The sequence below is a fragment of the Acartia tonsa genome, chromosome 8, assembly GCF_053477335.1.
Source record: "Acartia tonsa isolate MP-2025a chromosome 8, ASM5347733v1, whole genome shotgun sequence".
Lineage (NCBI taxonomy): Eukaryota > Metazoa > Arthropoda > Copepoda > Calanoida > Acartiidae > Acartia > Acartia tonsa.
The window spans coordinates 25959023-26031111 of NC_137267.1; the positions used below are offsets into that span (position 1 = coordinate 25959023).

Genomic DNA, 72089 nt, shown 5'->3' on the forward strand with positions numbered 1-72089 from the left:
CGATGCGATAAATAATTTTTTTTCTCCTGATTTTCTGTATTTCTAATTAAAGAGGTTAAATCAAAGATATTTTGCAGATTACAAATTGCTTCGCCACAAGTAAAGGGGGAAAATAATACAATAGTCTAAACCACTCCAGCGGCGGTTATAGAGATCTTTTAGTAAAGATACGCAGACATCATGTTATATTGATAAATAGTAAAATGTATACTGGCATTCATTGACCATTATTTTGTATGACGTCATTTTTATTAGGCACTATAAGCTGCTTTCAGAAGTACTAACAAGATATTGTTGAGAAATATTCTCGCAAAAAAATAAAAGAAAGCGAATGATTTGCAATGTTTTTATTTGCTAAAATTAATTTCTAAGTGAGAATAATAATAATTATGAACTGTGTGTGGCCATTTATCAATCTTTGCTTTGTTAAAACTCAAAGCTTTTCTACAATTTGCAAGATATGTCCGTCCATGCGTCAAAAAAAAAGAACTGAGGGATTTTTTTTAAAAGCAGCTCTAAAAGCTATTTCTGAATTGAAAGTAATCATTTTATTCTTATCTTGCAGCTTCTTCCTTAGCATCTGAGGAAAGGAAGTCAATAAAAAAGCCTAAACCATCGAAAGGGAAATATTTAGAAATTAAATTGCCTATATATTAAAACTAAATAATAGAGGGGGAATGAGCCAAAGGACGGGGAACCTATCCTAATTTTGTATTGGGTCTTTGAAATCAGCTAAAAGCGTCGGAAATATAAACACAGCCGGGTGGTTGTTTTGATTATACATCTATACTTTTATACATTTATTGCATATATTAAGCGTCTCTAACATAAAGAATAAGAACTCAAAGATTATTTGGTTATCGAAATCAAACGGACAATTTTGAATATAATTTTGAAGCACCCTATATAAAATTGAAGGGGGTCTCCCCTGTTCTGAAAAGCGTAATTTTTGCTCTTACCATTTTTATTTATATCAGCGTGCGCCATTTAATACAATAGAATTTAATCTGACTAATTTTAAAGTCCTAGAATGAGTATTTAAGTAGAGAAAAGTGGACATTGAACTGTAAATTATTCTATTACCTTAAGTTTTACAGAGATGCCCTTTCCTTCGTCAGCTCAAAAACTGTGGTCACTTTTATTAAATCTTGATTAGTTTAATTAAAGCAGTATCAATACTTTTCTAACGATAGGGCAATTGTCTTATTCCTTTTATAAAATATCCACGTGGGTTTCAAGTTTCATCAAAGCTACATTGACGAACATAATGTGTTATGTTCAATTTCGCTAGTAAAAATACTAAAAACTACAAAACCAATATAAACATTAAATGTAAAAAAAAGAATATTTTGAAGTAAAAAATATTTTCAGTTACAAAGGATATAGAATATACTGGATATTAATATATGACAGGGGAAAAATTGTCGTCAATTTAGCTTGCAAAAATGTAACTCTTTAATTCGTTATAGTCCTTTGCAAGTTTCTCATTATTAGAGAACATGACAATTTTATAGAATTGTAATAGTTCTAAAAACCTAAATGATTAATCTAACAATCTTCTAATATAAATAGACATATATAGAATTATGTTTAGAATCGTTTCACTTGACAAACCTCATATTGTCACGCTCCAAAAACACGGTGCAGTAAATTCGTCATAAAATCAGTGCACACAACTTTTGGACGCAATATAATGGACATACAAGATTTTTTTTATAAAAACACGCAATTTTGCGACACCCTGTAACTATAACATACACATGATAGTAATGGTGGAGAAAAACACATACAAGTCAGTTTGCATTATAAGTCATTGCTTGAAGCTTATAATTTTGACGCGCTGATACTTTTTAATGTGCGAATAAAATGCGGGGAAAAAGGGGAGGAAATTTGCGAAGATTTGATGGACTGCATTCAAATGTTTTTTTTTCTTAATTTCTTGGTAGATTTGCTATTGATTTGTTTGAAGTGATATTGTGAAAAAGGAGTATTTAGATATTGTGATTTTTAATTCATTTGATTTAGTGAAATTTTTTTGTATGTATTTAAAAAGGCTGCAAAAGTCTGTGTCTCTATTGAAGCTCTTTATAGTGACTATAAAAAAATAACGCCATACAATACAAATGACTAATGACGGGCCAATACACAGCCTAGATTACCAATTGCAGTCTAGTATACATTTTAATTGTCCAATGGGTGGCCGGTATGACGTCATATTTTGTAGGCACTATAAAAAGAAAACTTATTTATCGGAAATATGCCCTTGAAAATGGCATTTCAAAGCAAGTTTTCTAGGAATGGTTTTAGCTACAACATAGATGGTCTAAATTTATTTTTGTAAACGTCGGCTGAAATTTGTTTATTGTGACATATAAACATTTAACATATGATGTGATTAGTTCAGATTGACTTTGGTTTTAATAAAAAAAATAATTTGGGATTATGTATGTATTACAAAGGAAGTCCACGTTTTCAATGACTTAGTCCAGCCAATACAGTACAATGCCTATAGAGCAAATATAACTGACATAAATTAAATTAAATATTACCAAGATTCTCAAGGGATAAGATAACTTGACAAATAACGAATAATTAATGTATATTCACCATCATGCTTAACAAATTAACCTATATATTTCGAGATTATTGGTTAAAAAGTTTGTACACTAGTAGTTTGAGCAAAACAATCTATATATAAAGTAACAGGATCTGTGTTTGTGTGTATGTGTCTTTGAGCACCGAAGGATCTCCCTAACCTTTGGACCGATATCGTTTTCCTTTAAAGCTTCTTATTGCTTTAACAATAGTTGAAAGACCGTTTGTCAGTTGGCAACCTCAAAGATTTTAAAATAAAATGAACATCCTTCTCATTTTCAACTTGATTCCTTAGCGAATTAATCCTTATACTCGACCTATCATTGAAATTTATCAGTCGCTTCTTGTTATTCGGTGAAATAATATGTATCATGAAATTTATATTTTATGAGAAACAAGAAAGTGCTTTCCCACAAAATGCATATCAAGCAGTGAAAACACACCCCCTTCCCTTATTTTTGGAATAATTTAAAATAAGGATAGCTTTTTTTTCTTATGCCTGACACCTGATCGGAACAAATGTTTAAAAATATTTTATTTTTAATTTTTAAACATGCTTTTCGTTCTTAGTAATCGACAACAGAATTTTAGGATAATTTTATTACCATTTAAAAAAAATATATTTTAATTAACAATTCCGAAAACGATCATATAAATAGATTTATTTATGTAATTTTACCCAAGATTTAGAAGCTCAACAAAGTGTCTGAAAAAATTAGCCGTGTGACGTCAATAGATCCATCTCTTTTTAAGGAATTTCCTTTCCCACTTCTCTCATTCCTCTCCTTTATGACGTCACACGACTAATTTTTCTGAAACTTTGTAGAGATTCCAAGATGTATTTTCTAAGGGAAAAGAGGGGGGGGGGGGGGATAAAAAGAAAAAAGAAAAGACACAAATAATTTTGACTCTAAAGGCATACTATTTAATAGCATTTATTCTAATAGCAATATACAATATTTCTTAGGAAAGAAGTCATCGAGGAAATGGGATACTAATAAAGATGCTACGCGCCTGCAAACTAGAATAGGAATACAATTAACATAAGTAAAATAAAGTTAGGTTAACTTTCTCAACAAAACTTTTAAATTGTAAATTAATTGTAATTAATTAATTTTATAAGTGTATTATAAACCAATTTGTTTTATTTTTTACAAATGTTTAATATACATATGTGTTAAATCACTTGTTAATTAAGAAAAAATATACTACATAAAAGATTAGATAACAATTATAGGTAAGTTGTTAAATCTTTTATCTTGAAACTAAAAATGTTTTAGTATTCAAGGAATTATAAAAGTGCCCAAGCCTGTTATTTTAGGTGGGGACAGGGGGTGCAGGTGGTATCACTCTTTACCTATCCACCCAATATATAAATAAAATATCAAAGTCCTTCTGTAAAGTTAAAGAAGAAATATTTTTAAATGCGAAGCTTTTCTATAATAAGGGTCGGTCCGTCCGTCCGTTCGTTAATTTAAACAGGTTAGGATTGTCCTATCGATTCCAAACTTTAAATGATGATTCCTGTAGTAATTAGGTACAATTTAGAAAACGTAGCAACTCTATGATCATTACAAGAATGTCTGTACGTCCATTTTAATCATGTTGATTTTTTTTACTTTTTGAACAACAAATTTTTATGTGATCTAATCATCAGATTGATCTGATTTTTGATATGTTGATTCCAGGGACAACAAAGTATAAGGTTTTAAGCGAAGCAACTCTAAAATCAAGTCCTAAAAATGTAAGTATGTCCATAAACATTATCCTGTATTAAGCAGTTTTTCAACAAATTTACTCACAATTTTGCTTCGATTATATTCTGATTATTCAGTTATGACACAATATAAGTGTTATTATCCGTTTGTCCTACCGTTTGAGTGCCTCGCTTTTATGGATGTTGTCATCCTTGTTTTGTCTATGTCTATTTAGCAAATTTCTTTACAAGCGAATGTTTTAAAAATATTAATTAAATTGCCTCAAAAAATGATATTTCCAGTATGGCTCAGAACTCGATTAATATCTGCTGGACTTACTGTCCTGTTCGGTACTGACAAATCACGTATCATAGAGATTTTTCCCTTAAAATAAAACAAAAATAGAAAGTATCTATCCCTGTTTTACTGGCCCGTTTCTTTAGCTCTAAAACCGGAATTAAACTTTTAATATATCTTATTATCCACGGAAAACTGGAATATGATTAATTTAATAAATATCAATTCTGTACAAGTTCCAAAAAAATAATTTATAAACTTTCCCTTTTTATTAATTTTTCAGTACAGCGACAAGTGAAAATAAAAATTGTGAATGTTATTAAAGAAACCAGGATGATGTAAAATATGAAAGTTTGGTTGGTTGGTATACAATGTAGAAAATATTTATTCATAGCAAAGTACATGTCCAAGCAAGAACATATAAGATTTTTTTTGGTTGGGAAATGAGGGGAGGGGGTTACTTACCTCACATATTTGGGGTGTAAAATGCCAAAAAATACCTAATTTTTAAAAACTAAGGTCATAAAATCAATTGGAGGATTTAAGATTTTTTTTTTTTTTTTTTTTTGGGGGGGGGGGGGGGTTTAACCTCCACTCCCAACAACAAAAATTTCATGTGGGAAGGGGGAAGAGTGGTAAAATATCCTATAATTTTTTGAAGTGCCCAAATTTGTTCGATAAGAACCTGTCCTTAAAACTGCATATATCTAATTTTTATCGAATAGCTTTCTTAAAATTTGTGCAGTCAGACGAGCAGTTTTTAGGATCTTATTTAACATACTAACTTACCAACGTACTATACATACTAGCAAATAATACTTACACTGTACATACAAACATACATCCCAGCTAATGTAGGATAGTAATTTTTTTTTTGTGTAAAAAAAACACCATTAGTTTGTTTGTGGAGTATTGAGCCAGTGAACCGAAACTATGTCTTTTTCTCGGTGTACATTCACATCCACACATCTATCATATCATATACTACTACAGGTAGCGCCCCTAGAACCTAGGGGTTTTGTATTGGAAGGGGTAGAGAAGAGGAAATAACAGCTTAAACCCATTGCAAGACTTTAATGTACAATTGAAATAGCCTAAACTCCGATGGACCTATATGAAGCTTTCCTAAAAAATGACGAAATAAAGTCAGTAATTATAGAAATCTTTCTACTTTAAATAATAGAATTTTCTTTGCCGCAATTTTCTATAAAAGCACAAATGATAAGAAAACAATTTAATTTTACTTTACACTAATTTTTTTCATTAGTTTTTGCGAATATAAAACAATTTGCATATGAGATGATATGCGGAAAAGAATGCACACACTTTTACTTTCATAACTTTTTCACTTATCTAGTGGCGAAGCTAATATATAATTCGAGATGTCTATCCATCTGTTAGCTACGCAAAGGGGGAAGTTTAGAGTAGAAGGCAGACTTTATTAGTGAAGTTCTGAGTATCAATGCATATCAATTATTTACCATGTTCTCAAATTTCTTAAGGTTTAAAAGTTTACTTATTCTATTGGAAATAGGCAGTGATTTCACTTAAACCCTTTTCTTGGCAACAATTGAGAAGAAAAGAAACGTATTTTTTCAAACTTTACGGAACCAATGCTTTTTATCTTCAAACGTTTGTTTGTAGCAGCTTCAATGTGTGAGGAGAACAGCCAGATATACGGCTAAAATATTTATAAGAGATTTCTGTAAACAATTACAATTTACTCTGTTTAGAAACTCACCTCGTTGCTTAATAATAATGGTTTATTTTTTGCAAAAAACAAAAGTCAAAGGATATCGGTTTCATTGTTATGTAATAATTGCAATAATAGCCATTTATTATCATTTATAGACCCTATTTAAAAAAAGGATGCTACTCAGAACTCTAAAGCTTTTTAAAAAGTTATAAAAAATTATGACACATAAGAAAAATCCAATATTATAATTAGACGTGATTTTTTTCTTTAGGCACTATAAAGAGCTTCTGCTACTCTACAAGCATCAAAATGGTCTATGGCCTATTATGCAAATCTTTTGCCAAAAAATTTATGATTCTTTTAAGACTAATTATGATCATAAATATTTGGTGAGGCCACATTCAGCTATCTAACATGGAACTAATTAGTCTGTTCGTTCATCCGGGAGTAGTTAAGGGTTTTGGGTAATGGGGGTGGAAAGAGTAAGGCCGCTGCGTGTTTCACTTTATGAGAGAACATAAAAATCTATTGTAAAATCTATGTAATAATATATCCATTTTTACAGAATAAATTAAAATGCAGAGAATGATATTAAAATTGTAAAATGAAGATATAAAAGTGATATAATTGTGATGGAAATTTGTGAAACAAAAAATGGGATCAGAAATATTATTTGTGATTTTATTAATGTTGGTTGTTAGGACAACTTCACAAACGGACAGAAGGTAATTTCCAGTATGGCTTCGAAACTGATTAATATCCGCTGGATTAGAACCGGTTTTCAGTCATACTTAAAAATCATGTATATCATTGTAATAAAACAATTTTCTATGAATATCAAAAAAATGAGAAAATTAATGTCAGTTTTGGTAATCTTATAATTTCCATTTAATATCAGCGGAAAGCTGTTTATAATACAATGCGATAAATAACTGCTCAAAATTTTTTTTAACGCTAATGTTGGAGGGCGAGACTAACCAATAAAACTTCATTTTTGTAATAATGAAATTGATAAAAGGTAAAGAGTGAAAATAAACTTTTTATTAAGATAATTTCATACTACACACATAACCAGCCTATATTCAAAACAAAGCTTCCCTAAAGTACAAAACTAAATGAGTCTCTTTTGATAGTGCAATAGGGTATTAGAAAAATAATATCGGCAAAGATAATAATTATTATGAAGAGAGGTTAAAATGTAAACATGTATAATAAAATAACAAATTAATAGTTCATTATCTTGAATTTTTTTTATAGATGTTTATTGGAGGGAGGTGGGTCAAGCGACAGCTTTTTTGTCAGAGAAGATCTTAAAGTTGGCTCCGTCATTGGAAGATTGAGGATTTTTGGTAAGTTTTATTTCAACAATTTTTTGGCACATATAATAAAAACACATATCCAATACACCCCCCTTATTTTTTTCAGATTTGTGGGTATACAATGAAATCTCGTAAATCCCCCTTATTTACGCCTCTGTTTATCAAAAGCCACATTTATTTGATCAAAATAAAAAGGTTTTGCATCATTTAAATCTTTTTCTACACACAATAAACCTTATTTTTTTTCAACAAATTAAAACTTTTGTAAACTTTAACCATTCAACTGTTGTTAATTTCGATTAATTTTGTTTTAGGTTCTGTCCAAGACGACATAAAATTAACTCTAGATGATAAAACCATAGAATTAGGTAAGTTACATTTACATTACTCGTAGCTACTCAATAGTAAACCAGGGTAGGTCCATACGTTTATATTGCAATGATTCCAATTTCAAGCGTGATATCGGTTCAGCGATTAGCGATATCCTTCGGTACAAACAGACAGAAACACACACAAACCAGTATTAATTTTAGGATATTTTAATATTCGTGGAGAATTGTCTGTAATACGATGCGATACATGATCTTTCAGTATGGCTGAGAACCAGTTCTAATCTAGCAGATAATAATCAGTTTCGATCGAAGCCATACCTGAAAACATATTATTGTTCCCATATCATTTAAAACTTTGTCATTGTTGTGAAATAATTTATTTTGAACATAATTGTTCTTGTTTATAAATAATTTGTCCTCAATTATAATTATTAAATACAGCGCAGGCTAATTATAAAAGATAAAGAAAGGAGAAACAAAATTTAAAGTTTGCTATTTTAATTTTATTTGGAAACAGAATGAAAACACCTACAACATTTAAAAGTCTTAACTAAGATGTTAAAATGGTTTTAAATGCAGCATATTTGATATGAACCTACTCAAATTTTATTTTTATAGGGAAAATTTAAGTTGTTAAATGGCTTTAAATCATCTTTTTTATGTATTATATGCACGTGCGAACTTTATAGTAGTTGTTATAGGGTTGCTATACTTACCCTTTTTTTTTTTATTTACCCTTTTTTAAGAGTCCTATTAATGGTTTGAAAACTATAGACTATTCTTTAATGCTTAACCCTTAACGGTCGGGGGGGGGGGGGGCGTCCTCCGGTTTTTTCTTTCTCATTTTCTGTGTGTGAAAGATAAAGAGCCCAAACTACTTGACTTTTTAAGTGTGGGTATGACACATAGCTGAGAGTTGGAATTTTTTGAATATCTCCATCCTGGCGGGCACAGGATGCCAGCAAACCTGGCAGGGTCATCCGGGTAAAGAGCAAAAATATTTTTTTTGACTTAAACAAAGCATTTTATCTTACCAAAATACTAAAATATCCCTAGTATTACATCCTCATATTAAATACAGGTGTTCAAGTCAATTTCAGGTTCCAGGTATAATCCTGCAGGTCCTGATCCTCCAGGTCTCCAGAAATCTTTAAAAGGCTCCTGTGGTCGCAATTTTTGACTGAGAGACTTAGAGATCCGCCGCCGTTTTCCCGCCGACCGCCGACTGCGGCGGCTGGCAGCTGCCAAGTAAAGCTGTGGCCGCTGAAATTTATATTTGATATTTCAAATATAAAATTTACATAAAGATAAACATTTTCTGCAAAAAAATTTTCTTCTAGCTTCAAAAATTAAAAAATTACAGCCGTTTGAAATTTTTAAGTAAAAAAGGACCTAAAAACAAAAGTTGTTAAATAAAAGGGTGAAGGAAGCGAAAATTGACTTTGACTTACTTAAGGTCGGAAATTCATCATAACACAGGGGACTTGCACAAGACCTTTTAGCCCTCTAGCTCTAATAGGAACTGAGATAATTAAGGTGCGGCAAGGGGCCCAACTGTTAAGGGTTAAAGATCGGACGTACGGACGGATGATAAACATTGAATTTAGAAATTCTTTGCTTTTAAAAAGTTAAAGTTACTGTCCTATAATTGCAAATTACTGCAAATGAACAGTTTATAATTTATCATGGTACAATGAATTTCTCATTTTGGAAACGTTATTCTACTCTTAAGTTAGTCAATAATAGAGCTAAGATATAGTGACTGACATATCTCATTAAGAAAAATATTTTTCCAAAGGGAAACTTTTATACATTTATTGTAAGAATCATCTTATTGATTTTAAACTTTATCATGATGGTTTATGTAACAGTTACGTAAAATTTAAGAAGCTAAGCAACTCTACAATCATTAACAAAAATTCATAAGTCCAGTTTAAACATAGAGGACCTATTTTGGTTTCATTTAAGTAAAGCATTTCTATAAGTAAGCCTTCATTTATCAAGGCCTTATAACCCAAATTATTCTATAAATACGAATTGTAAGACGGATTCACGTAGAATTTTTTTCTAAGAACCATTAGTCTATTATTTAATAAATAGTATTGTAAAAATTAAATATGTGTATGTAAATAAATATTATTTATAGTATTTAGATATTAATTATAATCATAAAGCAGAAATATGCAAATATAACTGTTAATTTATATTAAACTGTTCTACTCTACTTATTCTTTAAAACCATATCTTATAGTGCATTTTCATGAAGATACTTTAACGTATGTATCCTTATATAAAAATGACAAAATGTCTTTCTGTGTGTCTTTTATGAAAAATGTCTTTAACTATTGTGAAGCTTTTTATAGGCACAGGAAAATTTTTTAAAGTTTTTAGAGAAAAATTGCCAATACTTTGACTAGGTAAAAACTGTAAGATTTGAAACTATAAGTTTTTAGCCAACCAATGAGAGAACATGAATTTTGGGTTTTAGTATAATTTACAGTCTAAAGTCCCTAATGTTAAATCTAATCAATAAATTCAGAGTGAAAAAGTCTCTGATACTTCTTAGTTATTTATTAAAATATATTTCGGTGAACATGGCACCCTCTTCAGTCTTGTAGTTCAGCTAGATGTTAAATGTAAACTAATTCTTTCTTAATTTTTATTTACGAAAGTCTTTTAATTATAGTTTGATTATATATTGATACTGGAGAGTCTACTCTATTTATGCCTCTAGGGACGTAGTCATTTTTTTTATTTATATAGAAGCTATGTTTCTGAAATGTAAATACATGCATGCGTGATACCAATGTGGTGCTGCCACTTTTACCACTAGCAAAAATACAACCACTGTGTTTTTGACAAAAAGTGGGTGTATTTTTGTCAATTTCTATTTTAGCTGTAATTTTGGCAATTTTTTTGTATCCACTGTCAAAATTACACCTTCACAGCTGTCATAAACACAGTTTTGCTGCCATTTTCACACCCATTAAATTCAATGAGGCTGTCAAATTCACAGTTTTGATGACAAAAATACACCTATTTTTATATTACTACTAGGTAAGTATTTTAACCAAGCGGTTATAACTTATAACTATTAATGTTTATAGTTAAATTAATCTACACAACAATTATACTAAACTCAGCAAAAGGAGGTAACAGACGAATATTGGATTTTAGAGTAGTTTCACTAATTTAAAAAAAGATTGTTGTTCATTAACATATTTATTAAAAAGGGGTAGTTGAACAAAATGCATTTAAACTTGAATTTATTCAGTGAACGACATATATTTTCCTATTCAATGGTTCAACTATATTATAATTAGTTTTTTATTGTAATATAAAATTATATATTTTTATGATATCCTTGTAACTTATGCTTTATATCATTTTTCTGAAATGCACTTCATGCAACTATGCCTTGAATTTTTTTGTCATCATGTAAAATAATCAAGATATATTTTGAGAGTTGCTATGAATTTCAATTTAAAAAAAGATTGTTGTTAATCAAGCTATTGTTCAACTCCAATAATTAAAGTATTAAGATATACTTATAGAGTTGCTACGAGTTTTAGAATAATTAAATTATTAAAATAGTTATAGAGTTGCTACGATTTTAAAAATAATTAAAGAATCAAGATATATTTTGAGAGTTGCTACGATTTTGAATTAAATTAATAAATTAGATAAAATGTATTTAAGTATGTACAATATGGGTATAATTGAAGTGGATTTCTACATATTTTTTTTGTATATGTAATAAATAAAAATATTGAATTTGTCAATGTGTAGTTGTATAATTGACAAATTATAAATTTGATAGATGTATTTTTGTCAATATGTAGGTGTATAATTGTCAAATTATAAATTTAATAGATGTATTTTTGTCAATATGTAGGTGTATAATTGACAGCAAAACTGTGAATATGACAATGCAATGACTGTATTTTTGTCATACCCCCTAAAAGTGCGGGTGTGAATTTGACAGTAAAACTGTGTTTATGACAGCAAATCACTGTGTTTATGACAGTACTATCACTGTATTTTTGCTAGTGGTAAATCTGCCATGTACCCGATACCAATTACCAATCAGAATATTTGTTTCGGTTTGTTGCAAAATGGCATTGAAAAATTGGAATAGTTCCCTCTCTATATTTCCAAGTGTTCAATTTATCCAACATCATAAAAGTATATGAGAACAGCTACTCAATATTTTGAATATTTTGGACCTGTCCTTACATCTTAACATGAATACTGTGAATTTTAGCTACGCAAAACCTTTATAAATATTAGTTGCGACAGAAATAGTTTTCTTGAAACTTTGCTTAAATGAATAAACACCAATTCTGAGCTAAATTGCTTGCTTACTGCTGAGGCAATTAGTCATTATTTCATTTTTTTTTTATCGATTAATGAAAAACATTTCATTCAACATTAGCGAATAGAGAAAGAAAGAAAAATCGGAAAGTGAGAGAGAGAGAGAGAGAGAGATAGAGAGAGAGAGATAGAGAGAGAAGAGAGAGAGAGAGAGAGAAGAGAGAGAGAGAGAGAGAGAGAGAGAGAGAGAGAGAGAGAGAGAGAGAGAGAGAGAGAGAGAGAGAGAGAGAGAGAGAGAGAGAGAGAGAGAGAGAGAGAGAGAGAGAGAGAGAGAGAGAGAGAGAGAGAGAGAGATAGAGAGAGAAAAAGAGATAAATGACATAGGTGAATAAAAAGATTACTTCGATTAAACTAATTTTGACTTTCTCTCCTTAGAAATTCTTGTTTAATCAGGATATATTCAAAATTTAAAAAAATTTTGTAAAAAAACAAACCAGTAATTAATTTTAACAAAAAAATATCTTTGACACCGTTCCAAATCTGTGGCTGCAAAATGAGGGGGCAAATATAATTTGTTTTTAATATCCCAAAAATATCTGATTTTTAGCACCCCCCCCCCCTTTTTCTTTTTATCTCAGAAAAAAAGATATACTACACTTACAGTCCAATGTAATCGACTGATAAAAGTTGGGAGTTTTATGCTATTTCAAGCTTGATTTGATTTTCTGATGTCAAAAGTTTTGTATTATTAGGACAACACAGATAACTGTCGTTCAAATGTCAACTATGAAAATTGTATATGTAGTACATCGTACATAGATATTATTTCAGCCATTACTATAGTCGACAACAAACTGTGTATGTCGACACGATGCTTTCAGTTTTTGTTGAGAATGGTACACTTCAAGTTAAAGGGATAATACCTTGTTTTTTAGCCTGATGGATTAGGGCACGGTTCAATGCTTATTTTCTATTATCTAGCACTAAATTATAATAATAACATACTTCCGCATACAGTATTTACTGCAAGGGTCAAACAGATTTTTGTACATTGTAAGCCACACAGATTAATTGCTAAACATTGCGCGGCATTGCGCTTGCTTGGCGTTAGGGAGCTGTCCGGCTTCACTACATTTTATAACACTAAAGACGCTAGCAAATTTTTTTTCTGGTGCCTTGTTAGTACCAAAACTCAAGTACTAAAAAAGTGGAGTTATATAATTTTCCTAAAAAAAGACCAACTTGTCATTTTAAAGCAGTTTCGACAAACAAAGGTAGTGCAGTCAAAGATAAGAATTGAGAAACTTTAAGGTGACAATGGCCTCAGTAATTTCTTTCATGTAATACAAGAAGAAGCTAGATAATATTTTGTATTGATTGGCTATATGTCAATAAATCCTACTAAGTCAGTGTCATATCAGTCAAGGAATCCCCCAAATTACTAAATACATAGTCTGTCTAAAATATTAATTTTATATGTTAGAGGGGCTAAGGCACCCTTCGAACGCACGCCCGTAATTGCAACTCCTTTGATATGATTGACCATATCAATCAAATAAATTTAAAAATCATTGAAAATTGCTCTCTTTACTGTGTAGTTGTCTGTTAATCATTCAATTGTGTTGCTTAAGTGTTGTTTGTCTAACAAGGATAGAAAGAAACAAAGTGAAATAATAGTTATTTCTCGTATCGTATTATAAACGGCTTTCCGCGGATATAGATAGCCGGTGCCTTCGGCACCTCGGGGCTAAAAAAACTAGTTTTAATCTTATGATTGTACATTTTTATATTCGTAGAAAGCTGGATATAATACGATGCTAGACATAGTTTTTTCGTATGGATGAGAACCGGTTCCTATCCACCGGATTCGAATGAATACGAGAAATTATATTCTAGACACTTGCAGTTACGCCCCTATACGCCACAAGAGGCACTTGTGTTGTGTGTTGGAGGGAATTCGAGCCCCTCCCCCTTCCTCTATTTTTTCATTCTAGTTTTAAAAAGAAAAAGGAAAGGGCAATTTCTCTTTATAATCAGGTGGTATCCCCCCTAAAATAGGTATAAACCTACTTAGGACCTATGAAAAGGAGAACCATATTGGTTCAGGGGTTAGCAAACTCCTTCGATTTACACAGATAGAGAGAAAAACAATCTGTTACTTTTTTACAAGGATACTGATATCAGCAAATTCCTTAAAATAAATGGTCATACTACATCAGTTCAGGAATTTGTATAATCAAGAAGATCAAAAAATAGATGTTAAATTTCAGTGTTTCATCTTCTATTTTGGTTGGGAATACAGCTGACTCGATTTAGTTGTGCTTTGTCATTGTTCCTTGATTTTAAACTGTTTTTAAACTATTTTTGAAAGGTATATCAAAAATATACTTTGACACCTGTAGAATCATACTGCAAAGCCAAAAATGAGAACAATTGCCCACATCAATTTTTACTAGGATTTTAAAGTTTATTTTTTACTATGGATTAAATAATTTTTAATGAATCGTGATGTTTCTTCCCTTTGTAGGTAAAATACTCAGCTTTTAGAGTGTCTTGCTTCGTAAATATTGTATGCTAGTATACAGTAAAGTTAGGTCTTTTGATTTTATCTATCAATACTAATTAAAAATTAATTCTTTACAATATATCAATGAATTAACATAAAAATGTTTCATGTCTATTATACATTAAAACACATAAAAATTGGCTGTAAAGGGTTAAATAAATTAAGATGACAACAAATGTTTATGCAATACAACAAATTTATTTTTGTCACATATACAAATATGATATAAAATAAGATTATTCAAACATATTTTTAAAAATATTTTTAAAAGTATTTATCTTTTATGAGTAGGGTTTTCATTCTTTTCATTTTTATTAAATAAAATTATTTAACTACGTTTGAAATAAGTAACTTTGAGAAAACACTCTTTCGGAAATTATAAAGAATTGAAATGAAAGAAGATTTCTTATTGGTTTGAATTCAGCATTATGTTTTTTATTGTATTAAGTCAGATTTTTTAATGAAATTTATTGTTTTAGAAAAAAAAGACCTTTTTATTTGGTCAAAATGACCAGAGCAACAGTAAAAATTAATTTTTAAATCCCCCCAAAAAAGTTTATTTGGGCCTTAATTAAAATTTGGGCTCTGCAGTCTGATTTTATAGGTGTCCTAGTATATTTTTGACCCCCCATTCAAAAATAGTTTAAAAACAGTTTAACAGTAAAAAACCTCGAGATTTTTAAAATTTAGGATGTTTATAATATGTTTCTAGCTAATATCTTAAAAGTCATTATGACAATAATGAATTAAAGGGCAACTTCAAGTAAATAATTTCTCATTGACAGATTTAAAATGCCTCCGATTGATTTGAATGGTTTGAAATTTAAAATATTCCCACCGCCAGTCATGGTGTGCAATCATTTCAACATAAACATCAAAAGTGCAAAAACATTTCATTTTTCTTGAAATTTAGCTAAAATTATATTTAGCTTTAAATCTTTAATGGGCATGTCTAAATCCTGTTTGGGACGTACAAAGTAACTGAATAATAGTTATTTCTCGCATCGTATTATAAACAGCTTTCCGTAGATATAGAATGTACAATTATGAGATTAAAACCATTTTTTTAGCCCCGAGGTGCCGAAGGCACCGGCAAAAAAAACTGTTTTAATCTTATTATTGTACATTTTTATATTCTATGCCAGACATAGTTTTTTCATATGGATGAGAACCGGTTCCTATCCACCGGATTCGAATAAATACGAGAAAAACTTTTCCATTGTTAATCTTAATCTACATAAGAGGTCATTTTCATAATAAAGGGAGGATGGGGTTACTGGGTTATTAATTTGTCGTCCATTGTTCTCTCCCTGGAAAGTTGGCTTATGTGATACTTGTCAAATCATAATCATATGCTATCTGTAAGTTGCGATTCTTTTGAAATTAGGATCTGGGCATTATATTGAATCAGCTTAAAGTGACTATAAAAAATGAAGGCATACAATACAAATGACAACTGATAGGCCAGTATACCTTTTGATTGACCAATGGTAAAATATATACTGGCCCATCATTGGTCATTTGTATTGTATGACGTCATTTTTAGGCACTATAAAAACTGCCTCTAGGCTGATTTAGAAGGTTCTGTGGAGATAATAGAACATTGAAAGCGTTTGTTATTTTTTGCAATCGAAACACAAGGAAATAGACTAAATGTAGCTAAATTTGCCTATTCATAGCACATTAGAGTGAAGATACCTTAGTTTTAAACAATACCAACAACAAGATCATTTTTATAAGATTAATACAATAAAATATAATAAGATTAGTCTTATAGGGTTAGTGTCACATGCAAGGGTTAGAATTTTTGAAAATCAAATTGAGGAGGGACGTTCCTAATGTAGGTTTGAATGGAAGCTATGAAATATTTTTTTCTTGAATCTCTATGTGCATTCATTACCATCCAGATATTTTTCCATGTATACATATTGATAAGAATAAGCTGTGTGTTATTAAACTCATTCATTCTTGTTATGTTTGTGTTGTTGAAAATGACCAATAGGACGACAAAAGAATGACAAAGCTAAATGTTAACATTGCAGTTAGGAGCAAGGTCAGACTTTCAACAATATTATTCAAGTTAATTTATATATATGGGTGTACTATCCATGCCGTACATGTTTCACATTATAATAATTAGATTTGCATAATAAACTGTTTAGTTGCGTGCTCAGGATTTTGTTAGGGGGGGGGGGGGAGGGGGTTAAAAAAATATGGGTGTTTAATTATGAGAGTTAGGTTCTAAGGGGAAGGCATCTTCAATTTATTAAAATAGCTGAAAACATTTCTCTTTCTCTTACTGCAGTGATATTTGATCTTGAAAAAAAGAATCAGTTTCATGCTTAGCTTTCAAATGTTCTGCTAGATTAAATTCTTGTGGAATTTGAATTCAAACAAGGACAATTTCACCATAATTATTTGCTAACTAATGGACCAATATGTTTTCCTTAACCATGAAGCTTCTTATAAGTACAGGGTTAGGTTTACAACTATTTTTTGGGAGGGAACCTTCACCCTCCCAATATTAATCTACTATAGAACATCCCCCCTCTCCAAAAACATTTTCTTTGTATGTAAGCTTAAGATTTCTCAAGTTTAGGGAAAATTCACATAGTTCTCATTATGGTTTCAGGTTATTGACTAGATAGTTTTAGGCTATTTTGTCCCCCTTAATTACAGAGCCTATGAAGCTAAGGGTGCAGTCGCAAGTACATTATACATTACTAAGGAAAAATTGTTAAATATAGAGTAAATGTAAATGACGGTTATTATATATTTAAATATCATCTGTATTGGAAGCATTAATGAGTTAATCGTAAATATGCATAATATTTTGTTCTAGATACAAGTGATGGAACGCCAACCTTGAAGTTAAAAGCCACCCTAGATAAGGTTAATTTTTTAGAGCAATTTTCTATCACAAATTAAAAAAATAAACATTGTTATTTTCTCTCCTCTCTATCTCAGACCTCTGTCCTTTCAATGCTCTGCCTTTCTTTCTTCCGGCCCTCTGTATTTCTATCTTTCTATCATTCCATACCTACGTCTGTCTCTCTTTCAGAAGTTTTTTTAAAATCTGCTTCAAACAATTGTTAAAAAAATCCTTAGATTTTACAAATCAGGTTAATTTTTAACATTTTCATTCATTTATTTTGTTTGCAAAATCCCCTCCACAACAAAAAGCTTAGGCGTCTATTCACAAATATTGTTTATATTTCAGGAGGGTATAAACGGCAGGTCTAGCCTGGCCGTGACGGTCAAGTGTGAGAGAACAGGCACCTATGATCCAGGCTTCTTTATACCTGTCAATATAAGGTTTTACAAAAATTATTATAGGTTAACTTTTCAGAGTTTTTATTTTATTATCAGCACTTTATGTTTTGAAATCTTGATATGGCAAAATTCATAAAAAAAACCACTTCACATTATGATATTAATGATATTTGCCAAATGTTAATAAGAAAATATACTTAATAACAGATATTTCGTGATTTTATAAAGTTGGTTTCTTAAAACCTTTCCTTCATTTGCATCATTTGATCAGTAGGGCCCGGCTGCCGCGCTTCAGTCGTGACTAAGCCTCAAATTCAACCCCGTTTGGATGCTTTGAATTTTTTTGTGAAACGAGTAATTGCCATATTTGGGTCATGTTTAGACTTCGAGCTGATTTTTAAAATTGATTTCCATGAAGCTTGCAGGCGGCTGACGCGCGGCTGCTTGGATATTAGTTGAAAATTTAATAAAAAACTAGCACTGTATTATTTTAAAAAATACATATATGTTTTTTTTATATTTAATTTTGAAAAACTATAATTGTATAATAAAAAAAATGAAGTTACTTTTTTGTTTTGTTTAGAGTAACAGATGTGAACGACAACGCTCCTGTATTTAATTCAGATCAATATTATCTAAATATCAGGTAACATGACTAACTATGTCCAATAGTTGCGTAGTTTTATAATATAAATTGTAAAGTAGTAGAAAATAGATTAAAACCGTTACAGGACCAGTATGTATGTTCCCTGAAAAGCACAACCTAATCGGTTTTGCAGTTCGTGAGATCTCTAGAAGGAACGAACTGACAGACAAACATTATTATATTTTATAATATACTAGCTACTACGCACCTAGAGTCCTCTAGGGGCACTTGATGAGTGGGGAGTGGAATTCGATAACCCAATTTTTATTTAGATTTAAAAAGAAGTAAAAAAGTGTTTTTTTTTTACTGATCATCCCCCCTAACTCCCCTCCCCCCACATGTCAATTTTAGTATACAATTTTTTAAGGGGGTAATTTTTATAGTGACAATTTCTCTTGGAAGGGTGGTGGTACCCTCAAGATATTTATAAACCTTCCCAGGACTTATGAGAAGCTACCATGTAAAGGAGAACCATATCGGTTTAGCGATTAGTAAGATCCTTGGTACAAACAAACGGACAGAAGATATCCTGTTACTTTATTATAAGGATAGATAATTACTTTATAATTATTTTCAGTGAATTGCAAATGGTTGGATCAGTGATTTACACCGGTATCATGGCTTATGATAAAGGTAACAAACAAACTAAGATGATAAAGAAATATGAAAAAGATAAATGTAATTGGATAAAGAGAGGTGAAACTGGGAATATTGCAATTTTTTCTCTTCCATTTTAGTGAGACTAATGTAATTTTAAGTCTTATATTGGGTAAGGTTATAATTTTTAAGACCCATGGAAAGGTAGAACTTAGAACAATAAGAACTCCCTCCAGGGACTTGTAATACAATTTTAAAATCTTTTTATAAGGGTGAGGAAGGGGGGGGGGGGTATTTGGTTTAATTGTCTGCTCGAGGGATTATATCAGAGACTTTTAAATAATTAAAGTTTAATAATTATTTATGTAATTTACTTATAGATCAGCCGGGACCATTTTCGACAGTAGAGTATCATATACCACCAGGGCCTTTTTCAGGTATACTTTTAAAATTTATAATAACCTATTTGAGTGGAGGTTTAATTTTCAATTGTGAAAAAATATTTTATTAAATGTAGCTTTTTTATCTAAAGCTGAATCCTTTTAGATTATGTAGCGTTTGAAAATCACTTGGAAGGCAGGCTGATTTTAACAAAGGTATTTTAATTTCTTTTCATTTTGTGAAAGAACGAACTAAAAACTCTTTAAATTTTATAAACTGAATCGCATACATAGTTGGTCATGTATTCGCCAAAAAAATATTAGTTAAAAGCCCACATATGAACCACTAGTAACAAACAAAAATCGGGTATAGTCCCTTTCGTAACATCGCACCTTATGGGGCGATTCTTCGTATTTTTCACAATAACCTTTCTCCTATTTTAGCCATTGGATTACGAGAAATTAAACCAATTTGATGTAACAATCGAAGCACGAGATCAGGGCTCTCCACCTCAGGTTTATAATATATCACTTTTTAAACATGACAAGCGGCTACGCCCCTAGAGGCCTCTAGGGGCACCTGAAAAAGGGGGGGGGGGGTGGAGGAGAGTAAAAATTTAAAAATTGTTTGAAGGGTGGAGTTTTCTAGGGGATATTTTTCTAAGGAGCTTAGTGGTACCCTATTATTGTTATTAATATTCCATGAACGTATTTTACATTTTTTGTTACATGATAGACGGGCCGACAGACAAAGTGAGTTGTAAACTTTATACTCTTTTGTTATACTAAAAATAAATCGGAACTTTTTATGAAGGTGAACTCAACCACGGTACATGTGAGAGTAATAGATGCTGATGATCAAAATCCTGGATTTAAATTCAATAAATATTCTGCCCTTCTGCCAGATAGCACTGGCCAAGGTGTTAAACTTCAGGTGATAATTTTAGATTAATTAAATACATGATTGTATGCTGAAATGAATGGAAGAAAAAAGAAGGTACTTTCACATAAATAAACAGACAATATATTATAATCCCTGATTATAAGTAGTTTTTACCTTTGTACTCTATAACTTTAGTACATTATCGGTCTACCTGGTGTTCACCATATTTTCTAATTTTAGGTCCAACCAGAAGACATCAAAGCAATTGATAAAGATTTAGGTAAGGCTCATGATTATCATTATCATCGACAACTAGTTAATTATAAACGAATCTTGGACAAAGTAGCTTCAGAACAAAGTAGCTTCAGGACAAAGTATCTTCAGGACATTTACTTAAGAAAAGTAGCTTCCTAAGAAAAATAGTCTCCAATATGGCCGCAGCGCTCGGACCCCTGGCCTGCCTAGCCGCGGGTGCTTGGCTCCCTTGCCTATAACCTAACCTAACCTATGTTAGCCTCAGAACATTTATTTAAGAAAAATATCATCAACTGATAATACATAGGTGGTTTAGAATTTCGAGGATTTTGCAAAAAGTAGTTGATAGATTTTTACAATTTTTAATATTGTTTTTACAAGTTTTAATAATGTTTTTACAATTTTTTGGTTAGGTTAGGTTAGGTTATAGGCTAGAGGGCCGAGCGCCCGCGGCTAGGCAGGCCAGGGTGCCGAGCGCTGCGGCCATGACCTTTATTAACAGTTTATTAACAGCTACTTTCCTTAGGAGGCTACTTTGACCTGAAGCTACTTTGTCCTGAAGCTACTTTGTCCTGAAGCTACTTTGTCCGAAGCTACTTTGTCGGAAGCTACTTTGTCCGAAGCTACTTTGTTCAAGATCCTGTAAAACAGGATACTGTTTAAGGACATTCTTACATTATTAGGACTTGATTATAGAGATGCTTCGCTTATAACATTGAACCTTGTTGTAATAGGAATCAGTTTATCAAAAAATAAGACGAAAAGAATAATTATATCACATAAAAAAATTTTGTCAATAAGGTTAAAAATCATATTTTAAATGGACGTAGGGACATTCTGGTAACGATTGTAGAGTTGCTACTCTTTCCTAATCGTACCTAACCTTTATGGGAATCACCAGTCAAAGTTTGAAATCGATAAGACAATTCTAACATGTCTGAAATAACGAAAAAAAGCTAACTGTCCCGGACGGACGTACAGACGGGCCTATCCTAATTATAGATAAGAATAGCCTAAAATATTATTTTTTTTTTGAGGTGTCAATGCTCCTGTTTATTACAGTTTTCATGGCAGTGGCCCAGAATACAGGTTATTACAATTAATAAGAAAAATTTAATTTGCAAATCAAAAAGACTAGGTTAAGGTAAGTTAACTGAGTTTCAATGGTTAGAGTCTTGCAAGTTTGATTCCTATGTAGAGATTAAAAGCAAGTTTTTAAGGGGACGTATTTTATTTTAAAATTCTTATTAATATCTACAACAAAAATAAAGCTTAAATATGCTTCAATCTATTGTCTTATTTTTTTTTGCCTATCCTCAAATTTCCAGAAAACTACCGCTCCCCCCAACCCTCTTTATTTTCAACTTTCTTGAAAATAAGGGATGATTATGAGATCAACAAGGCTCTATATTCTTCATTCTTTTTAGATATTTTGAACTGAATAGAAACAACGGCCATATCTATCTGAAGGTAAGGTTTTTTAACAATTAAAATTTGATTTCTCTTCTCTCCATTCCACACTAAATTGTCACATTTGGAGGTCTCTGTATATTGACTTGAATTTCTTAGTTCTACAACAGGAGAAATCCACTATTAACCCTTAACGGTTGGGGGGGGGGGGGCGTTTAACGCCCCCTCCTCCGGTTTTTTCCATCTCATTTTCTGTGTGTGAAAGATAAAGATTAAGTATGGGCTAATGGTATGACACATAACTGATAGTTGGATTTTTTTGAATATCTCCATCCTGGTGGGCACAGGATGCCAGCAAACCTGGCAGGGTCATCCAGGTAAATAGCAAAAATATTTTTTTGACTTAAATAAAGCATTTATCTTTCCAAAATACTAAAATATCCTCTAGTAGTACATACTTATATAGGTGCTCAAGTCAATTTCAGGTTCTAGGTATGATGTGCAGGTTCTGATCCTCTAGGTCTCCATAAATTATTAAAAGGCTCCTGTGACCGCAATTTTTGACTTAGAGACTTAAAATTTGAACACAGTAATAGTGTCTGACTGATTATGACGTAACAAAAAAATTAGCCAATGAGAGGTCACTATAAATTTTACCATTGGTCAATAACGGCCTCTCATTGGCTAATTTTTTTTTGTTACGTCATAATCAGTCAGACACTAATACTGTGTTCTTAAAATTTTAAACTTAAGATTTTCTTACATGTCTACATAACGTATTAAAATTAAAGATCCACCGCCGTTTTCCCGCCGACTGCGGCGGCTGGCAGCTGCCAAGTACAGCTGCGACCGCTGAAATTTATATTTTGATATTTCTAATATAGAATTTACATAAAGATAAACATTTCTGCTAAAAAATGTTCTGCTAGCTTCAAAAATAATAAAAATACAGCCGTTTGAAATTTTTAAGTCAAAAAGGACCTAAATACAAAAGTTGTTAAATAAAAGGGCGAAGGAAGCGAAAATTGACTTTGACCCACTTAAGGCGGAAATTTATTATCAAACAGGGGACTTGCACGAAAAATTTTAGCCCTCTAGCTCTAATAGGAACTGAGATAAAGGTGCGGCAAGGGGACCGACTGTTAAGGGTTAGATTACATTTAGGGCATTTAGGCTTATTTCAAACTCCCCCCCTCCCCATAAACAAATCATTTGGTTCAAGACTCTGTGGTATATGATCCGTTCACTTAAAGGGCGAATATAGTTTCAATATGATATGAGCTTATATGAAAGGTGCCATTACATACTTTTAAAATATCTATGTTAAATTTAAAAAATCAAAAAAATCCTTAAGTAGATTTTGCAATTTTTGCTTTTACTTCAACATATGATAAATGAGAAAGTCAACAAAATCGTTTATTTTACCCCTTTACAAGACTTTTTTTGACTAGTTTTCTTAAGTTTAATTGATTATTACATTGGCATGCATCTTAATTGATAATTAAAGTGTTTATTTTTTTTATATTATATACTATTTTATTGATTTTTTAAAAAGCATAAAATAATTTGCGTCAATTTGCGTCCGGAGTAATTACTAGGGTAAATAATACGTTTTAAAGTTTTTTTTTCTGTATAAAGATCAATGATTAATTCTTGATGATATAATTACCCTAGTACGCATTTTTCAACACACACACACAAACGCACCGATCGCCAGATTTTCTCCAGAAAAAATTATAAGAAAAAAAACACTATTCACCTATTATTTTTGTCCTCTTTAAATTAATTATAACAATTACCATATAATTTTCATACTTACATGAAATAAAATTTCTCCTGTAAAGGTTTTTTTAAAAAAATAAAATTCATATACTTTACACTTTGTTGGGGAATATTGTCAAGGAAGAAACAATCCACAATACAAAAAAATAGATTGAGAACTGGTTTCCACTTTTATTACGACTATCATTTAATGAAAGCTTTTTAATTCAACCTTAAACCGGAGCCTTGTGTGATGCTAGGGTGTTTGGAGTTCTTAGGGAACCACACTTATTACATAATTCACGCTTGGTTTTTTATTAAATGAATAAGTTAGGGTACAATGTTTGGCACTTTCGATATAAGTAAATGATAATAAAAAACCCATAGAATGCGATAATAACTTCAGAAAAATCGAAGAAAATAGTTTTAATACTTAATTAACGTTTTTAAGTTTTTCTTCAAAAAGTTTAGATAAGATGCCTTTAAAAGTCGTCTATGATTTTGTCAGGGATAAAAATGTAACTTTAAAATAAGAATTACAACATATTTTTTCAATTAGTACAAAGTAAAATTTTGAACATTTTATTGATCGGTATATTTTTTAAAATGTGAAGTAGAAACCTGAATATTTTATCATGAAAATTGTGTTATGATTTGATTGTCTGCTAGATTACAAGAAAAAAGATACTGACAGTACTTGTTGGTTCTTTAAAAATAATTAGGTAGATTACTTTCAGAACCCCTCTTTTTGCAACGTTATTTCAATAGAACAGAGCCGTAGTCTTAGTGTACTCAATATCTAGACAGCCAACCATTGTTTTAGAATTGTTCAATTTTTTTAACTTCTGATAAAAACAGAATTAATGGTATTTTTGTAAATATTATACCTCCAAGAAATGGCTATACTTCCCAATCATATGTTGTGTGATATTTAAGAGGAATTATTTTGATATAATGTCATTAAAATATTCGTTAAAAAAAGTGCTATTCTAGCTTATACTTTACATTTTAATGTGTATGATAATTCAAATAAAAGATAATGAAGATTTATATTATATTTAATTGTTATAATTATAAAGAAAAACCTGGAAACAGTAAAAAACTGACTTTATTTTATTGACGTAGGGAAAATTTTGTCAAATATTTGAATAAAAAATCAATATGAAACAAAATAAATTATTTTTAATATAGTCACAAAAAGGCTTAATGAGTTTAGGAAATATTTCATTTACTAATCATGTCATTTAAACTCTATTCCACAGAATACAGTGTAAAAAGATGTTCTCGTTTTAATTTTAAGTAATTTGAAATGCATTTTAATACCTTTTAATGATTTATTTTTTGAAACATCTTTTTATAAAATGTTATTGATTTTTGAAGTTATATGTTAAAATGTTTTTAAATTTTGTTAACATTTTGTTTTAAATGTAGAAAACTGGTAATTCTAAACATTCAAAAAATGATTTTATTAAATTTTCATCACTTAAATTGCATGTTTGATGAAATTTTCAACTGATAATTCAAGAAAAATCGTTTAAGTTTTATTATATTTTACTTTGAAATGTTAAAAAAATATAATTTTTGTCAAAAATGTGGAAGTTATACTTTCCTCAAAAAAAGACCTAAAACATGCAAATTAACACGTGTAATGAGATTTTTTTTCTTTCAGGTTTAATTTTAAGTAATTATTGATATTTTTTGTAAAAAGGATTTTATATAAAAAGTTTTAAAACTCGAGTTATGTAGTGGTTCTAAAAAAGGTTGCGAATTTATGCAATTTTCTTGCAAAAAAAATTTTCTAGGATTTTAAAAATAGCAAAGGGTGTTATTAGACGTACTTACAGATACAATTGCAAAGTCATTTTGGCCAAACACTAAAATAAAGTTTTGACATCTGAGGGTCCAACCGTGATAAATTTATCCTGAGAATGTTCAGGTTTTAAGCTATAACAGGCTTATACATTTGGATATGTCAATATCTTAAAGTTACTTATAATCTATGGAATTGCACGGTTTTTTTGAGCCCATATTATATTCAACCTATATTCGCCCTTTAAGTATTAGTATTTTTTTGCAGAGGCGATAAAGAACTATCTATATCTTTAACCTGCACTTACCGGGTTTAAATTTTAATCCGGAAATTTTTGCTATAAACCAAAAAGTTCCTAATCAAAAAAAATACAACTAAGCATAATATAAAGTTACAACGTATGCGCCAAATTAAACTTTTTTGTCACAGATTTAATTTGCATTGTGAAACATTTTTTTGTTGAGTATTTTTGGGTCTATAGCCTCGCGAAGGTTGACTTGACTGTAACACACTATATAACACTATATAATTAAATTTTAGGGCAATATACCAAATTCTGAATTGTTGCAACCCTTTACTTTGGTGATAAAAGCAACACAGTTTGATAATACAGACAGATACTCAGTCACTACACTTACAATTTCCAGGTAAAATAGAATATTTTGTGTATATATTAACAGCGAAGCTTATCTATAATTTTCGTAAGTCTCTTGGTCCAATATTAATGATAAAAACAGTACATTTTAATACAAAATGAAAATCAGTAACAATGCACACCATTTGAAGGTGAATTTTGGAATAGTTGCGCAGTTATTCTGTGCCTAATGCATGTTCAAAAAGGAAAACCACATAGGTTCAGTGGTTAGAGATATCTTAAGCTACAGACGGAGTGGCAGACATCATTTTACTTTTATATAAGCATATTTTAAATTCATACATGTCAATTCAGCCTTCTGCAAAACTTTACCTATACTTCTTTTAGGCCTGGTAGCAGTCTTCGGAATCTAATATTTGTGGAGGTAGGTTTTATAAAAGAATGTAATATTTACAAAATCTGTCACTTTCACACAAAGCACCCACCCTGGTAAGCACTGATACCCCCCCCCCCTTACTTTAACTACATGGAACTAAGTGGTTAGGGTTAGTATTTCGTTTGTTTGTTATAGCCCTGCAGGTTTAGGGCCAGGGGGGTTGATATCGGAAAAAGCACCCAAATCTGAGTTTGGCTTAAATTACATACGAATAATAGCTAAGATTAAATAACAAACACGGGATATTAAATAGTTGTATCTCTTTGGTTTACTTGTGTTCAAAATATGTCTATAACTTACTGTTCTATTTTTTCAAAAAATATACATATGACAACGTTTCTCCAAAAAATGGAAAACTCAGTAATTTTCTAAGTTTTAAATATTTTTTAAATGTCATAATTTGTAAATTGTTTTAGGAAGAATACAATGTAAAAGTGTTAGAAAATACTCCATTAAATAGTATTATTCTTACACTAGTCACAAACACACCAACAAACAGGTATAACAAGTTTTAACACTGACTCCAGTTTTATAAAGCTAATCTTACCTAGATCCAGGGGCTGTGATTCAACAGATTAATGCCATTTTAAAATTTGGAAATTTCTTGTTGTGCTGAATTTTTGTTTTTGTATCTTTGAAAGATATAACATAGCAAGATGTAAACACTCGTGTTTATATATGATTTATAAAATATATTTTTTAAATCTCAATTTGTATGGCCTAATACTAAAATAAAACATTATGCAAAGTTTCCTTATTTAGTAATAATAACAGTAAAAATTTATTAATTTTGTTAATTATTAAATTATTAAAATAAACTAGAAATCTTTTTTTTCTACAGGTTTTTACAATTTTATATAAATCCTGAAGAACTGCCTGGTCAAGAATTCTCAATAACAGAGAGGTAAAAGGGACAGTCCTTTTTTGCAATCTATGTTTTTTGGTGGTTTCTGTTAGATTTAATAATAATATTTCCATTATGGCTTCGACCGGATCAAAATCCTTAGGATTATAGCTGATTCTAAGCCTGGGCCTTTAGCCCCTAGAGATCAACAAAACTGAAATTAATTTCACTGTCAACGGAAAGCTGTCTCTAACACAATGCGATTGATAACTATTATTATTTTAGTGGTTCAGTTGTGTTGAGAGAACAATTAGACTTTGAAAGACGACATTTCTATTCATTTACTGTCATTGCCAGCAATGGTAGAAGTAATGCCACAACCAGGTATATTTAAGTAGCGAAGCTACTCTATTAGTGCAACTGACTGTTCGTCCTTGTATATGTAATATTACACGGATCCCTATATTAAACTATTTACAAGGTATACATTTTGAAAAAAAATCTACTTTTTAAAATATAAGAAAAGATATTTTTTTTTTATTTTTTCTTTGTTAGTGAAAATCTTTTCTCCATAAAATTTTTTATTAAATTTTTTGTTTAATTACTTTCTCTTGTGCAAAATTATAATTTTTTTAGAGTTAATGTTACAGTTTTGAATGTTAATGATTGGGACCCAAGGTAAAAGTTTGATTTTTTATCTGAAAATCTAATTTGAAAATTAAGTTTGTTTTTCTTAACATTATCTTATCCAACCCATTCTTTATATGTATTTATTTTAGGTTTAGATATCCACAATACAAGTTTTTTTTGACTGAAGACAATTTGAGTTTGCCATCCAGGTATAAGAATTTCATCAGTTTAAAAAAAAAGATATGTACTTTTAAATTATTTTGTTTAACTTTTCTGTCATTCGAAAACATCTATCATTTTATTTTTAGACAGCTTTCTACTCCTGTTATAACAATGTGAAGCTTTTCTATAATAAGGATCAGCAAGTACGTCCATCTGTAGGTTCTCCGTTAAGACGGATGACAAAATCCTTAATTTAGGCGTGATATAATTCACTTGGTTATGATTAGGTTATGAGCGAAGCATCTCTATAAAAATTTCTTTAAATATAAATAAGTCTGTATTACTGTATTATACATTGTGTATTCTAGTAATTTTGGGATAGATTTACAAGAAATATTTCTCAATGCGTTGTTACTTTATATGTGTCAATTTTATTTTATAAGTCTTTATTGGGCTTCGCTATTATCGATGTTGTCATCCTTATATATGGCATATTAAAATTGTCTTATAGATTTCAAACTTTGATTCCCATAACAGTTAGATACGAATTGGTAAGAGTAACTCTATAATCGTTACCAGAAAGTTTGTACGTCCATGTAAAACATTTTGACAACATTTTTCTGTACGCTACGATTATCCTATTCATCTGATTTTTTAAATAATGATTCTTAGGATAAGTAGGTAAAGTATCATAATTGAAGCGACTCTATAATCAAATCTTAAAATTGAAAGTTTGTCCTTTTACACTGTATCCTATATTTACGCATTTTTGCAACAAATTTATGTACAATGTCGTTTGGACTTAATGTCAAGAAATTAATTTTCTGTATATAAAGTTCTGACACTCAAACAATGTTCGTTTGTTCTACCGTTCCAGAGCTTCGCTTTTATGAATGTTGTCATCTTTGTTTATTTATGTTTAGACTAGGAAAATTTGAAGTATTTGATGGTGATCCAGGAGATAAAATATCATTAAAACTAACAGGAGAACATGCAAGGTACACGTTATTTCTAGCTAGTCAAGGTTAAAAAATTTAGAACCTATCAGCATATACCAACAACGAATTTAATTTGAAAAAAAAATCACGAAACCTTTGCGTTATTTTCATCTGTCGCTGGGGGGACAACACTTTATTAACGACCTTTTTATCTGCCCCCAAATATTATTTTAGATTATTTCGCTTATTGGCAATACCTTATTCCTGAGAAACTATACATATAGAAGTACTATACTTTCCTATTTATTTGAAAAATAATTACAGATTCGCAGTAGATCGAGAATGTACATAGGTTTAACAGTACAAAGTAAAAAAATACTTAAAATAATACCCCTAAAAATGGAAGTATACATATCTTCATAACTGGTATAAAAGCTTACAAAAGATCTAGAATATTGAAGCCACAAAATTTCACAAGTAGGCCTTTTTAGGCTACTTGTAACGTAACACGTAATCCTTTAAACGTCCAGTTTTTTACCGCTTACAGCCGCTTAAAGCCTGTCACATTACTTGATCCTACTTTTTTTCATTTCAGAGCTTTTAGTGTAAATCAAATGGGAGACCTTTTCTTTATGTAAGTACTAATTTAAATTTTACTCTAGCCTCTAGGGAATTGCGTGGGAGGTCTGAAAAATATAAAAAAAATTTCTGAAGACATTTCTGATTCTTCTCGAATGGGGTAACAAATTTGGACCTTTAATTTCTTTATAATGTATAAAAATAGCATATAATTATATGCACAACAAGATTTAATTCTATAAAAACAGAATCTGTTGTCAAGCTTCCCTAAAATGGATTACCCAATCGGTTCAGTAGTTATTAAGATCTTATGATCCAAACAAAAAAAAAGCTTTTAACTTTATAATATAAGTTGATAAGTTAGCTTCACTCACTTTGTAAGTATGTCTATGAAGAACTATTGTATTATGTCCAATATCTGTGTTTGAATTTTAGGAACCCAATGTATATAAACGGATCTGCAGAGGCACACTTTTTAGTAACAGCCCAAGATTCAGGTAGTTTTATTGTGTTTGACTGTCGGTCTATAATACTAGTTTGAATTTAACAAGGGATCTAAAGGGATAAGACAATAGCCGATAAATTGATGTACATCCCCAATGATGATACACAAATTTTCCTCTTCTGTAGATTATATTTAGTGGTTGAAATGCTATTAAAAACTTAGGGGACTAGTGTAATAAATAGCCCATTGTACTCTTTCTTCCTGATTTAATTATCACTTTTCTTCTATTTAATGCTACTGTTGCATTGATTTTGATTTAATTTTTGATTTAATTTGTAATGCTTATCACTATTTGTTTTTTTTTGTAATCCCATATTCGTTAATTAGTAAAGAATTATTGTTTTATTATAATTTGTAGGTCTACCCTCCAGAAGTTCTACTGTACCTGTAGTGGTTAAATTGCCACCATCAATAGGTATTATTTCTTACACAATATTTATTATATGCAGTAGCAAAGCTACTATTTTATTCAAAATGAAGGTCGGTCTGTTAGAAACTTTATTTTCCTTACTGCTTTTAAATATAGACAGTTCATTTTTTGTGAAGATTCCTTTAAAAATGAGCGTCCGTTGTACATTTCTCTGGCTTTCGGTCTGTAAGTCATGCAACAAAAGACATGTTCTTATTTATATGAAAAATTTTCAGGATTTTGTACTTTTTCTACTTTTATTTTTTTATGACACTAAACACCTGCTCTACAACTAATTTGTCCGTTAGTCCATCGATTTGTTTGTGCATCGCTACTTATGGATATTGCCCTTCTTTTTTTGTATCTCATGATATATATTATTATTATTTGATTCTTTATTTGTCTTTATCATTTACATACAAAAATTACATTTAATGTATAACAATATTATTTTAAAAGTCATTCACAATATTCAAAAAAAATTGGCTAAAAATTATTTAATATTTATGTACACATATATTAAAGAATATTATATCAAGATTACATTGGCTATAAGAAAAGATAAATACATACTCTGACATTCCCTTTATTCAGTCATAATTTACGTCTTCATAAAATAATAATGGATCACATTTAAGATGTGATTGGCAGACTGAATAAGGAAGGGAGGGGCATGGGCAGTTTTATTAACACTGTTAGGTACAAGGGTCGCCAGAGGATGACTGGTCCCTTACCTTGGTATTGCCCCTTTAATTTAAGTCAGACATTCTGTGGTATTCCCTGAGCCCAGTCATCAATAAAGCCTCAAAAAAATAGTGTATCACATATAAGATGTGCTTGGTAGACTGAATTAAGATGAGTGGGACAAGGACAGGTATTCTGATAGTAGACAGCTCTGACCCTGTTAGGTTTAAGAGTCGCCAGAGGATTAATGAAGGATCATTATCGACTGGTCCCTTATCAGGTATTTAGCCTAGAGCTGAATAACAGACAGAGTAGGAATAAAATTTATCCAGGGTCAAATTGAATTGTTGTTAATTTTTCATATCCTAGTTTATAATTTTTGTTTTTAAGCAAAAATTTCCTTCATGATATCTTTTTGTTTAAAAATATAATTTGTTTTAGTATCAGCAGCAAAGACGGATTCAGATGAATTTCCAAACTTGCTACTCGTTGCAATATTAAGGTTTGTGGTACAAAGTAACTTTTCTTAAGGGTGGACAGGGTAATAATAATTTGATAATAAGGTCTTGTCTTAATGTATGAACGATAGATGTCAGTAATTCTTTTTTGTATCATTAATTCAATGTCCTTTCTTTTGTAAATTTAACGTTTTGGTAAATTAATTTGATTAAAAAAAATTATTTCAAGAATGCATAAAATATTTGTAAATCATTAATTACAAAGAATGTAGAAGATTAATTCAACTAATGTTTAGCTTAATAATAGTGGCATCTGTGCTTACAATAACCTGTCTATTAATCTACATTGTCAAGGCAAAGAAGAAGAAAGAAGTTAGGTAAGATGATCTTTCAATATTAAGGATTTTCAAGGATCTTAAGTGCAGCGGTAAGACAATAAATGATCAATTGATATAAATTATACATCAACAATAATATTAAACAATATGTTATTCTGTAGATTAAAATATTGGTTGAAAAGTTAACTACTAAGGAACAATATAAAATTCAATAAAACTTGAGCTAAAACTTCAGATACCAGTATAATTTTCAGTTCAATGTCCCGTCTCTCATATAAATTTATTGTCAAATGGATTGAGTTCCCCTTGTTACCTGCGAATGCTATTTAGATTAGAAGCATTTTTTAATTCCTTTAGTATGATGTTGACTGAAAACATTAACTTTTGACCTTTTCTTTGCTTCAAAGACTATTTTTTTAGACATGGAAATCCAAATGTATCATACATGCAGAAATATCCAACCACCACCTTTACAGGTATAACTAACAGGGCTTGGCAGCCGCGCAATAGCCGCCTGTAAGCTTCAGGAAATTATAATTTTATAAAAAAGATATCAAACCCTTAGATTTATAGCGCTATAAAAAGAATTTTGTTTACTTATTAATTTTGATTATAGGTGGTGCTAGTAATGGAGCAAGTCTTTCAAGCCTTGGAATTTCTACTAGAAGTTTCTATGGGCTTAATTCAAGTAAGTGACATATTTAGGGGATTTTCAGTAGTATAGAGGGTATAGTCCTTGAACACAGTAATAGTGTCTGAATGATCTTGACGTAACAAAAAAAATTAGCCAATGAGAGGCCACTATAAATTTTACCATTGGTCAATAACGGCCTCTCATTGGCTATTTTTTTTGTTACGTCATAATCAGTCAGACACTATTACTGTGTTCATAGTCCTTTCCACGACATCCCTTCATAAGGAGCGATTCTTCGTATTTTTAAAATGGCTTTTTATAGGTTATTTTAGGTTAGGTTAGGTTATATTGTGTTAGGTGATTGCCCCACAGGGTTAGGTAATTGGCCCCGCAGGGTTAGAGCCCCCCGCAGGGGCTAGAAATAGGAAAAAAGCTACTGTGAAAAATACGAAGAATCGCTCCTTATGGAGGGATGTCGTGGAAAGGACTATACCCAAAAATTTCTTTACTTTTTATTTTCTTAACAAAAAATTACAAAAAAATGAAATATTAACAAAAACAAAACAGCGACGAGGTTTCGTGTTTTTTTCTTTAATTTTTTTTTAACTCTAAGAAAAATCAAAGACTGTGTAAAATTAAAGACTTAAATTGCCTTGTATTTTATGATTTTTAAATCTTTTTTGCGTGATGTTTCTTCATGAGGCCTTGATTTTCTTCACAATTCTAAGAATGTTTTATATAAAGTTATTTCAGGTGTAGTAGCTAACCATACAAATCCAATATTGATAAGAAATTCTTCCTCGGAGATGACCACACCCAGCCAGGTACAAATCCTTATCAATAATGGATACAGAATATACATGGATATTGTGACAGGGGAAAAATTGTCATGAATTTAGGTTGCTAACATGGACATAATTTATTTGTCAATTCGTTCATCCAGTAGAAGGAGGGGGGATGGGGTAAAAGTGGTGGATGGGAAGTATCGTTATTTTAGCAAACTAGGAGTTTCACTTTTTAGTGCACATGGAAATCTGGTGTAAAATCCAAGTAATAATGAATCCATTTTATCAATGAACAAAAAAATACAACTTTCATAAAAATACCATTTAAGCTAGACGCCTAAATTCTAAAAACATTTGTTAATACAAATCATATTAGAAATAACACCCTAAAATAAATTTAAATTCAGTACTCTTATTTTTTAAAAACAATCAAAAGGTTTTTGTTTGACAGGGCTCAATAGCCTCGCGTCGGAGGCATAGGAGAGGTTCTGTCAACAGTCAAATATCACCAAGAAGCAAAGGGTCTTCAAGCAGTAGGCATTCATTGAGGTATTGTAGTTGCTTGGTTCGAATATCTGTCCGAAACGGGCTATAACGAAGATGTTGAAAATTTTAAATGGTTCCTAGTGCATCTATGTGAAGGCGCATCTGATATAAGTATTAATACGGACAATAGACCAACATTTACACTTAGCACTTGTGACGTGCAAGCAATCAATAGGTTGTTTGTCTGTGGAAAGTTTGGTTTTATGTTATTATCTTTAATTATCAAATTGGTAAAATTGAGACATGTTTTTAAATGTGACCTATCTAACTAGAACACCACAAAGTATGATGAGTAGAGGATCCCCCACACGGGGCTCAAGTGGCAAACCATCCCCTACGGGGTCATCCAGGTAATAGTATTAGAAAAGGTGAGGGTGAGGTAATAGTGAGTAGCTCTCATGAGATAGCGGGTCAAGTCATAATGTGCTTGAACGTGGAGCTTGATAGCCCTAGTGGCTATACAAAAGTGTCTCAGCTTACTCCATAACTACTTAGGTCCAAACCCTAAGAGAAAATGGCTAATCAATCAATCAATCAATTAGAAAAGAAGATGGCTGTTTAAAACCAAATACTTCATTTCCGCTTAGAAAAAATATTTTTATCTTTTATTTTCTATAGTTGCTGTGTCCCTAGCTTATAGAAACCTTAGGGATCCTACACATTTATAATTGCCATGAAAAGAAAAACAAACCACCACCCTCCTTGATCCTAAACCTTTACCAAGACCAATCAAAAATTTCTCTGAAAAATAAGAAACTATCGTTCCTCTAGCCGTTTTTACAAATTAACGCAAATACATTCAAACATACAGACAAACATCCTGTTACTTTAGTATATAGAATTTTTCATAAAGAATGACAATGGCTAAGCCAGAGTTTCGAAGAAAAATGCACTAAAAGTTTATTTCATTAATATACTAAAAAGATGGAATAAAATAATTATTTTTATTTAGTAAACATTCACCAACCAGCGGTCAATCTTCACAATCTACACAGGTTCTATCTTTATTTTATCTTTAAGTATCAAAGTTGTTTAGTCTGTAGTTTCAGGATAAAATTTCTGATGGTTTAAGATTTGTATGTATTTACACAAAAAAGATAGTAGTATTTTTAAATTTCAAAAAGGCATGGGTTTTCATGGAAACTAGTACTTTTTCCTGTTCCTGTGCAGGGCATATTCCCCAAAAAACCTAATTTAACCTGATCTAAAGTAAAAAAAAAAGAATCTTATTTACTTGACTAAATCATATATTTGATTATCAAAAACGTAGGTACATGATTAGTTATTACTTTAGATTTTTTTTGTATTTTATTGTATTAATAGTTTTTTTCTTTCAAGTCAACCGCCAGTGTACCTGAAACTGTTACAACAAGATTAAGTCAAGAATCTTTGGCGGCTTATCAAGGTATCGTAAGTTCAATACTGGTTTTACACGTTATTGCTATCAGTAGCGAAGCTCCTTTATAATTCGAAATGTCCGTCTGTCTATCCTTCTTAAACTTCTTGGGAAAACGTGATTTTCTTGGCTCCTTTAAAAGATAGATGGCTAAAACTTCAGTATGGAGCAAGATTATTGTAACACATCTATATCAGTCAGACTGCTTTTAGCTTATTAAGCAGCTTATTAGCCGATTTTAATTTTTACAACTGATTTTGTTTCAAGGCATTCCCCCGCAGTTACTGCGCTTCATGCCAATCCAAATCCAGCATGAGCTACATCAGCACCGTGTTAGCACAAATCAAAATGTAGGCAGTGTCGTATCATCATCCATGCATCAAGGTTATGGAAGCAGTGTCGCTTCATCACCCAGCATTGCCTCCAGAAATTCCAGCATTAGGTGAACACAAACTATATTTATTTGATCATATGATTATATCTTTTTATTATTATTTATTATACCCTTAACCCTTCCAACTATAATAGAATGTTACCATCGCTTTTAAATGCCTAAAACACCCCCAAAATTATTTAGTGTGTATCCTTGATACCTTATTTAAATAGGTAGGATGTTTCCGTCTAAAGATCTCTCCAATCGCTGTATTGATATGATTATTCCTCTTGCAATTTCTCGTATCGTATTATAAACGGCTTTCCGCGGATATAGAATGTACAATTATAAGATTAAAACTAGTTTTTTAGCCCCGTGGTGCCGAAGGATTTTCTCGTATTCATTCGAATCCGGTGGATAGGAACCGGTTCTCATCCATACGAAAAAACTATGTCTAGCATGGTTTTATATCCAGCTTTCTACGAATATAAAAATGTACAAACAAAAGATTAAAACAAGTTTTTTAGCCCGTGACTTCGGCACCTCGGGGCTAAAAAAACTTGTTTTAATCTTATAATTGTACATTCTATATCCGCGGAAAGCTGTTTATAATACGATGCGAGAAATAACTATTATAGAATTAAGGGAAGATTACATCTAAATATTCTCCTGAGAGAGATTGTCCTTATAAAATTAATTTCTATATAATATATATTTTAAATAGAGTGGGACATCTCCTCCCCTGTCACTAAATTTTTCCGTTTTATAAATAATAGGAATACTTTATTTCAGAGCTTCACCAAGCTTCGCCCTAAATGGTCTGAATGGTTCCCAAAGTTTTGGTCTGCATGAGTTACCTACTCTACCAGTTATTGGGGAGGAATCTTTAAGCATACAACAGGTATAACTTTTCCATTATGGCTTTGAAACCGATTAATATCCGCCGGATTAGAACCGGTTCTAAGCCAGCCATAATAAAATCATGCATCGTATTATATCCAGTTTTCTACGAATATAAAAATGTACCCTCATGATATTAAAACCAGTTTTGTTGGTTTGTGCGTTTGGCAACTCGGAGCTAACACAACTGGGTTTAATCTTATAATTGTTCATTTTTATATCCCTGGAAAGCTTTTTTTATAATACAATGCGATGGTGGATTAAGTGGACATATTTGAGCCTTTGATAATGGTTTGAGATTGCAGCTTAAATGACCTATTTAACATACAGCAAAAATACTCTTAAATAGTCAGTAAATGAAGCTTTTTATTGTGCCTAAAAAAGTCACTTTTTTATAGGCACTGTAAAGAGCTTACAGTAAATGAAATTAAAGAATAAAAACTGTTTTTTAATGTCGGAAAAGATTAACCCTAAAAATTGGCTCCCAAAACTGCAGTGGCCTATACTCTTAACAAAAAAATACCAATTATATTGTTTAGGACCATGAATCTTTGAGAATAAAAAGTCCCCCTGCTCCCCCACTACCACCTTCATCACAGGGTAACCAAAGAAATCTATTAACCCAGGTAAAAAATGTCTTGCAAATTGATGTCTTGTCTTGAGCGATGTAATTATGGCCAAATTTTCTAAGATTTCAAAATCTCTTCTTCTTAATAATGATGCATTTAAGCAAAGCTTTGCTGCAGATAGGGTCTATACATCACAACGTCATAGAGAATTATGCAACTCTATGTCAACATGCGGTGTTTATTTGGATTTTTTATATGAATTAGGTTTTTAAAGAGTTTATCAATTTATTTTGTCGATGCTCAATGGCAAATAAAGTATTATCAACTGTCGTTTTAGTTTATGTAAACTTTATATTTTTGTATGAAGGTGTTAACAAACCATCTGCAGAACCAAGTTGACCCAGGTAAATCCTCTAGTCCTGTGCGGAGCCTGCAAGGGTCCACCAGGAGCTACCATGGCCTCCAGAATTCTCCAGTGGCCTCTCAAAACCTGTATGGATCATCCAGGAGCCTTCAGGGCTCAGCTAGAGTACCTGCTAATAAACAATCACAAGGAAATTAAATGTTTAACATAAACAATTACACTAATCGTATAATCTAAAGAGCATTTATAAGGTGCTTGTATTTATACCGTAAGATATAAATTGTATATTGATATATAATATATTCATAATTGAATTAAAATCAAGTAAGAAAACCTCCAAATTAGACTATAGGTTGACGAACGAACAACAACAATTTTAGAGTATATGAATTTAATAAGCAGATTATTAATTAAAAAATCCAAACCAAGTACACACCAACATTTTATACTTTAATTTAGATGTACTATGCTTATGAAATTGTACCTTGTTGTCCTAGGAACCTTTATTTTAAAAATCAGATGCACAGGATAATTTGTTTGAAATCGGAAAAATAAAAAATGCCTACATTAATAAAAGTGCTATCCGTGATAGACAGACGGATGGACTGACCATAATTACAGAAAATCTTCGCTTTTAAAATTAAAGATATTGTTATGCAGCAAATATAAAATTTTTAAAAAAGTATAAGGTTAAAACATTTAATTTTATTTCTTAAGGACGTAGAAGTAGTGAACAACTATTCCAATCAGAAAATGGTCCAAACATTCATAAACAATATTCCACCTCTAGTGATAATCTACCTAAAAAGTATGGAATACATGATTTTAGCAACGACCATGTCAATGAAAACCTGGCGAAAATCCGGCAAAACCTTCGGCCGGTCACAAAAGCTGGAGGATCTATAAATTCTGGAGGCAAACGAAGGGATGAACAGGCATATTTTGAAGAAGACAATGTTTTAAAGGTATTAAAAACAAGGACAATAATATATTATAATATAAAATAGAAAGATTTTTTTGGTCTGAAACTGTAGATCTCAAAAACTTCCGACTGATTTTTTTCTTTATTTCAGGTGAGCTTTACATAGGTCCTGTGATTTATTTGTGCTATTTTCTTTTCAGATTAAAATTTTGGGATTGTTTTAAGCTATTTTTCTAGCTACTTTTTGACCCTTTGAATACAGAGCCCCTAGACGCAACAGGCGAAGCTGCTAGTTTTTTTTTGTTTTGCTAGTTTTAGAAGAATTTGTCTTAATTTTTTTTGTAAATATCTTAAAAACTTGAACATTTGATAACTTTTGTTTAGGCGAACAATGCTATGATGAAAGAATTATCAGTGAAAATCTCGCAACTTCGCGAGTCTAACATAGCAGCTGAGAGAGAACTTGCTAATTTCACACCAGTCAAGGAATTATAATCATTGAGTAGCTTTATACAATAACCTGCGACCATGGCCAGGCTAAAAACGAAGCGAATCCAATCGTCGTCACATAGGTGATGGGTTCGAATCTCGGCTCAACACCAAGTCATAACTAAAGACGTTAAAAATGGTTCCTACTGCTGCTATGTCAGGTGCGTGAAGTTATTAGACAGAGTAGAGGGATTGCCCAATGCCCAAATACAGGATTAACTCATTTCTATCTAAAGTTAGGACCCCCATACAAAGGTTGTGTAATCAAAGGTTGGTTGTCTGGTGGTTATTACTTAACCTAATACTCCTTGTGTTGACAATCATCAATACTCAATGGTGCATTATAAAGGAGGTGACAATTCTTGGAAGAGATATGAGGGAAGGGAATAATAACTTTGGGGGTGCGAGTAACAATGGTATTGGGGGAAGAATTGAGGCAAGAAATCAACAACATTTTGTTTCTGATTCAGAACTGCATAGATTAAGGTAGGAGGATGTCTATTTTAGTAGAGTAGTTTCCATATAACTCGCTGCATCTTCCTGTCTGTGTAATAAATATTGTATCTGCCGTATGAAATTATTTTTGATATTTCAAAAGAATTCCATTATTGCTTTTATGCCATTTTGAAAAAAGCATATTGTTTTCAAAATTCAACTTTTTACAATGTTTTTCCTCTATTTGTATGTCCGTTAGCACCTCCAAAATAGTGGTCTCCAACAAGTTTTTGTGTGTGTCTGTCTGGTTTCAGATTTACAAACTAATCTAGTTATCGACAGCCAATTGGTTGATTAAGTTTAAGTCATTTCATACTACTGAATTTAATTCATTTACACTAGGCCTCAATATGAAGATAACGCCATACTGTTGAATCCATTTAACAAAGGAGCAAATGGATTGCTTACTATTTCAGGTAAAAACAATATGACAATAGATACATCCTAGAGTGAATGCATTATTTTGGCCATTAGCTGCGGGCAAAAAAATTTGCTTTTGTATTAAGCAGGGGTTGGGGGGGGGGGGTAAACAAAATTTACCCCTGCCAACAGATTTCATGGGGGGTAATTACCCCCCCCCCCCCCCGGGCAAATTTTACCCCCGGGGTAAAAATCTTAGAGGGGGGGGGGGGAAATTTGCGCCATTTTACCCCCCAAAAAACGAATTACTCCCCCCTTAAAAAAAATTTACTTCCCCCCCAAAAAAAAGCTTGGACGCCCCTGGAGTAAATGCAATCCACTTTAGGATGCGAATTTCTAATAAAAAATCTACTTGTACTCTTAATTATAAGTTTGGTAGTGGGCAAGCAAAATCCCGTTCTTGCTGCCTTACATTGTGCTGTATTCACCTCGCGGTCGCCGTCCTTAGACTCCCGCTTAAGCAGGGTACCGCCGCTGGGGCACTCTGCTAAGGATTAAAACAGACCCAAAGATGTTCGGGCATACCCTTGAATAAAGATATTGTTTTATTATTCTTGTATATTATGTAAATTTTAGAGCCGAAGCCACCCTCTGGTATCTCACTTTCAACTAATAATTCAGGTATAAATATATGTTACAAAATGGTCTATTTGTATTAAGTAATAAGTATAGCAATTAAACATTAAATCTTTACAATCGAAATATTATTACTTGGATATTGCACTAGAATTTTATGTACTTTGATAAAGTGATGCTTGCAGCTGGCTAAAATTAAGATATTCCCCTTTCACTCCCTTTAACTCATCAACTCCTACCAGATGAGCGAACTGACCAATAAATGATTATTATTTGTTTCATATCTATAAAGTTTAGAATATATCCAATAATAATTACAAAATAAAATTTATTATTTTCCTAGTGCGAGCATTTAAACCAATACCACAAGGACAAAATGGTACCAGGTATAATCAACAAAGGTAGTGTATAATGAATATTAATATTTTTTTCTGTATAAATTTGCTTTTATGGGAGAAGTTTCGTGATTTTTTGAAATAAATAATCTATGGCATAGTTTCATTTTCAACATCTATATGTATGGAAGTTAAAAATAATAATTTAAGAATAAACGGACAAAGTGAGATATAGAGAAGATTCTCAAAGGCAGTAAACATCAACATGTGCTGAGATAAACATATTTTTCCTACACTGCGACTTAAGAAATAAGTTATAGATGCTCATTAAACAGCGGAATCTTCAGTGAATAATTTAATTAGAGTGGTCTAGTGTCTTTAGTATTAACGGTAGTCCGACGTTCCAAGTGAATTATAGACTGAATGCTTATATAATGTAATTATCTTTACCTAAGAGGCAAGTTGTCTATCTTAAATAGCAGCTGTAAAATAGGTATCGTGATTATTGATTGGTAAATTTTTATTTTAGGTACGCCACAGACTCCCCAATAAATCAAGTTGGACTGCCTACAGTTCATAGAAGTACTTCTGAAGTATTTAATCATCACCCATCAAATAGTCAATTCATTTCTAGGTAAATTTAAAGGTTTTTAACATGCTGCTTAATTTACCTCTTTAAAAAAAGCTTAGACGTCCTTGCCTATGGCTGCTTTTTTCTGGTACGTGCCATTAATAGTGAGAATAGGCGTGATGCCTTTTTCAATAAACAGGCGCAACTCATTACCATGCATAGTTAGGACTTCCAAACAAAGGTCGTGCAATCAAAGCGTTAGTTGACTGTTGGATGTTACTTAACCTAATATCCAATAGTGTGTGTGGAGTATCGCATCCCATTTCAAGCAAATTATGCTCTTGGTTCTCTAAATGATAATAAGAAATTGAAGTAGAATCCCAAACGATGTAAAAATAATTTCATTGTTAGATTTTTTTGCCTCCCTCTTATGGAATCGGGTTAATATGCACCGATTTTAAAAGTAAGAAATTAATTTATTCCGTTTAAAATATTTTCCAAAATTTGTTTTTAGAAGTTATTCATCTGGAGATATAGACAGACACAAACCCAAATCTGCCTACCCATATCAAAACAGGTATAAATTAGTGGAAAGCCAAACTAGTTATAAGCCATAGTGAAAAATAGTGCATTGCATTTTTTTTTGAAAAAATAATAGAATTTTGTTATCAGGGGCCTCTGGCACCTGAGAACCAACAAAACTGGAGAAAATCTTAAATTTTTCACTTACCTATTTGCAGAAATCTGCGATAAATATTCTACCAGTAAGGCTCGATTTAGACTTAAAACATTACAATAGAAACTAAACTTGCATTTAAATCAGAACTTGAATCTTTGTCTGCTAAGTGTATCATTTTTTTCAAGGCATTCTCAACCTGGAGGAGCTAGACAGAAAATTATACAGAAACTTTCTTGGGGAGATGATTCTATTTGCTATGACAGGTACAATTCAAACAATAAGATAATACGATGTTCTTCCTTCATAATCATAATCAAAATAATTGGTTGAAAAGCGTGGACTTTGGAAGTTTAATGAACCATTTAAAATTTATTATAAGTATATAAAATTTTAAAGGCAGCGAAAGATTAAAAAGCTTGCAATATTACTCTTAAAAAATTGCGATATTTTTCTATTCACACGTTGACATTTCAAAATTCATCTTTATTTGGATGTGTTTATTACTAGGGAATGAAGGGGCGTTGTATTTATCTTATATTGATTTCTAAAGTTAAGTAAACATGTTACTTTATAAGTTGGCTTAAAAACAGTAGGGTCATTAATAAATCTTGATTATAAAAGGAAAGTCAAACCGTTTATGAGATCTATTTGTAGGGATGTTGAAACATATATGGCTGAAGTAAAAGTGTCTCCAAGAAGTAGATATGATTATTCCTATAGGTAATTTTTAAAATTTTATAATTTTAAAAGCGAAGCTTTTCAATAACTTGGGTCGGTCTGTACCGTAATTCCGTCCGAACGTAACAGTTTTTCGTTAATTTAAACATGTTATAATATCCTATCAATTTAAAACTTTGCATGATAGTTCCTATAACTTATGATTATTATCCTTTTCGTAAAGTTTTTGGAATACTGATGCTTAGGACAACAAGGTACAATATTATGAATGTTGTCATCCTTTAATAGGCACGTATCATCTTGATTTCAAATTTTCTTTTTTTTTCTTTTAAACATATGAGTGTGGGGGATAGGGATTCAAAATCTTAAATTCGAAATCAGAGGAGAAAAATCACGAAACCTTATAATAAAGCATTCAACATAAATTTAATTTCAGTGACAATCAAAATCGAAGAGAAGCATACAGCTAATCATTCACATCTTATAGTCCTCAATTTATTTTAAAAACAAATTCTATTTAAGACAATAAAGTGTTGTTATAATGCGAATCTTTTGTCACAATTGTCAAATCATTTGACCACTTTTTTTTTATTTATGTTAGAATCCTTTTTTAAAAGTAAGTTAAGAAATACAGACCTTTTTAGTAAATAAATACAGATAAAGTCTTATTCAAAATGCTATGCAAAACATTGAATTTATTCGTGAATAAAGATTGTAAAAAGCCATGTAAAATTAATTTTCATGCTGAAACAATGGATTGTATAAAGTGTTCAATTAAATTAGATAAAAAATATATTGTTCTAATCAATCTCTTTTTTTCTTTTGCGTCCTAATGTTAGATTTTCCAGAGATCAGATTATCAGGATAGGTGATCATTCAAGGCAACCCCAATCCCTTCCATTCAAAGACTTGAGAATCGTTTTTATTTTTATTTGGTTTATTTGATAAAAATAAACATGTTTATACAAATAATGAATAATTTTACATTTTTGAAGGCAGCCAATTTTGTATATGCTTGATCATTGTGTAAACTAAACATATAATAAGTCAATACAAAATAGACAATCACTCTCTTGCTGTTTATTTCATTTAATAATCATGGATATTGTTTTAAAAAGCAAAATCTTTAAGTTTTAGTTTGTGGTAAATAAAAATATTCTAATGATTATTACTTTGTAATTAAACAATTATACCAACATTTAAAAGTTAGCCAAAATTTTACTGAACATCTATATTTGCTTCGTATTACAGACAGCAATTCGTGGATAGTTAAATAAAAAGATATGATATAATTTTATACTTGTTGTATTCATTACTCTTCATCCATTTATATATTATCCACTATAAGAAGACACAATACATTTAGTTCCTTATTTCAATTTGCATAAATGGATTTGTCGTTTGTCAGTCTCTTCTTCTTCCAGGGATCTAACGGGATGATACAATAGCCGATAAATTGATGTATTCCTCAATGATGATGCATAAAATTACCCCTTCTGTAGATTACAATTAAAGATTGAAACTTTGGACGTACTCAACTTAATGATCAAAATTTACTAAAAGTCCCAAAGTTTTTAGACAACGAGTAAGAAAATGCAATTATAAAACTTTGGGGACTAGTTACCAACTAATTACCAGCCCATTGTCCTCTCTCTCTGTCTTCTTCAGTATTCTTATATTGAGTCAGATGTGTGGCACTTCTATAAACATACTAGCAGCTTCGACTCAAGCGTCTAGGGTTTATTAAAAAATTTATTGATGTTTTTGTTTTTATGGTTATAAGGTACATTTTATGTCATTAAGGGTGATATGAAAATTATTGCAGCAGTTATTGAGATCTTTGCTGAGATTTAAAGTTTTTATAGACATAAAATTTAACTCATTTTAATTGTAAAATAGGATTATTTTGTTAATTATTCGTATTTCATGTTTTGACAGACAATGAACAATTTACACATTTTTTTGTCGCGTTGCCACTCCATAACAATGTAGTTAGTCTAAAATTTAGCTTGTCTAATCGTCTGTCTGACAGTCTTACTAAAAGCTAGTTTATGAGATGTTTGTTCTGTGTGTGCGAGATAGAAAATAAGACCCCCCTCCCCCCCTCCTAAAAACAGCACAAATCACGAAACCTTTACTTTGTTTCAAATTAATTTAATTATTAGTTACTGCTGGATACATTCATTGTAAATTGAATGAGATCACAACAAAAAATTTAAAATGTCTAAAAAGAACGTGTCCTAACTTGTAATTTTGTTTTAACCCATTCGTAACGAGCTCCCAAAGTTTAAAGTTTTGATTCACCGGGCCTCAACAAAATAGATTTTTTTTCAATAATTACTCAACAGAATTATAAAAGTAAGGTGTCAAATTGAAGATCTTACTATTTTTGTTCATAATGGAAATTTTCTTCTTTTTTGTTTTGTTGTGTTTTAGTACCAAAACCAACTTAATTTAAAAAACCTTAAATTACTTCAAAAATAAGAGGTCTACAAAAAAACCCGATTGCATATCTAAATGCTATGGATAATTTTGCATCTACTACTGACTAAATGCACCGACTGGCTATTTAAAAAAAATACAAAATTAAATTAGGACACGTTCTTTTAAAGTTGAGTAGCTACTCTAGAGTAGTGTCCCAACATTTAACTTTTGTTGTAATGTATCTATTTTTTATTTTCTTGTCCTTGTTTCTCTGTGAACAAATCATAATAGATTTATTAGTTGAGCATCAATCAAAAAATGTTGAGATTTTTAACTGTAAAAATCAAATAATTTTCTAGCTGAAGATTGCATGGTTAAAAATTTTTGTCTTGAAAACTAATAAAGTAGCGAAGCTAAAGTAAAAGTAAATTTGGTGGCTGCATGGACGTTCCGATGATAAAAATATCAACATTTTGGTGCATTTAAAAAATTGCCTTGCGAGCACAAAAACACACCACAAAATTTTTAAAAAATAAATAATTTAAGTCAGTTAATTTAGGTTATATTGGGTACAGGTTAGCCCCGCAGGGTTGGGCATAAAGAAGAAAAATCTACACTAAAAACTTGTATGGAAAGCTCTAATTTGGTGTATTCATGAACTAAATTTTGCTAATAAAGTGCAAGATTATGCGGCCAAAAGTCCTACAAGCTATTAATTCTTTGATCGTACAACCTTTATATGAAAGTCCTATTTGTGCATTGTAATAATTTGTGCTTGTTTTGGGCCAAGACTTCAACTATTTACTTTGTGCACCTGACATAGCAAGAGTAGATATCAATTTTATCGTCTTTAGTTGTGACGAAGTTATGGGACGAGATTCGAAACCATTACAGGAATACTTATCTAAAGCTTAGAAAATTCCTGCAATAATAATGTAAAGATATCATAATTACATAACATGCTAATCACTCACTTTTTGTATTGGCCTGGGATCATGAACGATAAATTATAATGAACAAAATTGCCCCTTATATAAAATAAAATTAATGGTGTAAAAGTTAGGCCAATTTTAATGTGTACAACCCAATCGAGATAAAATCTTATCCCAAGAAGTTTAAAGCAAAGGAAAGGCAGAACGAGTTTATAAAATTTGGATTATTACTAGGTATTGCTATGATTAAATAAAGTTAATTTTTTTCTACTTAGCTTTTTATGAATATTATTGTCCTTTTTATTTACAACAATATTTTTTGATGAATCCCTATTACTTATTATCACTTGCTAAACATTTAAGATGATGATATGTGGACGTTCTATGTAATTAGATAAAACAGTTATAGACCAATCAATCAATGTGTTCTTCAATGCAGTTTTTTTAGAGAAATTTAATTTAGAAGTTTTAATTGTTATATATCAACAAACTTAATGATTGACATTGCATAACTGCTAAACAAATTAGTTAGTTTATCTATCTATCTATCTATGTATTATATGAATGAATTAAATAGATTGGCATTAGTTCTAAGAAATCTCAAAGAGAAAGAGAGAGAGAGAGAGAGAGAGAGAGAGAGAGAGGGAGAGAGAGAGAGAGAGAGTCAAATACTCAATCAGATATCAAAGGTGAAAGAGAGTTAAGCGGGATTTTTTCATTGTTCATTTAGTTGCCCGACCACTTCCGCAAATATATCACATTATTAGATTTACAAAAATGCATATCATTACACTGCCGATAAATTGATGTACTGTACATTTCCAATGATGATACACAAATTACCCCTTCTGTAGATCAAATTAGTAGTTGAACCGTTAGAACACTCAACTTAATTAACCAACCAATCAAAATTTACTAAAGTCCCCAAAGTTTTTATAAAACTTTGGGGACTAGTGTAATAAACAGACCATTGTCCCCTCTCTCTCTGAATAATTCTATTTGATGAATTTGCGAATATAAAATACTATGCAGATGCGATAATATGTGGAAGTGTAGGAACATCATTCATTTCATTTTCAAATTATATGTGTATGCAATATATGTTTGTAAAATGTATGGTTATCAGGCATACATCTCTATTTAATTTCAAGCAAAAATTATTGGTGACATGAATGAATTTAATGTGATTTTAATTTTGAAAGATTTAATTTTAAGAAAATATTACCTAGGCAAACTTATATTCCTTAGCCGTACATAGATTTAAATAAATATGTAAGACTTAGAAAACTCTAATTTCTAGGCGGACCTAAGAAATTGTATTGGATGTTTTAATTACTAAATTACCACATAGAATCACAGTAGAATGTTGCTGTAATTGGAAGCTGGTAAAAGTTTCTCCTAAAAAAGAGAACAAATTAAGAACGATAACTTTTGGTCGAGAATCCTGAATGACGTCAAATTACCTTATTAGCTAAATCGGCAAAAAGTTGTAACATTTGACCCCCTTTTTTGAGAAACTTTTACCAGCTTCCTGAAGCATTTTCTACCTAATAAGATCCTTCTGGCTACTAACGGCCAGACGGCTGAACATACACATTTATGACCGGCTTAATTGTTGGCCTACAAATAATCTGGATTACGCCAAGGTAGAGAAAATTGTGAAATGAGTATGAAGTCTACCTGTAAGTCTATCTGAAGCTTAATATCTCGGTAACAACTTAACCGATTAGGGGGATGTGGCAACTCTCAACACACCTTGGTGCTTAGAACCCTTAGGAAGTATTACTCCCCAATTTTTTTTCCTCTGGGAGAAGTCCAAAGAGGCTAGGGGCAATATAACAATTTTACTTAATATTTTAATATTTTTAATTTTCTTGTTATACAGCTGTACAGATAATTATGCATCCTAATGTGACTTAGCTGCAGTTGCAGTTGGAGCCATAACAAACTTCACGGATTAGAAAAAGTTGGGTGGCTTTGAGGAAGATTAGCGACACTCAGCCGCATCGATCCCACGAGAAAAAAAACACCAGAAGGAAACATAATGTGCTTTAAAAATTCACGCAGTCAAAACCCAAATGTGTTTTTTTTATGTAAAGAGGTAATTAATATTTTGACTCAAAAGTGTTGATTTTATTAAAATTCAGGGATCATAAGTGATATGACAGTGGATGATAAATTGGTGTACGTACTACCCCAATATTGATAAAAAAAACTCTTTTGTAAATTAATTTATTTGTTGAAAAATTTACACTATTTCCTTTATAACACACCAATCAAGATTTGATAAAAAGTAACCAAAGTTAAGGAGACCAGATACGTGCACGCCGTCCATACTGCACCGTGCATCAATGATCCTTGGAGCTACACCAGAAGAGTCCTACTGTGCTGGAAAGGTCCTAGGTTAGATGTCAGACTGAATTCTGGTCACTTTCTCCAGTACAGGGGGTTTGGGTGGGGCTAACAATCCTTCCCTAGAAAAAACCTGCTCACGTTCAATCTGCACAAAATAAAGACCAATTTAACTTTGGGCTCGGGAACGAATTAGAGGTTGAACCAAAGTTTTTGAGTAAGAAAAACGTGGTTATATAAATTTGGGTACCCGTGTGATTTACAGTCCAATGTCCGCTCCCTGCCTTATTTAAATTCCAAGGAGACATAGTACATGAGAAAACCGCTAGTTTTGTTGGCAGGCACACCAAAGGGATTTATGGATAGGTCAATGGTCCCCCCCCCCAAAAAAAATGTTTTCAATTTAGTCATTATTGCATTGAATTGTATACATATATTGGAGAAAGAATGATTGCACATAAATAAATTGCATTATCCACCCCCTTCCTGCACTTTGGTTTTAGGGAAGACCTACATAAATAAAGGAATAGCTCTACAATTTTTTTTGTTTCTATCTGTCTCTCAATATCTATAAAATGGGAGTGGATTGAGATATATGTCAGTAACCACCCCTACCCCCTCATCCATCCAAGCTTATTGTTAATGTTGCTAGAAAAATAGGTTTATTATTACTTGGATCCTACACCAGATTATCATGTACTCTAATAAAGTGAAACTTGTAACTGGCTAAAATAACGACACCGCACCCCCATGCAACCCCTATAAATTCTAAATGACGACAATTTTCCTCCAGTCATGATAACTACGTATTTTTTTATATTCATTCACAGAATAAATTTTGAGTACGCATAAAACAAACTTTTTATCTCTATAATCCCTGCAAGACCTCACCCACATTTGTCTATGGAATGTTCAGGGAAGCCAGGGATAGCAAAATAGACGATTCAATTTCTTCCCAGGGATATTTCTTCCTTCTTAAAGCATCTTGTCTGTAAATTCTTCCTTTGGTAAATTAAAAAGTTTGGAGAAAAATTATCTAAAAGATTTTTCCCCTTCTTCCTTGAAATCGTGGACTTTGAAGCATATTTAATTTAGACAACTTTATTTAGTTAGAAACGTGCTAAAATTTGGCAAGAATTTATAAATTTCTGGTTCTTACAAAATTTTTTAAAAATAATGATGAAGATAATAATTGCAAATAAAACTTTTATTTCATATCTTAAATACAATATGATTTAAGAAAATGGTAAAACTAAAATAATAATAAACTTAAACAATTACAAATAACATAATTAAACAGTTTAATGAGCTATATATAGAAATACTAAAGTATTAAAAAAGTGATACAGGGTGCCTTCTACATCTATACTAAAAAACATGGAACTTTTTTTGATGGGCATTAAAGTGCTATATGTGCTTTGGAGAAATTATAAAAATAAAATTACCAGATTATTTCAGGTGCATGCATAAAAAGCAATACTGCAAATTATTTACAATGCATTACTAAAAAACATTTTAAAATTAATTTATTTACAGAATTGGGAGCTGACACTGCATTTTGATCCTGTAGGTGCCAGAAACAGTTTCCCAGTGCCACATACACAAACCTACAATAAAAATACACAGTTTCCCCTAAATTTCTTATGGACCTAGAACCCCCCTAACATAAATTCGGAATAGATAAAAAATAAATGGGCCAAAGGTTGTCGCCTGTTAGGGGTTCAACTTAGTTTAGGTTACATTGGGTGCAGGTTAGAGTTAGACCACCTACAAGGTTCGCCGTAAAAAACCTATCCCCTTACTTGTAATTTTATTACTAACAAGGGGGAAGGGGTCGGATTTCTGTGGTTAATAGCCACTTTGAAAGAAAGCGCCAAAAAATGGTATAAATCTTAACAAATGCATTGTCTAATTCTAGAACTAGAAGATTGTTCTAGATTGCCTAAACCCTGCTGGGATTATTATCAATTTAATTCAAAATAAGGGAAAAGGGTTCTGTGCTTTAGAAGGCACTTTGAAGGAACCGCCACCCGATCTGGATCATGGAAACAAAACGAAGTTGCGAGTTTCGTCGTATTTTTACAGTAGCGGTTTACCTATTTCAAGCCCCTGCGGGGGTTTCTAGCCCTGCGGGACAATCATTAACATTTACTTACCCTAACCTAAAATAACCTTTTAAAGGCTACTGTGAAAATGCGATAAAACCCGCAACTTCGTTTTCTTTCCATGAGCCCTCAATCTTTTAATAATAATTCTAACCTGAAATATTTCGAATTTATCTTGTTGGCTATTATATAATCTTGTATAGGTGCTGTTAACTGTTGGCAAATCTGCCATTCGTATGTCTCCACCTCGAATATCAATCTAAAACAATCAAAGGGTTTAATCACGCAACCTTTTCCGTATAATAATGTTTTTCATCATATTTAGAACGATATATAATGTATGTATTATGTATTATTATTTAATGCATCGTATTATAAACAGCTTTCCGCGGATATTAAAATGAAAGATTATAAGATTTAAACAAGTTAAACTGGTATTAATTTAATATTTTCGTGGACAATTGTCTATAATAACATTCTTTACATGATTTTACAGTACGGCTGATCCAGCAAATATAAATCGGTTTCGAAGCTATTCTGGAAATTTTCCATTTACCTTTCCCTGTTTGGAAGCAAGAGTAAGATCTTGGAAAGATTGAATTTTGATGGCTCCGCCTCCAGACTCAAGGTTTAGGTGAGATCCAGCCTGAATAACAAAACAAGAACGAAATTGAGCAAAATATATTTTTAGCCGGATTAAATTTTGTTTTACGTTTAGCCAGTACGCTTGTCATTACATTGCGATACGGGTACATGAATATTCAGTATGACTAAAACCAGTTTTAATTTAGCGGCAATTAATCTGATTTAGAGCTAAACTGGAAAAGATGATGGCTGGTATTTCAACACAATATCTTCCTGAATTACCTGCATATGAACTCCAGTTGTTAGTGATTCAATCACCAAATCCTGACCTACCCTGCTTTCAACTGAAATAAAATGTATAATATGTACGTTTATCACAATAAATAAAGCCGTAACATCAACTTACATAAACTTAAAATAAATTGGCAAATCAATTCTGAAGAAAGGGAGGGGTGGTAATTTAGCCTACAATATGTTCATCGGTTAGTGAGATCCTAACGGAAAAACTAAAGAACTTTACGACTTTATATGATAGGATAATTAAAAATGGTATTTCACAGAATACAGTACTATTCGTTGGCATCTTCAAGTTCATCATTTATGCTATAGATATAACGACAGACAGAACAATATAATGCATGCTGTATAGCAGATAGAAAAAAAAAGTACGCCCCCCCCCAAATTTTTTGGATAAAATTTGCCATTGACAAATCCCCATGTCCCTTGTTGTTACCTAGAGAGGTTTGTAACGTGTTTGAAGTAATAGAGCTAGCGGATAACTTTGCTCTCTCTGCCAGTATACCATCCCTAGAATATATTATTTTAGAGTAGCTGCGCTTTAAATAAAGACGACACATATGTTTTAGATATTAGAACAAGGATGTCAACATCCATAAGTAGCATTGCATTGATTTAGAAACGGACAAAGTGAGTTGCAGAGCAGATATTAAGTAATAACAAATGTACAAGCCTAATGTAGCATGACCGACAGACCGACGGTCCAAGTAAGTTGTTTATTAATGAATACTTTTTGGTAAGGGTTATCTTCACAAAAAATATAACTGTATCTGAAAGAGTAACCGTGAAAATAGCATTTACCCCAATGCGTTAAGGACTAACGGACGGAAGGACAAAGTGAATAATAAATAAGCTTCGTTACTAAAAACCCACTAGAGACGTGTACATGTTACCAAAATAGACTACTGCTTTGACAGGCGATTGATTTTAATATTGATTTCAGAAATAATACCTTGTTTTTATCTAGGGCTTTCTAGGCATAATTTAGGCAACTAAGGGAGTTTATTAACAAATTAGACATTTTAAAATTGATTATTGAAAGACTCAATTTAAAATTAATATAATACATTTTCTTTATTTTGATAATAACCATTTTGAAAGAAATTAAAGGTTATAATAGATAATTATGCATAATGATCTTTTAATAGATATTTTACATATACATATGTTCATACATTAAAGCCAAAATAATTTTTGTTGCGAAGAAACTTTATCATAGGTTTAGACATTTTGTTCATAAGAAAAAGTAGGTGTTTTTTACTGTTTTAAAGGATCTTATGTTTCTTGTAAAGATTCACTAGGTGAAAATAGAATTTTTTTCAAAGAAATGTTAAAGTTAGATGTCTGGAATTTCTCATAAGATTCCAATGACTTATATACATCCATTACTAACTTTATCCATTTGATTGTATGCTTGACTGTTCTAACAATTATGGTTCTTTTCCTCAAAGTGCGAGCACAGAAATTATTAATCCCTTCCCCCATATTTCCTCCAAAATGAATTTAAAATGAGTGGATGGGTGGGGAGGAGGGAGGCGATTTTTCCCATGTCTAATCCTTGCGTAGGGCCCTAACCCTATGAGGCTACCCTATAGTCAATATAAAATAACCTAACCTAAGATACAAACACAAGCAAAAACTACCTTTTTTTATTTATTTCAAAATAAAGGGGCGATATTTCCAGTGCATGACTTGGTCATTTTAGGGGAAACCCCAACTGCATAAATATCGTCTGGCGTGCAGTTTCTGTTGAAACATGTTAGTCAAGCTAAGCCGACCAACAGAGGGAGGGGACATTGGGCTGCTTATTATAATTGTTCCCAAACATTAATGTTTTCTTATTCGTTGACTAACAAGTTTGAGGAACTCTCATTAAATTGTGATTGGTTGGTTCCAAACATTTCAAGCACTAATTGTAATCACTGAGGGGTAATTTTGTGTATCGTTATTGGAGATACACATCAATTTATCGGTCATTGCCTTATCCCTTTATATTTCTGAAGACCACCACTCCTCATTTAGTTAATATTTAGTGTGTAATAGATTTACATTACCAAATTATTAGATTCAATTACACTCATAATAGGCCGGGTAGGTAAATTGTACTTTAATATCTTTTAATGGTTTATTGATAAAGGATTGCAAGTAGAATATCATCTTTTTGTATACTTCACTGATGGATACAGAATATACGTGGATATTATGAAAGGGGAAAACTTGTCGTCAATATAACTTGCCAACATGGAACTCGCTTATTGGTCAGTTGTTTCATAAAGTAGGAGGGGATTTGTTAAGGTGGTGGCAAAGGGTTATCGTTAATTTATCCTGCTACAAGTTTCACTTTATTAGAGAACATAAAAATCTGGCGTAAGATCCAAGTAATAATATATCCATTGCTACAAACACCTACTCAATAATTCCAAATGTACGTCTGTCTGTTAAGAACAGAGGGAAAACGTCAATTTTTTGGATGCTATTCAAAATAGACGAGTGAAATTTTTGTGAAGATTCCATTTATTTCTTTACCATACCTTAGTTTCTCAGGAATCATCTGGACACATTTAAAATCTATAGTTCAAATAAACGTTAAGAGCTTTCCGTTACGGACGGACAAAATTTCTATAGAAAAGATTTATTTTTAAACAAGGATGAAACATCCATAAAAGCAAAGCACTGAAACGGTAGGACAAACGGACGTTAACACTTGTATAGTTTCAGAACTGAATAATCCTAATATAAATGTATAAAAGTCAAAGCAAAATTGTGAATAAATTTGTTAAAAAACTGCTTGATACAGGATAATGTTTATGGACATACTTACATTTTTAGGACTTGATTATAGAGTGCTTCGTTTATTACATTATACTTTGTTGTCCCAGGAATCAATATACCAAAAATCAGATCAATCGGAGAATTAGATCACATAAAAATTTGATGTTAAAAAAGTAAAAAGATCATCATGTTTAAAATGGAAGTACGGACATTTTGGTAATGATTATAGAGTTGCTACGCTTTCTAAATCGTACCTAACTGCTAAAGGAATCACCATGCAAAATTTGAAATCGATAGGGCAATTCTAACATGCCTAAATTAACGAAAAAAGCTATCCGTTACGGACGGACGTACGGACGGACGGACGGACCGACCCTAATTATAGAAAAGCTTCGCTTTAAAAGATATTTACCTCGTAGCTTTCAGAATAGTTCTTCCCTGTTAAAATAAAAACAACTTAGGTATTCATCTTTCTAAAATTAATATGTCATAAATTTGATAAACTAAAAATAGAATAAATTTTTTTAAAATCAGACAAAGAAACCCCGAAATAAATAGCCAAGAATATGATTACTAAAGGTTGGATAAAAATACTTGTTAATTTTCAGGGATCGTCTAATCATGACCATCTAAAATATTTAATAGTCAAATGTAAAAAGTGGTTGAAATGTTTGCTTTTTTATGTTTTTGTCACAGCTTAATTATCCTTATACTAAAGTAACAGGATGTCTGTGTGTTTGTCTGTGTGTTCCGAAGGATCTCGCTAACCGCTGAACCGATTGGGTTCTCCTTAACAGGGTAGATTCTCATATGTCCCGGGAAGGTTTATAACTATTTTGGGGGAGGGTACCACCACCCTCCCTAGAGAAATTAAATTTTTTAAAAATTTACCAATTTTAGAAAGAGAGTTCAACGAAAAATAAACATCAATCGTAAATTATTTTTTAACTTTTTCTTTTAAAATCTAAAATAAGAAATTGAATTATCAAATTCGACTCTCTCCTCCTCATGTGCCCCTAGAGGCCTCTAGGGGCGTAGCCGCTAGTGAAAATAATAAAGTAATAAAGAAAGTAACAACAAAAATAACCTAAAAGTGATGATTTAGTTATTCATGTGTATTTTTAGCATATTGAATAACTTGACACTATATTAACTTTTTAAAGTTTCTTGTTATCTATGGTAGTTAAAAAACACTCCTCCAAAAAAGTAAACGTGCATAGCCGCTAGTTTTTTAAATCCGATTTCTTTTTTCAACTTTTACGTAAAAAATCCATGAAAACACGTCTGAATAAAACCCAAAAAATTAATATTAAAGCATAATGCGATTATATTTTTTTTTATTAATATGAGCCCTAATATTTTTTATAACGGAGTGTTTTCTCAATCAGACATAAATTGAATGCTTAAAAAACTATCCTTTTGATAAAGTAACAGGATGTCTGTTTTTCTATCAGCCTGTCTGTACCGAAGAATTTCGCTAACTGCTGAACCAATATGGTTCTCCTTTACAGGGTAGCTAGTATGTATATAAAATAATATTTTTGGTCTGACATTTTTTATTTATAATATTTTCAAATTGACAATAATTGAAAAATTCCACATTAATTATCTTATATGATTAATCTTAATGCTAAAATTACCAACAAATTGTCACGTTATAATGGGTTATATTAGCCTTATTTAAAAAGTCTCACCTGTCTATGTAAAGATTCCTTAGATTAGAAAAAAATAAAAGATTTTAAGAAGATTCCCACAAATTTAATTTTTGTAGTGTAGAATATTAGTTGTTATATAAAAACACAAAGTATAACAAAAGGCCAAGTGACTAAGTATGTGTGTATAATAGGGTTGCTTCATAACAACTGATTTTTTAAAACCTGTAACAAATATTAAAAAACAAATTAAAGGAATAAACAAGAAAAGTGGACAGATTATATTAATTTGAGTTAAGAAAAGCCCTTTAGAATTGCTTTCAATAGTATTAGCCCCTAAAAAGGCAGTTATCGAATGGAAAAGAACAAAACTTATTTCTTTTACAAATGGGTTTATTTAGGCTAAACTGCTGTCCATGACACTGAAACGTCAGATCCCACAATCAAGGATAACTAAGGGAAGCAATGTCACATTTTTCAGTCTAAACACCTGTAAAGATGTAAGGTGAAGTAACACCCAACAGACAACCATATATATCTTTACACGACATTTGTCAGAAATTTTAATGAGCGTGGTATTGGGTTGCACCTATTTATGAGCCTTTCCTCTTCTCCACTATTAATATAACTCAACTGATATAGCAGCAGTAGGCTTTTACGTCTCTAATATGACGCAATGTAGTCCAGACTCGAACCCGACACCTTAACAATACGCTAATGCTGCAGCTGTGTAGTTAGCAGAGTTTTTCTGCAACATAGTCTAAATTTTTATCTGCAAAAACGTAGAAACATATTTTATACATATTTTTTCAAGTCATCCTTTAATGACCAAGTTTTTGGTGCCTAAATTTTGTACTATAGAAAATATATATGAAGTTTTTTTATTTACTAAAAAAGAGATAGGATGTATGTGTGTAGATTTGTAGGTCTGTCTGTGATTTGTTTTTTATATAAAGCATTTTCCCAAGCTAGGGGAGAAGCCATTTGTAAAAAACCCATAGATATTTAAAAATATATCTTAAAAGGCAGACATGGCTAGACTAATACATAGTATTTTATAATGTGTGTCAAATTGTATAGTCTTTTAATATAGGTAGGCTATAGTCTATAGATATTTACTTAAAGGCGCAATATTTCATATCAATAAAACAGAAAACTTTTCTGTAAGATCTTGGAAATGTCAGATCTGATAAGGTTGTGCTTTTCTGGAAATCATTATAAATGCCATGGAGCGGTTTTAGGATATTTCATCACACATCCCCATTGTCCTCTTTAACTCTAGAGGCGAAGCAGCTAGCTATGCTATATTTCATTGCAGATATTCTATAATTATAGTCTTCTGTATTTAAGCCAGATATTGCCTAAAAATCATTAAAAGTAAAAATATTGTTAAAAGTTAAGCAATTGCTGTGAAATATTTTCGAAGCCTTGGGGGTATAAACAACCCTTTACCACCACCCTTTGACGTCTATGTTGTGTTTAAGGGTGGTTTCGATTGCTAAACAATGAGGAAGAGGCTGTTTGTGTTGTTATCAATTTACATGCGGTTCTAATAATATGATCATGTGATCAATGCGCGGAGTTGAGTGCACACCAAAGCTATCATACTTTAGATTAATGAGTTATATGAACATCCTTTTATCAGAGACAGGTAAAAACATTATAGAAAATGTAATGATCTAGTTAACATGTGAAGTTGAACTGATTGAGTTCTCAATGTAACGGGAGGTCCCTGGATGGTTTAAAACTATTTCATTTTTAAATTGAAGTATTTGAATGGTTTTAGTCTATTTCCCCCCTTCCTTTACAGAATACTTAGTCCTTAGAAGTTAGAGGCACATGTGTATATTATCTTTTTGGATGGGGTGTTCGGACGAGGTGGGGGGGGGGGGGGGTGGGGGGTGACTGCCTGGACCAACAGACTGACATCTATCTCTTCGTATTTTAGATATCTAAAATGAATTTTATCAATAAAATTCTTTTTCAGAAAACGTTTACATGTAGTTTTAAGTTTTAAAAGAATTTGCTCAATATTACCTCACGTCATACATTAAAACATTTAAAGGGCGAATATAGGTTCGATATGATATGAGCTTATATCAAAGGTGCCATTACATAGTTTTAGAATATCTATGCCAAATTTAAAAATTCAAAAAAATCCTTAAGTAGATTTTGCAATTTTCTGTTTCAATTGAACATATAATAAATCAGATGGCCTACAAAATCGTTTATTTTAGCCCTTTACAAGACTTTTTTTGACTAGTTTTCTTAAGTTTAATTGATTATTTCATTGGCATGCATCTTAAATGATAATTTAAATGTTTATTTTCTTTAATTATATATTATTTTATTCAAATTTTAAATAGCGTCAAAAAGTTTGCTTTAAAGTGCATCATAAAGATAAATATTAAGTTTTTAAATTTATTTTCTCTACTAAGATTTTAGATTGATTCATGATGAATACAATATATTTATAAAAAATATATAATATGTAAAATATATTTACCCTATGGAGCCCACAAACATGATGCAACTTTTAGCAAACAAAAATAATATTTTAATTTTGAAATATTTTTTAAAAATTAGTTTTCAGCCCTCCCTTTTTCAATGTACTTATACAAAATTATGTTATGAAAAATTTATTTGATCAAAAGTAAAAGTTGCAGCATCCTTTTTTTTCCCATTCCTTTCGTCTTCATTATGACTATGATTGAACAAAAGCTTTATAATACAACCTTCCGACGCAGCCTTGTGTGATGCAGGGATGTTTGGATTTCTTAGGGAACCACACTAGTTATGCGAAATGGCGTAATTATATCGACGAATCAGTTCGGTTTTAGGCTAGAAACAGACTTATACAGATAAATATGTCAATGTCTTTACGTTATTTATAATCTATATAATTGCACGCTTGAAATAAGCTCATATCATATCAAACCTATATTCGCCCTTTAACAATAAGTGTCCATACTTCCACAGAAAAGAAAATGCAATAGCTATAGAGTAATGATGATTATATGGTCACATGCTCTTTAAACAACCATTTCTTCGATTGGACGACCTTTGTCTGTGAATGGTAATTAATTGCATTGTTCTTGGCCAATGCATTCCCCCCATACTCTAACTATTTATGTCACGCATCTGAAAAAGCAGCAGTAAGAACCATCTTTAAATTTTTATGACACGGTGTTGAGCCGAGATTCGAACCATTCACCTCCCCGTCGACGAGGGGAAGCGCTACATGCTAAGCATCGATCGTAGGTGTCAGGTCAAAAGATAGACCTACAACCATTTGGGAATAAAATATGGTAAGACTTCAAAAGTTTAAGTTTTGCCTAAAAACAAAATAAAGTACAAGACTTTAGCTGAGGATGCGGCCCCGCCCCCTTAGCCGAGCCGAGGGTTTAGAAGCTGGATCCGCAACTCATACATTCAACTTAAACAACGTTGTAGACGAAATTTCAACAAAGCGTGCGGATTCGAGAAGGCTGGGACGCAGTTGCAGCCAACATCATCCGCATCTGCCATTTTATTTTCGCACCGCGGCTGCCTACCCTTGCTATTTACAAATATAACATTATTTGCTTTATTTGCAGAATAACTATATTGCTTAATTAGTGTCTCTAATAGTGTACAGTAACGCTCACTGTACACATTTTAGTGTACAGTTAATTTACACTTTTTTAATTTGTTAGTGTATACGTTTTATTGCAAAAAATGCAATCTTGAGATTATTTTTTTGTCAATCTAAGATTTAGGCTACCATAAAAAATTTGCACGTTCATTTTAATAATAGACCATGTAAACAAGGACAAATCAAGATAATTTTTCCTTGCCAATTTTTTTTACAAGACGTTTTAACTAGGGAGACAACAACCATAAGTAGCGAACAAGGTACAATATTTTAAGCGATGAATCACAATAATCAATTCCTAAAATGTAAGTATGTTAATAAACAGAACCCTGTATTTAGGTAATTTTGCAACAAGTTTTTATACAATTTTGTTAAACCTCTAAATTAATATTCTGCTTATTAAGTTATGAAATTCTACAATTGTTCATGTTCGTTTGTTTTCAGAGCTTCGATTTTATGGATGTTTGTGATCCTTGTTTATGTGCATCGCGCACTCCTAGTGCACGCTCTTGTTTCTAGGTTAACTCTTTCAAAAAATGTTAGAATTGCATAAGACAAAGATTAGATAGATGTATCTAATTCATTCTGCCCTAATTTTAATGCATGCCTTTAGTGTCATAAAGTAGGTCGTCACATTATCGACATAAATTATAAAAAATGTATGAAATATTAACTGTTTCTCTCATGTTTATGAATAAGAAAAATAAGTATGGGTGGTGGAGGGGGAGCCGGTGTTGAATATGAAGATAAATTTATCATCCATTGTCCCGATTCAAAGTCAATATTTTATTGTCAATAAAAAAAGTTGTTTTATTATTCCTGAGAATCGTGTATTTGCAGTTCCTCTGCTTCTATCTAAAAAAAAAGACATTTATGATTTAACTTTTTTTGCTTCTTAAACCCTCCAAAACGGCTGGTGTGAATTTTTAGATAGATTTGTTACAGATTTGTCCTTTTAAGGTTAATATGAATTTTTTACATTGAAATTTTTTCTCTCTATTTTTTAGTCAAAAAAGAGCAACTTTAAAGGGTAAGGGAAATGGCAATTGGAAATAGAATATTGGAGGATAAATATAAGCCTATAAGTAGAATATTAACCAACCTCTGCATTTTGTTTAAGTTTAAATGCAGATCTGTCCGCCTGTAGGTGTATGTCTCTGCTGGCATGGATATTCAGAGCTCCACCAGGATTTCCATATAACTGAACAGTTAAGGTTGTTTTGTTAGTTTTTGGGTAGATATTAATTTCTATGTTTTTTTTTTATTTGGGTCAGGTTAGATTTTCTTTGGTATTAGATAGACCCGCAGGGTTTGGACACTGCAAGTATACGATCCATAGGGGGTTATCCTAGGAAGAAATTACCAATTATTCGTATTTTTTTTTTTAAATATGGGTTCATTGCTCAGGGTTCGTTGTAAATTGTGAAAATGAAAAATGTCTTTATGTTTAGCGAAGGATATTGAAGCTTCTTATATGTCCAGAGAAGTTACAAAACTATTTCGGAGGAGAATACCTTCATAGTCTCAAATGAAATCGCTCCTAAAGAAAAATGCCTCCCATACATTTTTTCTTTCCGAATTATTCTTTTTGCAGCAAAAATTGAAAGTAGAGGTTCGACTCAGCTTATACCAACAGCAAAATTAATGCGGAAAAAGAACCCAGTAATAGTGTCGGACTGATTATGACGTAAAAAAAATTACGTCATAATCAGTCCGACACTTTTAATGGGTTCCGGAAAAATATCGCGAAACCTATACGTGTTTTTCAGCTGTAGTTGGAGGCAACACATAGGTTTAGATTTATTTCGCTTGTTGGTTATACATTATTCCTGGGTTTGACCAACCCTCCCACCCTCCACGCAAGTCCCCATGCTAGAGGCATCTAGGAACTTAGCTGCTAGTAAATGTTAAACAATATAATGTACCTGATTAGTGTAAATATTTTGAGTTGTAAACACAGATCCACGAATTTGTACTCCTTCAGTACCAAAACTGTTTTTTTTTGTTGTTGAAAATTTTATTTTAAAATAATTTCTCAAATTTAGTAGACCTATACTTTAAATTAGTAAGGGAAAGGGATAAGGAAATCCATTAATGTTGAATGTAAATAATTTTTACTTTATATTATAAAATATTTACTTATCGTATAGTATTATAGACAGCTTTCCGCGGAAATTAAAATGAAAAATTATAGGATTAAAGCCAGTTTTGTTAGTCCAAAGTGGCCGAATAACAAAACTTGCTCCTATCAACATTCCCATCAATATGGGGCATAATTAAGTATAAAACATCTATAGCGGTCAGACTGTTTTTAAGCAGCTTTTTAGCCGCTTTTCTTTTTTACAACTGATTTTCTTGACTCCTGTAAAAGCTGGAAGGCTGAAACTTCTTGTGAACATTCCCATTAATATGGAGCATAATTAAGTATGTGAATATTCCCATTAATAAGAAGCATAATAAGTATAAGACATCAAAAGCTGTCAGATTGCTTTTAAGCAGCTTATTAGCTGCTTTTCCTTTAAAATTTTCCAAATACCTTTTTTTTGAAAGTTTCGTGATTTTCAGTTTATGCATATTCTCTCTCTTTCTTTTCTTTGTTATGATAACAGTTAATCTGCTCTATAACTCACTTTGTCTGTTTGTCATTTAATAATATATTTTGTGATTCGCTACTTATGGATGTTGTCATCCTTGTTATTTTACTATTTCTGAAAAATTGACTGTTATCCGATGCTATACATTATTTTTTAATGAGAACCGGTTCTAATCCTGAGGATATTTAGCCATACTGGAAAGAAATGTTTACTGTTATAAAACTACAAGGAATTTCCATATAGTCAATTTATAAAATCTTTTGTATTGATTATAGAGTTACTACGCACTCAATTTTATACCTTAGAGTAACAAGAATCTTCTTGTCACATTAAAAACTAGAGTTGGCTCGATATAATTATCTCCCTATTGGCTAGTTTTCTATATGCTTATCTATTTCTCAATAAATCTATTTTCCTCACCCGGCATTACTATCTAAAAGAAAGTAAATATTTAATAATCTAAATGATTTTAAAAAGATTTTTTAAATTATATTTTTTTCTTTACATTACCATCACCAAAGGGTTAATGATGATGATTACAATTTTAGTTTAATATTTGAACACACAAAGTGTCGCCACAATCGAATTCTTTTAAAACAGAGTTTTCTTAAATCTATTATATTATAAATCTAAATTTTCTTTTTTATGATTAGAAATTAAATACATTGATAAAAGGTAAATAGCAACATGAAATTAAAAAAAGGAATTTATTTTTAATAAAGTAAAATAATGGGTCTTATCTTTCTGGGCAATGAGAGTTTATTATGGATTATTGGAGCACTATGAGTTTTAAACAAATATTCCTTGGAAAACTTGAGCTCGTTTATAGACATTTATTTCCTATATAGATCTGACATGGATCTTGAAGCAATTAAGCAGGCCGTTTTGTACATGTTAAAAATTGGAAGATTTCATTAAATAAAAGTTATCGCAAATATACTTAGTAAATGTTAAACAGTTAGGAAGTTGAATCGATTTTTATAGAAGCAGAAATATAATCTATGATTATGGTTTGGACCCTCTAAAACTGTTATCTACCCTTCCACTTTCCCCTCTCTTGGTGAAGATATCTTCAACGCCGATACGATTTTTGAAATATAAGATTCCACTTTTGTCTCTCTTGTTGAAGATATCTTAACCAAGAGAGGCAAAAGTGGAATCTTAAATTTCAAAAATCGTATCGGCGTTGAAGATATCTTCACCAAGAGAAGGGAAAGTAGAATCTTACATTTCAAAAATCGTATCGGTGTTGAAGATATCTTCACCAAGAGAGGGGAAAGTGGAAGGGTAGATTACAGTTTTAGAGGGTCCAAACCATAATCATAGATTATATTTCTGCTTCTATAAAAATGGATTCAACTCCCTAACTGTTAAACATTACACCTATGTTTTACTATTTCAGAAAATACTCATATATGTATTTGTAAATTAAAGAATAAAAGTTGTTGAACTTGAAAATTTTCAAAATGCTTAAATGAAATATTGTTATATTAGACAAAGAAAGAAATGACAAACCCAGCCCCTAGCTTCTTGGGACTCTTTAACAAATAAGTATTGGAAGGTATGTATTTCATAACGGGAACTGGAGGGAGGGGGGGGGGGCCTAAAATGGCCTAAAACCTGACAAGGAAAGTCACTAATTCTTCCTGAAACCTTCAATGTGAACAACCTTTATTTCTTATTGTAAATATTTTATTGCTGTAACCAATTTCTGACCACGAGAGTAAAAAAGGTACAACTAACAATAAATATTTAGCGTTAACATACAAAATGCTTAAAGATTAAAATTAGCAAAATTAAGAATTCTATTTATAATAAAAAGAATACAAAATTTTGATTTTCATCTAATTTGATTAAGCATGGTGTTGTTGTTGAGTCAGTCCTTGCCACTTATATGCCAGGTAGTCGTCATAAATCATTGAAATTGTATCTCGACTAAATATGTCAGGTTTCTACAAATATGTTTTGATATTAATCGCCCAAACTTTTCTGTTGCTGTTTTGGGAAACAACCCAAAAAAATATATTTCTTCATGTGAACGGCAATGTTGATGCAAATTTTGAGTGTAAACATAAATATAAATATTTACGACGCTCACTATTTCACTGAGCGTCCAGTTTTAGGAGTAAGGCAAAGAATTATGGGTACTTGCTTACATTTGGTAGACTGGAGCACCGAAAACCCCACCCCCCGCTTAGTTTTGACAAAAATCAAAAATAAGGGGGGGGGGGGGTAGTTTTTTAATGTCTGGAAAACGGCAAGGAGGAAAAGTGCTCAGCAAGGCAAAGACTTAACCCCCCCCTTAATTTTGAAGAAAATCAAAAATAAGGGGGGGGGGGGGTAGTTTTTTCACTGTACACACGCCAGAAAGTTGAGTGAGGTAAATCAAGAAAATCCAGTATACCAGAGGGGAAACCTTATTACAGGGATATTCATGTTTTGGGGCATAATTTCCTTATTTATTGACTTTGGCCAGTAAAAGGTTTTAATTTTACAGTGAAAAAACTACCCCCCCCCCTTATTTTTGATTTTCTTCAAAATTAAGGGGGGGGGTTAAAAACTACCCCCCCCTTATTTTTGATTTTTGTCAAAACTAAGCGGGGGGTTAAAAAACTACCCCCCCCCTTATTTGTGATTTTTGTCAAAACTAAGCGGGGGGGGGGGGGGGGGTTTCGGTGCTCCGGTCTTCACATGTAAGCAAGCACCGAATTATGCATATGGAAGAGGTTTTGGAACGGAAAAATAGTAATATAGTAGTTACTTAAACACCATCTAAATATATAAAAGTTGGCAGTTTTCCTTAAAGTGCCTAGTCGAGCACAAGTCACCCTCTATTATTTTAATTAACCCTATTCTAAGGAACCTCCATACAATCACTATTCCTGGGGGCAGGGGACATTAAATACCTCCCCATTCCTATCTTAGAAACTATAAGAGATATTAAAACACACTCAAAGACAAAGTACCAGTTCAAGCAGGGTTAAGTCGACTAAATGCTCAGTGGCTACTATTAGAACTATTTCATACATCTATATCTATTAACAGCCAAGAGAATCAGAGAATGAACCATTTATAATTATAGAGTAGCTTCTCTCATGATCATGTTGATAATAATTGCCTCACAGTGCCAACAATTTTAGTGGTCTAGGTGTGTTTTAAACAGAATTGAAATCATAAAACTCCATATTAGACTATTAAGGGAGAATCCAGTAAAATGACCATTGTAGAATTGTAGATTTCCAAGACAAAGCATCAACCCCCTTTCCCAATTTCCCATTATATAAAGTAGTAATATTTTTTTTGTCTGAAGCTTAAGATTTCAATAACCATGGAACTGATTGGGTTCTGTATTTCAGGTAAGCATCACATAGATCCTGTGATGATTTTAGGATATTTTTATTTTTTGATTTAAGATTGTGGGGTGGGTTTAAGCTAGTTTTTCTAATTATAAAATAGTACAGGTGTAAGTCTGTAATTAAATATCTCTTACAACTGGAGAGATAATACCTTTTTTTAATTCAAAAACTTTTAGGTTGTGTCGTTGACGTAACTCAATTTTGAATGCAATGCGTAAATTAAGAAATACTTTAAACAACTCTGACCAATCTATTTATTGGGTGCCCTATTATCGGTTTGAGGGATTTTTCCCGACTATTTAACATAACAGACGAATACAACATTGCATGCTAATTTAATGTTGACCTAAAACAGTAAAAATATGTATAAACGAAGGTTTTCTTTATGTCGATTTTGGCATATAATGTAACTTTTTGAATAAGACAAGCGTATATTGAAGCTTATTATAGGTTAGGTTGAGATAAATTAAGATTAAAGCATAAGTTCAACGTATGGATAGTGCCCTGTAGGGTTAAAACTCCTCACACGAGCTCAATTTTTTTTTTATCTAAAAAAATCTAAACTATGGGAGGGATAGTTCGGTATTTTTTAATATCAGTTTAAGATATTTTTCTTATTAGTCTTTGGATTCAAACAAACAATAAACTGTTTTTATTAATAAACTGTTTTTATGGGGTACATTTGCAAAACTGATGTCTGTTTACTTCTGTCATTCATGTTCAACTGTCAAACAAGAATCATAATATACAAAGTCAAAATGATGTTAAATTATTTAAAATTGTGCTTATATGTTGGGTTCTAATGTTACTGGAGACATTTAAATGGTACCAAAAGCTGTTATGTCTGGCACGTGAAATAGAAATAAAAGCAGAAATAATTATTGGCCTTTAAAATTTTCCTTCCACACTAAGACATTTAGACTAAGAACGTGCAATCAAAAGGTCTGTTGTGTAACCAATATAAGATTTACTGCAAAAATCTGGCTTATTTAATTTATCTGGTAAATAAAAAATTTAAATTGTATAAGGGGTTTTAAAATTGTAGAGACTAGAATAACAAGTAAATAATACTACAGTTTGTACTGTAGACTTTCAGAGTACCTCAGGGTTATAGGGACAATAAAAAAATAATGTTGACCCACAACTTAATGTACGAATTTCTGATTTTAGTAGTTTAAAATAATTGGGTGACTAAGATTGGAAGAAGGAAATATAACACAAAATAAAATTCATCCATAATATTGCCTTCCAATGATTATATATTGATATTACCTCTAAGGGCGATGCTACTATCCAAGTCCTAACTGTACATGCTAATGAGTTGTTAATGTTAAAGGGCTAAGGCATGCCCCCTACTATTGCTGACGTGGCGTGTTACCATTTTAACGTCTCTAGCATGACGTGATGTGGTTCAGACTCGAACTGAACACCTTGCCAACAGCACAGAAAGCCGACAAACATGTTGATAATAACGTTATTGCCGTGTTTATTTGATAAAAAATATTTTTTTTTATTGAACTATTTTCCCTGACATACCTGGGCTGTAAAGTATCTAGACATGTAATTAAAATTCTTTTGTCCTTGTATTACATTTTAAAATCTTTCATTGAAGTAAATTCTAAACAAGCAAAACCACATCTGACAAATAAGAAGGTGAGGGAGCCATTAAAAGACCCTTGATGATTTTTTCCCAGGGGTCTAAAAAATACATGATTTTCAATATTTGAAATGGACGTACGGACTGTTTGACCAACTTTAATTGTAGAAAGTTTATGAAAACGACCATTTTAAAGCAAATTCAATAATCATTATATGTTTTGATTTTTAAATAATGCATCGTAAACGATTAGGTAGGTTAGTTTTAAATACAGTTTAATATAAATGACAATATGTCTGTATTAAGATTATAATATTCTAAATAATTCTAGAACCTATTAACAGCTAATTATGTTGTTTATTTAGGCTCCTTGCTTAAGTTTTGTTTATCTGTAATGTAAAAATAGTGCTGCTACTCTTTAATTGTAAATGTTAGTTTTTTTAGACTGTCTGATTAGTTTAACTTCATATTTATGATTTTAGTGTTTCACTAATTTTAGATGTTACCATCCTTTATTTCACTCTTTCTGAAATATTTATTATCTTGGCATTAAATTGAAGTCGGAATGTGCTTTTTCAAAGATAATATCCTTTAATTTACAATTACATAACTGCACCATCATAAAACAAGAATTGAAAATCCACAACAGCGAAGCTCAACATATTAGATAAATGAAGATAAGTGATTAGAGAGTCACAAGGTGTTCCTAATCTTCCAAGGAATTTATATTTTAAGGATATGAATATATTTTTCATATAAAAATCAAAATGATTAAAATGGATTCGTCGACTTTCTGTTTATGTATACTACAAAGTAACATTGTTTTTATTCTAATTAAACTACATTATTTCATTGTTATAGGAATCTTCATGTAAGTTGTATTTACAATATGAGCTTTCCGTTACTGACGGACACACTAAGTTTAAAAAAGCCTCAAATTAAGAATTACAAGGTATAATAAAAAGGTATGAAAATTCATAGCATAACTTTTTTCAAGCATTTTCATGTTACCTAGAATTTATTAGACACATTCTTCAATAAAAAGTAAGTTCAAATTTTGAGAAGGAAAAAGTTAAACGTTTGTGTATCTTATATTCAGCGAGAATAACTTCAAAAACGAGTTTTTTTTTGTAGTGACTATGAAAAGTAACGTTATGTGCTAAACTAGATAGAATTTGGAGTCTGTTCAGCTTATTTTACCTTTATGTGTCTGTACTATAAGACCTCACTAACTGCTGGACCGATATGGTTCTCCTTAACACTAAAGCTACTTAATTAAGCAAACTTTGCTCTAATTAGCTTGACTTAAAAATCAAATTTACATGTTTTCTAAGAGAGATGCAAAAAAATTGATAATTTCAATTTCAAATCTGATATAATTAGAGCGAAATATATCAAAATCAGAAATTGCAATGTAGAAAAAATATCACTTTCCTTTTTACATTGTTTGACCAATTTTGTCCCAACCCACAGCCCCCCCCCCCCTCAAAAAAAGAAGTAATGCTTATCTGGATAAAAAGTGGCAATCTTTGCCTATTTTTTGGTGGGGGGGGGGGGGGGACCTATCAATTTCTTATGCGGGCGAGGCTGCTGTCCAAGACACTCTAACGTCAGGTCCATCAACCAAGGGAAACTAAAAGGAGCCAAATCTCTCCTTTCCCGTCCAGACACGCGGGGTATTAGCTCAAGTAACACCCGACAGACGGCGTTGCTACAAAAGACCTACTCTACAAAAGACCTACCCCTACAAAAGACCTACTCGTCGGTTCTACAAAAGACCAACGCCTACAAAAGACCTATTCTACAAAAGACCAACGCCTACAAAAGACCTACTCTACAAAAAATCGTAATGCTAGAAGGTCATGGCCGCAGAGCTCGGCCCCCTGGCCTGCCTAACTGTGGGCGCTCGGCCCCCTTGCCTATAACCTAACCTAACCAAACTTATATGTAATAATGTATGAATGTTTATCGTAAATTAACTTAATTATACTTTAGAATTTCGTTGATTTACAAAAAGTGGTTGGTAGATTTTTTTTTAAATTTTAATATTTTTTTTTACAATATTTAGGTAAGGTTAGGTTAGGTTATAGGCAAGGGGGCCGAGCGCCTGCGGCTAGGCAGGCCAGGGGGCCGAGCGCTGCAGCCATGTATTGATTATGTATTACTTTATTAATAAATTTGATGTTTATATAACAATATACAGGGTGCGGCACATAAATCCGGACTTTTTCTAATTTTTAAACAAATGAACATAAAATCGTCAATTGTAAAGATTTTATTGAATTTTAAAAACTGAGAGGCAGAATAGGTATTTGACTATTAGATTATTCAAAAAAATGGCCACCAGTCTCATTCGCCACCTCTACCCGACTCCTCAACCGCGAGCAGGCCCAGGTCAAAATGTACCTGTCCAAGCTGGCGAAGTTCTCCTTGATAGTGGCAATGAGGGAGGTCCTTGTGATATGGGCACGTCTATTGGTGCATGCTCCAAAGTAGCTTTAGGCTCAAAAGTCCATTGAATTAAAATCAGGCTGCTGGGAGGCCACATTTCCTTAGAAACATGAGTAACCCCAGGGTCCAAATTAACACAACTTTCAAGCTACCCTTAGACACGGAGGCTCTCATTTGGACCACAGTTGATCTATAACAACGTTTTTTACCTTTTTGGAAATGGCATGACGATTCAGTTAGGGTTATTAGTGCAATTTATAGTCTAAAATGAGTTTTAAAGTTCTATATGGGTCCCTGTATTCGAGAACCGAGAAACATTTACAATTTTTCACGATTTTTGACGTTTTTGATACCTTAAAATCTGACACGTATCACTTTGCTGGAGTACTACGGCCAAGCCATTTCAGATAGAGAGCTCTAGTCTTTTTTAGTGTCTTACTCATGTATCTAACAGTATCTCCAGCAAGTTTCATATGCATATCTCACCTACAGATAGGCTGAGGTCAGATTTAGTGGGCCCTAGTTGAGAATCAAGATTAAACCACCTGCGCATTTCGAATCTGCCTTGTTGAACATATGTGCAACCAGCTCGTAATACATGTCCATCTTCGTCCAAAGATTTTTTTGTGCTTAAAGGTCATTATCTAAGCTTTTTATAGTGGGGTCAAACGTCCTGATTGGTCAAGTAGTTTTGATGCTATGGCCGTTTTAAAAAAGTCCGGATTTATGTGCCGCACCCTGTATATTCGTAGGTCTTTTGTAGAGTAGGTCTTATGTAGGGGTAGGTATTTTGTAGAGTAGGTCTTATGTAGGGGTAGGTCTTTTGTAGAGTAGACCTTTTGTAGGGGTAGGTCTTTTGTAGAGTAGGTCTTTTGTAGCAACGCCCGACAGACAACCAACTCTTTGATTGCACGACCTTTGTCTGGAAACCCCAACTGTGCATGGTGATGTGTTTCACCTGTTTTAGGCCAAGACATTATCATTACTCTAATTATTAATGTCGTCCAACTGACATAGCAGCAGTAGGAACCATTTTAGATGCTTTACGACGCGGTGTTAAGTACAGATTCGAACATATCATCTCCCCGACGCGACGATGAGGTTGAGCCACGGTTTGGGATTTGGTGGACAGATAAAAGTTCTCATTAGTTATTTGACTTTGTGGGGGTATAGCCAGGGGAATATTCACAAGATATTGCAAAACTCTAACGTATATAAGAGCGGAACTATCATATTTACCCTTAGCATTACGGACGGACAGAAATTTAAAATTGTAGTTTTGCTTTAAATCTGTTTTATATTTCTTAATTGTTAAGCCTAAACAATCATATTCCTAACAAATGTGAATGATGGGGGCAAATCAAATTACATAGAAATTGTCCATAATTTTGATATTTCAGATAGATGGATAAATTTTGATATGCCGTGGCCCACCGTGAAAATATAGAAACGGTTCTTGCATTACGCACTGTGGGCTAAAATTCAAAATGTAAGGGTAAAATTTATTGTAATATTAAAAGATCTAATGGCTTTGTCACAAGCTTTTAGGGGCTTTTCCGCCGATGAACGAGGGTTATTTTCAACAATAAAACTAAAATATTATATAGGTGAACTAAAGAATAAATATTTAAATTTGAAATCCCCCTCACCCCCAAAAAAAACAACAGCTTAAGACTTTTCGTAGATTTCCTGATAAATAGCCATCAATCAGCCAAATAATTTTTTATATATATGCTTTAGCCAGACGGACGTACAGACATACATCGCTTTACTTTGTATTTATTTGATAACAGAATGTGCTGGATAATACAAATTATTGTATAAATATTATAAGGGGCTGCAGTAAAATATACTAAAACCATTCCAAGACTTTGATTAAAAAAGGAAAAGCCTAAAGAACCAAACATGGACTATGAAAAGCTTCCCTAAAATCATAAATCAATCAGTTTAGTAGCTAGCAAGATCTTAACAATCGAAAGACAAATCATGATTAAAATTTGTTTAGATTTATCCAATTGTGTAGTTATGAATGTACTCACTCATACTTCGGCAAAAAGAAGTAAGAAGAATATAAAGAAGAATAAAGAGAGTGTATAAAGAGGGCTAGGAGGAGGTTAAAGGGTGTTTATTAGGGGGGGATAATACACCATATTTTAGGGGGGGGGGAGAAAGGGTTTCTGCAACCGTGAAATTTTGC

General features: G+C 31.7%; 3 protein-coding genes across 3 annotated transcripts; 2 read left to right on the forward strand and 1 right to left on the reverse strand.

Moving 5' to 3' along the window:
* The first annotated feature begins 6854 nt into the window (after positions 1–6854).
* LOC145326536 (protocadherin beta-12-like) lies at positions 6855–38174 on the forward strand. Its single transcript, XM_080169906.1, has 38 exons — positions 6855–7010; positions 7543–7634; positions 7919–7972; positions 17659–17708; positions 18037–18131; positions 18673–18735; positions 19313–19368; positions 19713–19769; positions 19879–19928; positions 20157–20228; positions 20527–20646; positions 20836–20875; positions 21888–21939; positions 22278–22320; positions 26372–26478; positions 26814–26850; positions 27279–27361; positions 27704–27766; positions 27992–28090; positions 28343–28384; positions 28486–28545; positions 29422–29496; positions 30032–30070; positions 30451–30512; positions 30879–30935; positions 32055–32115; positions 32368–32448; positions 32830–32885; positions 33026–33097; positions 33797–33867; positions 34280–34377; positions 34647–34724; positions 35327–35369; positions 35713–35779; positions 36038–36212; positions 36936–37044; positions 37583–37669; positions 37980–38174. The coding sequence occupies exons 1-38, from the start codon at positions 6940–6942 to the stop codon at positions 38172–38174; spliced, it is 2832 nt and encodes a 943-aa protein (XP_080026032.1). The 5' UTR covers positions 6855–6939.
* A 187-nt stretch (positions 38175–38361) lies between these two features.
* Positions 38362–43949, forward strand: LOC145326537 (uncharacterized). Its single transcript, XM_080169908.1, has 12 exons — positions 38362–38404; positions 38694–38941; positions 39283–39381; positions 39734–39873; positions 40225–40298; positions 40879–40923; positions 41222–41279; positions 41743–41847; positions 42299–42361; positions 42649–42726; positions 43118–43183; positions 43578–43949. The coding sequence occupies exons 1-12, from the start codon at positions 38362–38364 to the stop codon at positions 43609–43611; spliced, it is 1053 nt and encodes a 350-aa protein (XP_080026034.1). The 3' UTR covers positions 43612–43949.
* A 6086-nt stretch (positions 43950–50035) lies between these two features.
* Scgdelta (sarcoglycan delta) lies at positions 50036–67305 on the reverse strand. Its single transcript, XM_080169909.1, has 10 exons — positions 67223–67305; positions 61820–61949; positions 60997–61095; positions 60713–60749; positions 55021–55045; positions 52273–52346; positions 51822–51883; positions 51511–51600; positions 51109–51213; positions 50036–50456 (listed from the first exon to the last, which is right to left on the reverse strand). The coding sequence occupies exons 1-10, from the start codon at positions 67303–67305 to the stop codon at positions 50376–50378; spliced, it is 786 nt and encodes a 261-aa protein (XP_080026035.1). The 3' UTR covers positions 50036–50375.
* Positions 67306–72089: the final 4784 nt, after the last annotated feature.

What these genes read in the sequence shown, in the direction of transcription:
- LOC145326536 (XM_080169906.1), top strand. Translation starts at nt 6,940, where the DNA reads ATGGGATCAGAAATATTATTTGTGATTTTATTAATGTTGGTTGTTAGG. An exon ending in ACTTCACAAACGGACAGAAG is followed by an intron (nt 7,011 to 7,542) that starts GTAATTTCCAGT and finishes TTTTTTTTATAG; the next exon opens with ATGTTTATTGGAGGGAGGTG. An exon ending in AAAGAAATCTATTAACCCAG is followed by an intron (nt 37,670 to 37,979) that starts GTAAAAAATGTC and finishes TTTTGTATGAAG; the next exon opens with GTGTTAACAAACCATCTGCA.
- LOC145326537 (XM_080169908.1), top strand. Translation starts at nt 38,362, where the DNA reads ATGAATTTAATAAGCAGATTATTAATTAAAAAATCCAAACCAA. An exon ending in TCAGAACTGCATAGATTAAG is followed by an intron (nt 39,874 to 40,224) that starts GTAGGAGGATGT and finishes CATTTACACTAG; the next exon opens with GCCTCAATATGAAGATAACG. An exon ending in GCCTACCCATATCAAAACAG is followed by an intron (nt 42,362 to 42,648) that starts GTATAAATTAGT and finishes ATTTTTTTCAAG; the next exon opens with GCATTCTCAACCTGGAGGAG.
- Scgdelta (XM_080169909.1), bottom strand. Translation starts at nt 67,305, where the DNA reads ATGTTTGTCGGCTTTCTGTGCTGTTGGCAAGGTGTTCAGTTCGAGTCT. An exon ending in CACGTTACAAACCTCTCTAG is followed by an intron (nt 51,884 to 52,272) that starts GTAACAACAAGG and finishes ATTTTATTTCAG; the next exon opens with TTGAAAGCAGGGTAGGTCAG. An exon ending in TTGCTTCCAAACAGGGAAAG is followed by an intron (nt 51,214 to 51,510) that starts GTAAATGGAAAA and finishes TGATTGTTTTAG; the next exon opens with ATTGATATTCGAGGTGGAGA.